Here is a 72,089-nt window from a genome sequence, read left to right as displayed (position 1 = left end):
CAGTGTGACGGAGGAAAACCAAGGATGTCCTGGCCATCACGTGGAGAGTCTGCGTCTGGGAGGCAGAGGAATCAAGTTGTCAGGTGCTGCTGAGAGGCCAGGAGGGAAGAGGACTGAAGAGGAGCCGTTGGATTTAGCAGCGTGGAGGTCTTGGGCACATAGAGGGTAAGAGCAGTCTTGTGACGCAGCAAGGGGGTGGCCTGGTGGGTTTCAGAGACAGTGGGAGACTGCAAATGAGACAAACTTTTCCCAAGAAGTGTTGCTGCAAAGGGGAACAAAGAAATGGGCAGTGCCAGCAGGGAAAGTGGAGTAAGAGAAGTTTTCTGTCTTTGTGTTTTTAAGAAATAAAAGCCGGGCATGGTGGCTCATGCCTATGACCCTAGCATTCTGGGAGGCTGAGGCAGGAGGATCACTTGAGCCCAGGAGTTGGAGGTTGCAGTGAGCTATGATGATACCACTGCACTCTAGCCTGGGTGACAGAGAGAGACCCTGACTCAAAAAGAAAAGTAAGAAAGAAAAAGAAGAAAGAAAGAAAGAAGATAGAAGAAATAATGAGGCCTAGACCTAAAGCCAGGCAGAGGAAGAGTGAGTCTCCGGTGGAATCACTGTCTGTCCCAAGTCTATGAGCTTACATAAAGCCTTGGGGTCTTAGGGTCTAAATTAATGAGAAAAATTAATTATTACTCAAAGGTTTGTTCATCTCCCACATGTTGAATTGGCCCCTTCTAGAAGTTTTGCTAAACTTCAAGTCCCTGGGGCACCCTGGAGCACCAAGCAGCACCGAGCCGGGCTGGGCAGGGCGCAAGGGGCGGGTCCTGGGGGCCGGGGCCGCGGTCTTCAGAGAGAGCGAGTCAGAGGGCGACCCCAGTCCAAGCACACGTGTGCCCGCGTGTCCGTGGTCCCCAGTTCCTCCTCGCACTTTGGATCCTCCCGGTCAGTCCCGGCGCTGCGCTGGGACGCCGGGCACACTGACTGCCGCCCTCTGCGGTGCCACTCCCGACTCAGGAGCTGTCGGGAAGAGCTGCACCACGCACGATTCCTTCACGAGCGCTGAGCGCTGCCGCCGGGCCGGGGTGACCTGGGGAAGGTCCCTGCCCTCGCCGAGCACCAGTGTTCTCGACTAGGAAAGGGAGGACATCAACCTCACCGTGACTGCGTGGCCACCTGCCACGCCAGGGCGTCTGCACCACGCGTGCGACAGCTGCTGCAGCCACGTTGCGCGAGCCTGACGCCTGTGGGTTCCAGCCACTCGGGGTCCTGGGGCCCTGCGACGTGCCGGGCACTGGACCGGGTGCTGGGCCGAGAGCTGAGGGGCACAGAGAGGGAGGCCGGCCTCGCTGCAGGGCCCTGAGGGAGGAGCAGGAGAGCCGGCGCGGGCGGGAGGGGCTCCAGGCAGGAGGCGGGGCTCCCACAAACCCACGCGGGGCCCACAAGCTGCAGCCACGGAGTAGCTGCCGTTCCTCCCTCTTTCCACCACGTTTTTCCCTTTGCCTTCGGATCCTGTGGGACTGGACATCCAGTTTGAGAATCGCCTCTTCAGAGAGGGCTTCCCTGCGCCCCCTCATCCTAATTCCACCTTCTCTTTGTTTGCTCACATCAGCTGCTCTTTTTCTTCATATCACTGTCACCACTTGCCATTCTACACACATTTGTTTGTTTACTTGAGAGGGTAGACTCTGGTATCAACCTGTGTGGGGAGAATCCTACATTCCATCCCAACCAGGTGTGTCACCTTAGGGAAGTCTGCACCTAGGGGTACCTCTGGGCCTTAATGTCCTCATCTGCAAGTTGGGTTAAAAATTGCACCCATGCCATGGAGTTGTTACGAGGACGGAGCGGAACAAGCCATGGAAGCACTTAGGACAGCTCCCAGAATCACACACATTGGCTCAATGAACACCCCCAATTTTATTGCTTTTTGGAAAGTCTACACTAATGGACTCTAAGCTCCATGACAGCAGGGACCTCCTCTGACTTGTAGGTACTGAGTATGTGTTGAATGGATAAATTTATGCACAAAATAGGGCTGACTCAAACCAGTTCCAAAAAATTGAATTTCAGTTGTCTTAAACAAACTTGTCTTTAAATCTTCTCCGCTGTTTCTACTGGGGTCTATGGGCCGCTGCTCTGGCAGGCGTCTCAGTACTATGTGGAAATCAGGCCTCTTGTGTGCAGTCATGAGTCAACAATGTGATGTTTGACCCCGATAACATTTCCATGAAGCATGGAACCTCTTCCATCTTATCTTGAGTGTCATTATCTGTGACACTCTTTAATAGTGAAACAACAACTATATAAAGTTTGGCTAAGCTGGTTTTGAAAAAACACCCACTGGAATGAGTGATTCACACCTGATTTCCAGTCTTAATCAGATTAGCTTTCCTCCAGAAACAGCAATGTGTATTGAGTCATTTGGACTCAATACGTTGCAGTTGCAAAATGTAAGGATTCCCTGGGATCCTTCCCACGCTCAGAAGCCCAGAGCAAAACGGGATGAGAGCAGATGGCCCAGAAAGAAGGAGCATTGCCTCTGCTTGTCACTGCTAAGAAGGGTGAGGGGGCCTCCCTACACGCGCACTTTCCACTCATGTTAAAGTCAACAAGTAACAAACGAATATTGCCTTCCCTAAATAGTTGTAAATTACAGATAACCTAAAAGGCATTCACTGTCATCAATTTGATGTGTCTGCTTCCAAAACCTTGTCTGAATCATTACAAACATGTGTGTGAGTATCCATAAAAATATATTAGCATTGTTTAGTGTGACATATTTAAGTAAATAGTACCACATTTCTTGTATTATTCTTCAAGTTGTTTTTTCACCCTCAGCAATACGACTTTGGAGCTCTTTCTGTGTAAGTACATATGATCTACCTTGTTCTTTTTCACTGGCATATTGCAGTCACGAGTGTGAATCCATCGTGGCGTATTTGTGCATTCCTCTACTGAGGCATTCAGGTAATTCCAGGTTTCTTCTATTACAAACCATGCCACCTTAAAAATCCCTCTTACTTGCTTCTTGGTGCACAGGTGAGGTAGCTCCTTTAGGGAAGATGCCAAGGGGACCTGCTGGTCATAGGGTGTGCACATTTTTGTCTCTCTCGATGCTGTCAAATTGCTCTCCTGAGGGGCGGTTGGAAACTACACTCCCAGCCACAGTTTCCAGGAGCCCCCCTTTCCCCACACCCTCACCAACACTCCATAGTGGCAAACTCCCTTTAGACGGGTGTCGCCTTCATTTCTGCCGTCCCAGCTGCTAGTGAGCCTGAGCACTTTTATTATCATGCTCGTGTGCGTCCCCTATATGTAAACTGCTTAATATCCTTAGCACATTTTCCCACTGGGCTATTTGACTTTTCTTCCAACACTATTTAAAAAGAAATTAAAGCACTTGAGCCCTGCTGAAATTTGAAGTGAATCATAGCTCAGAAATCTCACGCTGCATGAGAGAACGATTTGAAATGTTATTTTGAAAGGGTGGGGTGGCGAGGCTTGGTGGAGAAATGGGGATGACAGGCAGATCCAAAGTGGAAAGAGGCTTCATGGAAACTGGGAGCCTTGAGTAAAATGTGCAAATCCCTCCGCTGATTTCCGCACGCTGGTCCTAAGCCACCAGGACGGGGGGGGGGGGGTAGCGACCCTTGTCCACACAACAGTGGGAAATATTTCATTAATCACTTTTATATTGATTACATGTTGGATATATTAGGTTAAATAAAATATATTACTAATATTAATTTTGCCTGGGTTTTTTGACCCTTTTAATGTGGCTGCCAAAAAATTTGAAATCATGTATGTGGCTCATGTTATACTTCTGTTGGATGGTGGTGATCTGAGAGACGGAGACAGTTAAGTTTCCAGTTCCAGCACTTCAATAAGAAATGCCATGTGTCCTTGGGTGGTATGAAGAGGAGTCACATGCACTCGTTTCTTTCTCTGTGGAAACTCAAATACTTACAAGGGTGATACCAGCCAGGGCCTCCCTCTGCCTCTCACGCCCCATTGTTACGTCCATGGAGGTCGAGATGTCTCTTCCTGGGTGCGTCACACAGCGGTTCATATGAGAACAGGAGCTGGGATGTTCCCACCCAGAGCCCCTCATGCCCAGGACGCTCACTCTTGGACTGCGAGGGCGAAGGAGCTGGGCTGGAGGATCCACCTCCCCCTCACCCGGGGCCCTGAGGGTTCCTCACGACGGGCCTTGCTGCTCGCTGTCATCGCCCAGATCATTGGTTTTATTTGTCAAACACAATTGCTCTGGACTCCACCAGCTTACCAATTAGGCTTCCTACAAGGGCCAGGAAAAACCACTCAGAATAGCCTAAAGAAAACAAAATGGGAGAAGGATATTTATGGGATATTTATTGGCTCCAGTATGGGTTTTCTAGGGCTGCCGTAAGAAATTGATCCTCTCCCAATTTCAGAGTCCAGAAGTCCAAAATCAACGTGTCCGCTGGCCACGCTCCCTCCGAGGGCCCTATAGAAGGCCATTCTGCCGGGGCCCGTTTGCAGGACGGAGGATGAACACAGAACACAGACACTCAGAATACAAAGAAAGACACAGACACACGTACGAACGGTTGACTCAAGTAATAATACACCGGGTCAGTTTTATTTTTATACTCTAAAAGATTAAAGTTAGTTCCTTGTACTAACCATGCTGGCGTGGAAGAGATAGCCATAAATTCCGGAATGAGTAGCCTTAGGGAAGCAGACGTCCCCTGGCTCAGAATCCCCAGGTGGTTGCTGTAGGCACTAGGCATAGATAAAGGACCGAGATTAGCAAGGATGGGCAAGGTGAGCCACAGGGGGCATTTCTCATCCCCGGCTTCTCTTAGGGTGACCCCCTAAGATCTTTGCCTGAACCCCAGTGATTTTGATTGGGTTAGGTCACCCCTCCTTTGAGGGGTCTTACCCGTCATTGACTAACCAGCCATCTTATGGGGTGTACGCAGCAATCACAGGAACAGTATGTTTATCGTGTGGCCTCCAGACCCCCAGTGCTGTGGGCGGGGTAGCTCAGCTTGCTCACTTGCAGCTCAGGTCCTTTGTTATGCCTCTAGGCAACAGTCTTCCTTATCACAAGGACCTTGTCCGGAACAGATTACTTTCAAACACTCTGGGCAGAACACGTACATTACACACTAACTTTAATTCTTAAACTAGGAAAATATATGTCAGTCCTCTATATCTCCCCCTATTTTATTTAATTTTGAAGGCGAACACACTGGAACACAGCCATGATGGTTTTTTTTTTTTAATTTCGGCATATTATGGGGGTACAGATTTTAAGGTTTCAATAAATGCCCATTTCCCCCCCTCCCCCCAAAAGTCTGAGTCTCCATCATGACCATCCCCCAGATGGTGCACATCTCACTCATTATGTATTTATATACCCGCCCCTCTCCCCCCTCCCACCTGCCCAATACCCGATTACTGTAGTACCTATGTGTCCACTTAGGTGCTACTCAGTTAATACCAGTTTGCTGGAGAAGATATCTGGTGCTTGTTTTTCCATTCTTGGGATACTTCACTTAGTAGTATGGATTCCAGCTCTAACCAGGAAAATATAAGATGTGCTATATCACCATTGTTTCTTAGAGCTGAATAGTACTCCATGGTATACATATAACCCATTTTATTAATCCATTCTTGGATTGATGGGCACTTGGGCTGTTTCCACAGCCTTGCAATTATGAATTGTGCTGCTATAAACATTCGAGTGCAGGTGTCTTTTTTGTAGAGTGTCATTGGATCATTTGGGTAGATGCCCAGCAATGGGATTGCTGGATCAAATGGTAGATTCACTTGTATCGCTTTAAGGTATCTCCATATTGCTTTCCACAGAGGTTGAACTAGTTTGCAGTCCCACCAGCAGTGTAGGAGTGTTCCTCTCTCTCTGCAACCACGCCAGCATTTATTGTTTGGAGACTCTTTGATAAAGGCCATTCTCACTGGGGTTAAGTGATATCTCATTGTGGTTTTGATTTGCATTTCCCTGATGATTAGAGATGTTGAGGATTTTTTCATATGTTTGTTGGCCATTCTTCTGTCTTCTTCAGAAAAGTTTCTGTTCACGTCCTTTGCCCACTTTTTAATAGGGTTATTTGATTTTTTCTTCCTGATTTTCATGAGTTCTAAGTATATTCTAGTTATCAGTCCCTTATCGGATGCATAGGATGCAAAAATTTTCTCCCATTCTGTAGGTTGTCTGTTTACTTTCATGATTATTACTTTGGCTGTCCAGAAGCTTTGTAGTTTGATCATGTCCCATTTATTTATTTTTGTTGCTGCTGTGATTGCCTTTGGGGACTTCTTCATAAACTCTTTGCCCAGGCCGATGTCTAGGAGAGTGTTTCCAACTTTTTCCTCTAGAGTTCTAATAGTTTCATACCTTAGGTTTAAGTCTGTTATCCAGCGTGAGTTGATTTTTGTGAGAGGTGAAAGGTGTGGGTCCTGTTTTAGCCTTCTACAGGTGGCTATCCAGTTTTCCCAGCACCATTTATTGAAAAGGGATTCTTTTCCCCAGTGTATATTTTCGTCTGCTTTGTCAAAGATTAGATGGCTATATGAGGATGGTTTTATATCAGGATGCTCACATCTGTTCCACTGGTCAATATTCCTATTTTTGTGCCAATACCATATTGATTTAATTACCATAGCTTTGTAGTATAGTTTGATATCTGGCATGTTAATGCCTCCCATTTTGTTTTTGTTGCCTAGAATTGCTCTTGATATTTGGGGTCTTCTTTGGTTCCATACTAAGCGTAAAATTATTTTTTCTATATCTGTGAAGAATGCTGATGGGATTTTAATAGGTATTGCATTGAATCTGTAGATCAGTTTGGGTAGTATAGACATTTTGATGATATTGAGTCTGCCGATCCACGAGCATGGTATGGATTTCCATCTGTTTACATCCTCTGCTATTTCCTTCCTCAGTGTTTCATAGTTCTCCCTGTAGAGGGCTTTTACGTCCTTGGTTAAGTATATTCCTAGGTACTTTAATTTCTTTGTTGCTATTGTGAAGGGAATTGAGTCTTTGATTTGGTTCTCAATGAGATTGTTGTTGGCGTATATGAATGCCTCTGATTTCTGTGTATTGATTTTGTATCCTGAGACTTTACTAAATTCATTGATCAGTTCCAGGAGTTTCTTGGTTGAATCTTTGGGGTTTTCTAGATACAATATCATATCACCAGCAAACAGTGAAAGTTTGATCTCTTCTGCCCCTATTTGGATACCTTTGATTCCATTTTCCTGTCTGATTGCTGTAGCCAAGACTTCCAGCACTATGTTGAACAGAAGTGGAGATAGTGGGCAGCCTTGTCTGGTTCCAGTTCTAAGTGGGAATGATTTCGATTTTTCCCCATTCAGTATGATGTTGGCTATGGGTCTGTCATATATGGCTTGTATCATTTTTAGGTATGTTCCTTCTATGCCTATTTTCTTAAGTGTTCGTATCATGAAAGGGTGTTGAATTTTGTCAAAAGCTTTTTCTGGATCTATTGAAAGAATCATGTGGTCTTTGTTTTTGCTTCTGTTTATGTGGTGAATTGCATTTATAGATTTACGTATGTTGAACCATCCCTGCATCCCTGGGATGAAGCCCACTTGGTCGTGATGGATTATTTTTTTGATAAGCGTCTGGATTCAGTTAGCTAAGATTTTGTTGAAAATTTTTGCATCTATATTCATTAGGGATATTGGTCTGTAGTTTTCTTTTTTTGTTGCATCCTTTCCTGGTTTTGGTATCAGAGTAATATTCGCTTCATAAAAGGTGTCGGGGAGGTTTCCGTTCTTCTCGATGTTGTGGATAGTTTCTGCAAGATAGGTACTAGTTCTTCTTTGTAAGTGTGGTAAAATTCAGGTGTGAAGCCATCTGGACCGGAACTTTTCTTTTTAGGGAGATTTTTAATTGCTGTTTCTATTTTAGCTGTTGAGATTGGTCTGTTCAGGGAATCTATTTCTTCCTGGTTGAGCCTAGGGAGGCTGTGTGTTTCTAGAAATTTGTCCATTTCCTCCACATTTTCTAGTTTGTGTGCATAAAGATTTTTGTAGTATTCATAAATTGTATCTTGTATCTCTTTGGGATCAGTTGTGATATCTCCTTTTTGGTTCCTGATGGAGCTTATTAGAGATTTCTCTTTTCTGCTTTTCGTTAGCTTAGCCAATGGTGTGTCAATTTTGTTTATTTTTTCAAAGAACCAACTTTTTGTTTTATTAATCTCCTGAATAGCTTCCCTGTTTTCAATTTCATTTAGTTATGATTTGATCTTGTTGATTTCACTTCTTCTGCTGGGTTTGGGGCTGGTCTGTTCTTCTTTTTCCAGCTCTTTGACTAGTTTCATTAGATTGTCTATTTGTGATCTTTTTGTCTTTTGGTTATAGGCATTTATGCAGATAAACTTTCCTCTCAGAACTGCTTTAACTGTGTCCCAGAGGAGTTGATAACTTGTCTCTCCATTGTCATTTTCTTCATAGAATTTTTTTATTTCCGTCTTGATTTCTTTATTTATGAAGTAATCATTTAGTAGGAGGTTGTTTAATTTCCACGTTTTTGTGTAGATATGTGAGTTTCTGTTATGGTTGATTTCTACTTTTATTCCACTGTGATCTGAGAAGGTACATGGTATGATTTCTATTTTTTTAAATTTCTTGAGATTTTCTTTGTGTCCTAGGATATGGTCAATCTTAGAGAATGTCCCGTGAGTTGATGAGAAGAACGTATATTCAGTGGATTTGGGGTAGAATGTTCTGTTAATGTCAGTCAGACCCAATTGTTCTAGAGTTTTGCTTAAGTCCATTATTTCTTTATTAATTTTCTGTTTGGAGGATCTGTCTCGTGCTGTCAGTGGGGTGTTTAAATCTCCAGTGATTATGGAGTTGCTATTAATCCATTTGCTTGGCTCCAGTAAGGTTTGCTTTATGAATCTGGGTGCACCTAAGTTGGGTGCATATATATTTAAAATTGTTATCTCTTCTTGTTGGACTGTGCCCTTCACCATTATATAATGACCTTCTTTGTCTTTTACTACTTTTGTTGGTTTAAAAACTAAATCGTCTGAAATTAGAACTGCCACACTAGCCTTCTTTTGGCTTCTATTTGCTTGGAATATTGATCTCCACCCTTTTATTTTTAGTCTATATGCATCCTTGTAGGTTAGATGTGTTTCCTGAAGACAGCATATACTTGGCCTGTATTTTCTTACCCATTCAGCCAGCCTATGTCTCTTGAGTGGAGAGTTTAAGCCATTCACATTTATTGAGAGAACTGATAGGTAAGGTAGATTACTGATCATTCTGTTGGGTTGGATGTTGTTGCTATGATTTCTGTCTTGGGCCATTGTAATATCTGGCCTTTAATATCTTTGGGTTTTGGTTGTTTTTATATTCGTGGGTTATTATTATGATGTTCCGTGCATAACGCTGTTTTAAGTACTTCCTGTAGGGCTGGTCTTGTCTTGGTGAATTCTCTGAGTCTTTGCTTGTCTGAGAATGTTTTTATTTCTCCTTCATATACAAAGCTTAGTTTTGCAGGGAATAATATTCTAGGCTGGGCATTGTTTTGTTTCAAAAGAGTGAGAATGGGGCCCCAGTCTCTCCTTGCTTGTAAAGTCTCATTAGAGAAGTCTGATGTTATTCGAATTGGCTGATGTTATTCGAATTCCCTTGTATGTTACTTGCTTCTTTTGTCTTACAGCTCTTAGAAGGGCCTCTTTAGTTGATACTTTGGTCAGTCTGATGACTGCATGTCGTGACGTCTTCCTGTTTGCGTTGAATCTCCCAGGGGTCCTCTGAACTTCTTGAACTTGTATATCAAGATTTTGAGCAAGGCCTGGGAAATTTTCCTCTATTATATCTTCAAACAGCTTGTGCAAGCCTTGAGTGTTGTCTTCTTCCCCTTCTGGTAACCCTGTGACCCTCACATTAGGTTTCTTCACATAATCCCACAGCTCTTGTAGGCTTTGCTCTTTTCTCTTGTTTCTCTGCTCTATTTCTGTGACTGATTTATTTAATTGGAGGGTGTTATCTTCAAGCTCTGAGATTCTTTCTTCTGTTTGATCTACCCTGTTCTTGAGACTTTCCACTGTATTTTGTAGTTCCTTGAATTGATTCTTCATTTCCAGGAGTTCGGTTACACTTTTCTTCATTGTGTCTATTTCTTTTCCCATATCCTGGAGGCTTTTTGTGGCTTCTTTTTGTTGGTTATTGAGTTGTTGTTGCAGGTCGGTGAGTGTTCTTATGATCCACATACGAAATTCCTCTTCTGTCATATTGGTTGCCTGATTTTGGTTGGTGTCCGTTTCTAGGGGGCTGGTGCTCCTCTTTGGGGGTGTGTTTTCCGTTTGGTTCTTCATATTTCCTGAGTTCTTTCGCTGATTTCTTCCCATGTCGATCAGTTGTTGTTTCTTTCCTTAAGTTATTGTTTGGGTATTCACACACCTTGTTTAGTTTCTGAGGCGTTAGGTGGTGTCTGTGGGTGAAATTGGACCACTCCCTGTATATTGAGTCAGTGGGTGCCGTGGAAAGGCTGTGCAAGATGCTGTCCCTGTCAGTAGGTGGCATTTGCTTGGAGGAACAGGCTATGCTGTTGATTTTGTGTCCTGTTATCAGCTCTTGTTCTGGGCGGAGCTGGGTTGGGTAAGCCTGCCCTCAGGCCGTTAGCAGGGGTCAAAGTTCTGTTCTCTGCTTCCAGGGAAAGCTATCAGGGCGGGGCTGTAATGGTCCCGCTCAGCCAGAAAGTCTGGGTGTGGGGGTAGGGCTGTCTGAGACCCACAGTCTGGAGCGGACCTCACTTCTTTCCACCCTCCCCAACTCCGCAGCTACTCTTGGGCCTCTGCCAGCAGGCCAGACCACAAGCCACCAGGCCTCCCCAGACTGTGATGCCAGCGGGGAGGTTCCCTGCACAGGACCTCCACCTGGGTTGGGCGCACGGCCTCCTCCTGGGAGGAGGGTTGCCCTCTAGGACGCTGATCCACCCCTGGAGGCACACACACCTCAGTAGGCTGTTCATGTATAACCCTTCTGTGCCCCGGGCAATGCTAGTCCTCGTTGCAGGGGATCTGCTCTGTAGGTCTGACCTCTGGGTCCCAGAGTTCAAACTGTATCCCCACCAGGGAGAGGATGTCTGGTCCCAATTCACCCACAGGGAGCACAAACTGGGTCTATGTCTCTCAGCCTCTGAGTCGGCACTGTTCTCCTGGGAACACCGTGCCAGCATCACCTGGGAGGGCGGGCGGGTAGGGAGCTCACAGTCTGAGTTCCCCTGAGTCAGCTGTAGGGTCCCAAAAGGGAAGGTCCCGTTCCCTGGAGGTGCCTCTGGCTGGTGGCTGTATTGTCTCTCTGGGCAGCCGCGGGTAGGGTCGGCGGAGGGGAGGAGGAGGCAATATGGTGCCTGCCGCAAGGCTCGGGTCCGTGCACACGGAGGTACCCGGAGGAAGTTGGGAACCTGGTGCCACGTCTGCTACAGGCTCACCACTGGCTGGCGGCGGCGGTCTCTGGGCTGGTGTCCACAGGTCTCTCCACCCGCTGGGGAGCCCACCAGCAGTCCCAAATGCAGGGGAGGTGAAACAGCAAATCCACCTACCCTTGCCGCTGGTCTCTGGGCTGCTCCGGTGATCTCAGCCTCCAGTTCTCCTCCACAGCCTCCTCCCGTGGAGTCTCCCGGGGTCTCAGGTACCCCTCCTTCTGGCCCTTGTCCGCTGTATGCTCGTCTTCTTGCTTCTTTCCTGTAATTTTTGCTAGAATCTGTCTTTTCTGCAGAGACACTCTGTCTGGCGGTGTTATTCATCCGCCATCTTGCTCCACCCCTTGTATCATCAGCCATGATGTTTTGTTTTTGCTGTTGCTGAGTTGCTTGCCTTTTTTCCAGCACCTGTAGATTAAGAGCACAAAACATAATACAAGGAGAAGAACACCCAAATTACTTCCAATACTACTAAGCGTAGTTTTTAATGAAGCCAAAGGGTAGGCCCGCGACAATCTACTGGTCAGGCCAGAAAAGAACTCATCATTATTAAAATCTGGTAGATTGTTTTGAAAAGCAGAGGTGATTTCTTGTTCTAGTTTTTGGAGGTCACCAGTTAGGTTTTGGCCTCCGTTTAACAGTTTTCATAATGACATCCAATGTCAACTACTATTGAAAGGAATAGGAGTAACACAAAAATGGGAAGAATTCCAATCACAAGGGGGAAAGATTGAGTTTTCAAAACGTGAATTTGGTCTCCCAGCCACTGAACTGTAAACAGCAGCTGAGGAGGCAATAGTTATTAAACCGACTACTGGCGTGATTATCAGACCAATGACTCTTTTTGTTCTATGATCCAGAGAAGTTATTTTATTTAAAGCAGTGGTGACCAGGGCTGACGCGTCCCAAGGTTGAGATAGGTTGACAGGCAACTATATCTCTGTACGAGACTTGAAAATATATAGACTATGTAAGGATTTGTGAAAAGTAGCCCATGAAGTGAAGTTTACACAAGTAAATAGGGCACAATTACCAGGGCAAGTCAACTTTGCTGTAGACTGATTCCAATAAACAGTTCCCATGAGTAAAAGGTAAGGATAAGGAACGCATGCCAGTAAAGTTTTAGAATGGCGACACTGGAGGTGTACTTTTATGCCTCTGTTCTTATCTGAGGACATATTTTCCACCCAAATTTTAAGGTTTCCTCCTGTTGCTAAGAGTTTCCAGATGTGCCCTTGTTTTTCTGACCCTACGAGTAAGTGAGGCTGTGGAGGGAAAAGGCCTTTATCATGCCAGATAACCGTCTCATTAGCAATGGCCTCGATAGTGTCTTCATAAACATGCCAGCTTAAGGAGTGACCAGAAAACTTTTTCTTAAAGTTGCCATAGGGGCTCTGAGGTTGCTGTGAGCGAGGCTGACACCACGGCACTCTAGCCTGGGCAACAAAGTGAGACTCTGCCTCAAAAAAAAAAAATCTATTGTGGTATACATTTGATTAATTTATAAAATATTAAAGGAACACATTTTACTTGAACAATCTTTTATCAAGTTTTATTATGGTATAATTTGTAAAAGTAAATTACAAAGGAAATTATGGATACATTGATATGAGTATTTGTTATATTTGAGGTTCAAAGCAACAATGAAGCTGATCTGAATATTTAATGTAACTGTGGCCTCTTCTGTGTCAAAGTTAAATAAAATATAAACATTTTCTTGTGGAGGTTGAGAGAGGGAAGAGGATTTTAGATGTGGTTTTGTTGAGGATAGATGTGATGATGTTAGTCTCACCATCCCCTTTGAGGGGAGAAAGAGGGCGCCCGTCTCTCACCTCAAGACTTACAAGAGATCTCAGTCGAGTCCTTTGTGAGCCTTGAAATTTAGGGGCTACAGTGAACTGCAGCCTCTGGCTCTGCTTCTGGCTCAAGAAATGCTAGAGCAGACAGACGGACGGATGGACGGATGGATGGATGGATGGACAGGTGGATGGATGGATGGATGGATGGATGGATGGATGGATGGATGGACAGGTGGATGGATGGATGACTGGATAGGCCTGTGGATGAATGAAAGGGCAGGTCAAGGAAAATGAGCACTGCACTGGATCAGCCTGGCCTCTCCTGCATGGGGGCAAATGGTGCATGACTGTTTCTCATGAACCAAAGGTGGCCCTTGGGCCAGAGAGCTGGTCTGCAGTCATCTTGAATTTTGCCCAAGAAGACTTTTGGAAGATGTGACAGCTAGAAAAGCCAAATGCATCTCCTGAGTCATACATGCCTCCTCCCCTAAAAACATAGGTTCAGCCCGGTCATCACTTGTGCCTGGAGGATGGAGGACAAGTCTTATGCTTGGGTGAAGGTTGAAGAATTGCTTATATATTGGAGTAAATATTCTAATTTCTGAACTACTACTCTGTTCTCTGATTTAAAGTAATGGTAGGATTCTCTAGTCTCCAACAATAAGCAGTAATGCCAGGGGACTGCTCAAGTTTTTATCCAGGGCCAATTAATATTAAAGAGACAATGGCAGACAAAATAAAAGTGCTCTGTAATCGGGTCACTTGAGTGATCCTCACTGCGTTGCTTACATGGTAAGTTATGCACATTCTCATACAGGTGTTCTCATGTGTATGTGCAAAATTGTTTCTAGAGTTTTTGCCTGGGAGTGGAATTGCTAAATAAAAGGAAATGCACTTTTAATCTTGCTACGCAATGACAAACTAGTTTTTTAAGGAAAAGTAATTTTTCATGTGAGATTCTATACGCAGCGGCCAGATTATATATTATATTATTATTGTTGATATAAGGATAAGATAAAGACAAAGCAACATCTTTAGCAGATGAACACCATCAACAAAGGTATTACAGACAGAATAATGTCTTCCCCAAATTCATACACCGAGGCCTAACCCCCAGCGTAACTATATTGGGAAATAGGGCCTTTCAGGAGGAAATTTAGGCGGAATGAGGTCGTGAAGGTGAGTCCCTAATCTAACAGGACTGGTGTCCTTGTAAAAAGAGGAGGAGACACCAGGGCTCTTTCTTTCTTCCCGCCCACACACAGCAAAGGCCACGTGGGAGGACACGGAACGCGCGGCGTGCCAGCGGGGGACAGCAGCCGGGGGACAGCAGCCGGGCGGCAGCGGCCTTGCCGGCGCCTGGACCCAACTTCCAGCCTCCAGAACTGCGGGAAAACAGGTTTCTGCAGCTGCCGTCCCGCAGTCTGCAGTACTGGTTGTGGAAACCTGAGCGAACGAACACCTAGGAGAACACATTTTAAAAGGCTAAGATAAAAGGTCCAGGCGAAGGAGAGCGACAAAGGAGAGACGTGAAGGGCGTTCTCTGGGTGACGGCAGGGCAGGTCTCGCTCCTGGAGAGCGGAGGGCAGAGTCACGGGTGTCCCAGGGCCGGCGTGGGAGCCGGGTCCCACAGACACGAGTGACACGTGGAAATAAGAGCCATCAAACACATAGGGGAAAAAGCAAGTAGCAGCTCTGGGAAAAATAAAATTACACAAAAATGACAATATAATTAGAGTGCAAATTTGTCTCAGCAGTACACGACATATACTATAGTCACGATATTGTAAACGCTGAAAATGAATTTAACCAAAAATTGTGATAGAATTATTTTAGTATACTGAGAGAAGAGTGAATATAAAAGACCTAAAATCTTGACATATCATTACAGGAAGTCAGTCAATAATGGTTAAGATTAGAGAATCAAGAGGTGGCTGACCAAGCATGTTTTATAAAACATGCTTTCATAATTAGGAGAAACAGCTTTTAAAGATGGACGTAATTGCCTCTGAGGACCAGATTCACGTGGAAGCCAGCTTCTGGTTATTATTATTTTTTAGCAATATTTCTCTTTCTTAATACACTGTACATGTCTTTCTTTGCAAAAAAAATTAAAATTTAACTTTAAAAAAAGAAGAACCAGAGGTTATCTCCCATTCACATTTTCACAGCATGGCCTGTGTGACAACTTGGCGTTCACCACATCTAGGGATGTTAGGGCCGGGCTTGGAAGCATGATGGCAAGAGAGAGCGTGCTGCTAATAACGCTGGGGGATTCAGAACAAATAATGTTTTAGAGGAAACGACCAGAAAATCGGGTCTTGGGCAGAGCCAGACACGAAGAGCAAGGAGGGTCCTGAGAGAAGCCCCTATGGTGAGCAGGCCTCGCAGACTGCGTCAGCCCAGACGGGCGTTGACTGCGTACTGGGGCTGCCCTGGAGGGGATGGGGCCACCTGCATCCTGGAGGTGATGGGGCCCATCCAAGGATCTTGAGTAGGGGAGAGGGGTGGAGATATGTAGAAAAACTAAACTGGGGTGGTCAGGGCTCTGGAGTAAGAAGCGTGGTGTTACACGTCAGCTTCACTACCTACTTGCTGTGTGATTTTGGACACATGATGCACCCTCTCTGAGCCTCTGTTTCCTCATCTCCAAAATGAGGAAAGAAAAAGTATCTCTGGCTCAGATTTGCTGTGCCTATTAAATGCAATTGCCTATGTAATGCAAGTGTTAGAGGGCCTGGCACCTAATAAGCGCTTGACGAATGTTAATTACGTGGAAACAATGGAGACGATGATAAAGATGTTGAGGAAGTCCCTTTGGTAGCCACCCTACCTCTGTTTCTGACCTCTGGAAACAAAGAGACTAGTTTGAAAACTCCAACAGTGTCGCAAGACCTGGGGCTGAAACCAGGTGAGAGCAGGGAACCAGATCCACCGGGTGGGGACAGTCTGAGGGAGGAGGGAGGACAGCCGGGCCCCCACGCTGTCCCCGCCCCGGACTGAGACCAGCAGGGCAGGGAACCAGAACCACTGGTGGGGACAGCCTGAGGGTGGACAGCACAGAAGTGAAAGAGGATGACAGGAGCAGGGGCTTCTCTCCCTGGTTTCTTTGCCCCGAGAATGTTTCTTAAACCAAAGGAACGGAACCCCAGAGGCTCCTTGCTCCCATGTTTATCAAGTACCTTTAAAAAAAAAACCACAAAAATTTTGTTAGTTTGCAAGGGTGGTGTGAGTGAAGTGGGAGAAGAGTGGATTAAGGGGCTGGTCCTCTTGAATCCTCCCAAGTAGCAAGTGCCCACTCCAACGCCACCCAGGGCCCACCTGGGCCTCTTTGTCGCTTGGGACATGGTGTCGCTTCTGCTGTAGGAACTTCACTGCCTGAGCTTCCCTTGCCGGTGCCATCGCAGGAGGCGGCAGACTCAGCTCTCAGACGAGCGACCAGCCTGAGCAGCAGCAGTCGGTCAGAGAGCTCGAGCCTTGCTTCTTCTCTTCAAGTTGACACCCCCATCCATATTCCTACAAACAAGAGCGAACCTCTTGGACACTGGAACTCACAATGAGAAGCACATTTGCTGACAGGAAAACCTCATTCCTCCAAGCCAGGGAGGGCAGCATCTGATGAGGGCATTTGCCTGCCTGCAATTTGGCAAGAGCACAACTAATTAACTTCAGAGGCAATTAAATGAGTGTTTTTATGTGAAGAACACAACATGCTCGTAACCTTTCCCGAGTCCTCTGGGACGTCTCAAGAGAGGGATTTGAGGTTTCCTGGTCATGTTACTTCTGCTTTGTTAGAAGGAACTTTGTTGGACGCTATTCCTCTTGGCACATGACATCGGGACGTATCAGACAGAGGGGCCTGGCCCACCGGTTCCAATCTGTCTCCACTTCTCAGAGGACAGCAGTGCCAAGTGTCCCTCTGACTACTGGGCTGTGTTTTTCTCTCTGGCACATATTTTGGCAGCAGATTACAAGAAGGACTCTGCTTTTCAAAATCCATGAGGACTGGGAGCTGAGCACGCTCTCTAGGAGAAAGTGGTATTTATCACCATTACTCAATAATGGCTATCGCCAGCCATGGTGCCTGGTGTGGTTTAACGTAACTGGCTCCCCTTCCTTTCAAGGAGATGCTTGATTTTTTCCAATGATGCCAAGAAAGGTTAGTTTCATCTAACTCCTGATTCAAAATGAATTCAGCCGCTCCCAAAAAAAGAATGTTAGAGTGACATTCTTTTATTTATTTAAACTTATCTTTTTAAAGACCGTATAATAAAAATAACAATAATGACAATAGTAATAGTTGCCATTTGTACATTTGTACCACCTGTTACTTCCGCCTGGGTGGACGCATGCTGGGGGTCGGAAGGAATGCCTGGCTTAGCGCCACGCTCACTGGGGGACCTGGGCCTGGCCCTTCCCTCTCTGGGCATCAGAGACTGGGTCTTTACACTAGGGTAAGTAAGTTACAGTGAGGACATTGGGGTGGTCCTTAATCCCATGACTGGTGTTCTCATAAGAAGACAACCACAGCCATCCAGACACAACACAAGAGGGGAGGATGTCACGAAGGCAGGGATTGGAGTTATGTAACTGTAGGACAAGAACACCAAAAATTGCCAGCAAACCCTCAGAAGCTGGGCGAGGCAAGGAAAGATTCCCTACGGGTGTCGGACATAGTGTGGCCATGCCGACACCCTGGTCTCCGACTCCTGGCCTCCAGAGCTGTGAGGCCATGAGCTTCTGTTGTTTAAGCCACCCAGTGTGTGGTATTTTATTACAGCAGCCTTGGAACACGAATACGTACACCAACTTTGTTTTCTATTGATTTTTCTAATTATTTGCTCCATTCCTTCTGCACTTTTACAATCAAAATACATCTGTGTTCAGAAATATACAAAAGTAAATATTTTAAAATTCAAATAATATACATATTAGTCAGGGTTCTTCAGAGAAGCAGAACCAATAGGATATGGAGAGACATACATGTGGATTTTTTAATGTAAATTGGCTCACATGATTATGGAGGCCAAGAAGTCCCATAATATGCCATCTGCCGGCTGGAGAACCAGGAAAACTGGTGGTATAACTCAGTCCGTGCTCAAAGGCCTGAGAGCACAGTGGGGGACTAGGAGGGCTGGTGTATGTCCCGGAGTCCAAAGGCCTGAGAAGCAGATATTTTGATGTCTAAGGGCAGGAGAAGCTGGACACCTCAGCTCAAGGACAGAGAGAGAATGCACACTTCCTCTGCCTTTTGGTTCTATTTGGGTCCTCAGTGAATTCAGCGATGCCCACCTACATTGGTGAGGGCAGATCTTCTATACCAGTTCACTGATTCATATGCTATTAATAATTTCTTCCAGAAACATCCTCGCAGACACACCCCAAAATAATGTTTTACCAGCTATCTGCACACCCATTTTAGCCCACTCAAGTTGATGCACAAAATTAACCACCGCAATACAGACGTATATAAAATAAAAATTAATGCCCTCCCCCCATAATCTAACCCTTTGGCAATAACTTGTTTATGTATTAAATTAGTATTTAATGATGACCTGACTTCATCTCAAACTAAGCATTGTAGACATGTTGGTGAATAAAACAGACTATTTTTTTCCCTACACATGGAAACTCTTACTGCTTTGTTTTTTGCTATGAGCATTCATGACTTTTATAACCAGAAAAAAATAAAAATAAACAAATGAAATTTTAGGTGGGAAAAAGGAGGAAGAAATCTTCAGGAGATGTGCATGCTACTCTCCCTTCTCCTTGGCCCAGGGGAGGAGAAGGAAAACCTGGCATTTCTCCGAAATGAGTGGCCCTCTAGTCTGCAGATTTACCTACCCAGAATGGCAGGTGCTCTTAGGGACCCTGTGGCACCAGGAGCGTGACCTGCAATAAGCAGACCTAGCTTCGAGCTCCAGTTCTGCCTTCGCCTACTCATACTAACTGCGGGGCTGGCCTGCTTACCCTTTAATTGCCTCAGTTTCTTCGTCCGTAAAATGGACGTACTAGTACTTACCTGCACAGGACCATCTCTGAGCTCCCTTCAGGCTCTAAAGCCGCCTGACTCCTATTCCCATCTCTCATTTTCCCAGCAAAATGAAGCTTAACATTCTTGGCCTTTGAGAACCAAGGAATCTCACAGAGACCCACTTCCTCTACGTGACGTTCCTCAGTCCCTGTTATTTCCCTCAGTAATAAGTTTGACTTGAGGTTGATCGTGCAAGTGACGGTCGGGACGACTCTCCCTGCCTTGCAGACAGCGAAGCCGGGAGTCCTTCATCCGCTCCCCAGGGAAAGGTGATCTCAGCACGGTGCCAGGTTTGCCTTGAGCAGAGAGATAGGAAGGATGATTTCTGCACCGAGACTTCCAGTGAGGACTCTTGCCGGGTGCTACGGACACGAGATGAATTTGACAGCACAGTGGAGAGAAGGGGGTTAGTATTGAGCCACCGCCACCCACAGCACGGGTGGCTCCCGGAGCAGTGAGTGATGAGCTCTCTCCTGGGACTCAGAAGGGCCTCCACAGAGGCGGACCAGACGAGCAAGCGCTCGAGGAATCGGCGATACCAGCGAATGTTTACGTGGCTCCCACTACCAGCCCCGGCTGGGCTGTCATCGAGCAAATGGTACTTTGTCTCATACTCACGAAAGTGCTCTGAGGCACACCTATTTTCACTTTCTGGAAAAATCTTGTTCCACTTGCCAGGTGTGTACTCTCAGGAGTTTGTAAATGTGGGGCCAGACTGAGTGTCACAGGGGTGTTAGTTTCCTGTTGCTGCGTCACAAGCTGCCACAAACGTAGCAACACAACAAAACATGTGCGATCGTCTCCCGATCTCTGCGGGTCAGGAATCGGAAGGCAGCTAACCGGGGTCCTCCAACTCAGGGGGTCTCCCTGGGCAGCAATCAAGGCGCCCACCACGGCTGCAGTCATGTCAAGGCTCGACGGGCGCAGACCCACTTTCAGGCTTCTGAGTAGGCTCTGTCCCGAGGTGCCTGGCCAGGTGACAGCTGCTCTGTCAGAGCTCACAGCCAAGGAGGCACGAGACGGTGCAGCAAGACGGAGCCGATCTCGGCAGTGACTTCGTAGTTTTTGCTGCATTCCGGTGGTGAGAAACAGGTCACCAGGTCTAGCCACCCTCAAGTGGAGGGGACTACAGAGAGTAGAAACACCAGTTGGTGGGGGCCAGTTGAGAAGCTGCCTGGCACTCCTGGGCCAATTGAGAACAACTGAACTCAGCCAACAGGTAACCACTCTGCCCCTTCTCCCATTCCCAGGAAAAACAGAAAAATAGCTGTGTCTTTGTACACGTGCAGTGTACGTGTGTGCAATGCCTTTAAAGAAGGTAGTTGGAGGGAATACCCAATTATTAGCCGGGATCTCAGCAGGAGGATTGTCAGTAGGAACCGGAAGTGGTCGGGACTATATTTTAGGATATTATGCATATTTTAGGATATTATGCCCTGAATACTGATTTGAACAGATTGCTTTTCTAGGTCAGTTTCCAAGAGGGTAAGAAAGCCAAAGGGTGAGGGTAGGTGGGTGAAAGCTGAGACGTGAGCGGATTGGGGGCTGCAGGGATGGGGGCAGGCAGGGAAGCCCAAGCGCGCCGGAGCTGGAAATGCCTTCCGGACTTAATCGTCCCGGGCATCGTTAGTAACCAAAGCAAGACTTCACAACATGTGTTTTGTGTTGACAGCGGACCCTTAATTAAAACAGCCCCAGTGAATACCAGTCTGATTAAAGAAAAGTGGTGCTTAAAGGACAATGTGACTGTCGACTGAGACAGGCTGGCAGCGGGTGGGTGAGTCCCTCTCGGGTCCTGCCGCCCGTCCCGAGGAGGGGACCCGTGCGCTGGCTGGGAGAGCTCCCCGTGCGGCAGGCCGCGTGCTGGCCGCTCCACAGCCCTTGCCTCGTTCGCTCCTCAAATTCCATTTTCTCTCCACCTCAGAGTGGACGGTGCGGCCGGAGGGGCGAGGCGATTCCCGGAGGCGCCCGGCCGGCGTGGCAGCTCTCCCTTGCGCGCGGTCCTGGCCGCTCTAATGAGTCAGAATGTCTGGCCGGTTATGAGAACCATATGCCCCCGACACAGTCCCTCTCGGAAAACCAGCGGTTTTAGGTGCACTCGGTGTTGCCCAAGGGCACGGCCGGCCTAGCATCCACATCTCATTTATGGGACAGGGCTGAGATGCCCTGTGCAGTTGTCTGTCTGCATTTCCAGGAAGTGACAGAGACGCGGACGTCGGCCTGAGAACAAGGGACACCTACTCCAGGAGACAGCTGAAAGCATTTTGGGGTTTGATGAAATAAACCACTTCCTTTTCAGGGGAAATGAGTTTGTCTCAGGAAACAAACTCACTTTAATGTCAGTTGGGGTAGAATTTTCAGAGGACAGGCAGAGAACCCGATGCTGCGGGGACACTGCTGCGGAGTCACTTTTGTCATCCCACAGAGACGCACACAAGACGTGTCCCAAATGGACACCCAGCTCTCACCAGCCACTATGGAGGCTGGCCTCCCTGAAGGCCTCCAGCCAGGTCAGGACGCTGCGGAGAAAGCACCGGCATCGAATGGTGTCCGTGAATGCCTCCCGGAGGACTCTTTGTTTACAGTGTAACCGCGCGCTGTCTGGGCGCTCGCCGTGTGCCAGGCACCTGCCTGTGCCACAGGCAGTCCTCGCAAGAGTTCTATGAGGTGACACTGTTGCACACATAAACACCCCACTTAAACTCTACTCTTAACTGTTTTTACGAGAAAGACAATTTTTAACTTCTGTGAAATAGCAATTTTTGACCCTAAAGGATTAACTTTGGTAGGTGAAGGAAAACTCATGGTTAGAATTTGATTGAGGGACCCCTCTGGCTGTCCTTTGCTTTCCTGGACAGGTGAGACTGTCCACCATTCTAGAAACTTCCTCTCTTCCATGGCTCATTTGACAGCCTCCCTACTAATACCCTGTGACTCTTCCACACCCAGCCCGGTCATCGCTGATGGATCCACGGTGACCATCTGACCCCGCCAGTCAATCCTCCCTGGGATATGGTTTTGGGACCAGACCACATGCCAGTCAGTTACTCTCTGTTGGCTGAAACTGAGGCATTAAAAATCTCATGTATACTACCTGAGAAGAGTCCATCTGCAGTAAGAGGGAATAAAGCTGCTTATAGATAAAAAGACAAGAAATGAGGCAGAAACTGTTCCAGAACATTCTATGTCCTGGTTCTGGTTGGCCTGCAGCCCAGCTGAGGAGCTACTCTGCCTGGGGCCTGGTTTTTCGGTGCTTCCTTGGATTTATGTGCCAGTGAAGTCCTCTTTCCGCTTAAGAGTTTGAGCTGGGTTTCTTACACTTGCAATCAAGAGTCCTAACTAATGAATAAATGAGAGCTTTCCCTTGGGGGCCAGATGCAGTCCCACTGAAAGATCGGGTGCCCCATAGGGTAAGAAAGTTTCTGAGGCTTCAGTAGCACCTCAGCTTTTGTCCATGCAGGGGTCAACCCAAGGTTTAGAGAGCTAGAACCATCAGACTGAGCCAACTTCTTGATCATCAGCCACTGAGGTGGCCAGACAGACACTTGCTATATGCCAGTCTATTCAAGCTATGCAAGGTCAACCCACAAAGGAGGTCAGCCTCTCAGGCAAAACTCTGAGAAATTTAATGAGAAAATAATACCACTTTACCCTTTGATTTCCTTATGAATGGACTGCTCGATTTGATTAACGAGAGAGGTGCAGCCAGGCAGCGGGGTGACACAGTACCGGGAATGCAGGCTTGGGGCAGATGGCCAGCCGCTGAGTGCTGGAACCACGACCAGGTCACGAAAAGCCTGGGCCAGTCCATCTGTGACGTAGGTGACAGTGACTCCTGCTTGGTAGAATCACAACAAGGAGTACACGGGATGCCCCCTGTAGACAGGGCAGCACTGTGCGGCACGTTGCACGGACCCTCAAAGCTTTCTATGCAGCGACCCTCACAGATGTTTCCAGAAACAAGACCGCTGCCATCAGGTGAGGTCGTGAAGTGCTGCACACTCCCTTGGAAAGCACCTGAGCACATTAAATGTCCTAGAAGTCCTACAGCAGAAATCTTTTTTATCTTTGAATAAACCAGTGTTTTAAAATTTATTTCACCACAGAATCTTTTTTCCCATACAACACTTTAATGCTGGCCTAAAATCTAATATCCCATCTTGAGCTAATTTTGCCCCAGGGCAAAACCAAATAATTTCACCAATAAATCTGCTATACAAGTCCTATACATCGCACCATATTATTAGATGCTAGTGTCCTGGTTTTTTCTCCTGGGCTCATGTGACTTACTTGGCATTATTTACAAAACAACTGGCAAATTGTACATCTGCCTTGATTTACTAGGAGGGAAAAACCAAGTCACCTTAGTTTGGGGAAATTTCTAAATTAGGCCACCATGCTAGGAATCCAAACAACAATCAAACCATAAAAAAATGGTTTTTATCTGCATTGGTTATTAAGGAGCTGAATGCTTAGAAAAAGTAACTTACACAAAAAATTACACATCAGTTAATCTGCATATTGCAGCATGCATATGACAAACTCACAGCTTGGGACAGGAGGATGAATGAGGGGTGACTGTGGAACAAAGGACAAAGTTATGAGTCTCAGCTTTGATTTTTACTGACTGTGACTTGGGCCAATCATGTCACCCTTCTTGCCACAGTGGCCTCTTCTGATCTTGAGAATAATAAGAATGCCTCCCGCCTGCAGCCCCTTCAATAATCAGGGGGCGGGCGTGGCGATTTCCTGTGTCAGCAGGAAAACCCTATAGCCTACTGCCCAAATTGTATTAAATTCATCCTGTGCCATATCAAAACAGCATCATGCAATTGGTTTTGTGGACAAGGGTGTATATAACGGGTAGGCAAGCATTTTCAGTAAAGGGCTAGATAGTAAATATTCCAGGGTCTCCATACGGTTTCTCTGCTTCTGTGGAGGGAGAACAACCAGAGACAGCAACGGAAATGAATGGATGTGGCTGTGTGCCAATAAAACTTTATTTATAAAAATAGGCAGCCAACCATAGTTGGCCCAGGGGCTGTGGTTTGCCATCCCCTGGTATATAAGACCCCTAAGAAATCTGCAAGAAATTAAAACTGAAGTGTGCAAGGATGGTGAGATTTTGTGATACCTAAAAAAAAAAAAGAAAATCAATTTTCCTTTAATATCACAATGTTCCTTTTACAGTGAATGAAATAGGCATCTTTTACTAAACTAACTGTGTTCTGATATGATTCCGGGGATTATCATGGGATTTCTTCAGGCAGCAGAATTGTGGATCCTGGGAACAGCTTTCAATTCCCACTTCCTTTGCTTCAAATTCCAGCTCTGTAGGGGTCCTTGGGACCTTTCCCACATCATAGCCAGGCCTGTTTTTCAGGAAGGAGGGGCCTACATACCATTCCAGAAGCATGGTCTTGGAATGAATGATGCAATGGACTCTCTCGTTGGCTGTATCACACACTCTGCATCACAGGTTCTCAAGTGGGGGCGGTTTTGCCCCTCCCAGAGGCATCTGCCAATGTCTGGAGACATTTGTGGTTGTCACAACATGGGGGCAGGGTGTTACTACTGCCATCAGGAGGGTGGCGGCCAGGGGTGCTGAGGAACATCTGCAATGAACACAACAGTCCCCACCGCAGCAAAGAACCATCAGTTCCAAAATGCCCCTAGTGCGGAGGTGGAAAAGCCATGCTCTGTATTGATGAACTTTATGCTCAAGTCAAATAACCATTTGTTTGCTTATTTACAATTTTGTGTCTCCCTTTATAATAAAAAGGAGTTGTGTTTTCCAGATGCTCTTCTTAAGTCTCGGGGGTAGACATGAGGCCAGCCTGTTTTACAAACAACACCCCCAGAAAATATAGAAGGAAACAGCACGGTTAATAGTGATTCATTTTTATATCGTGAACATAAACGTGAATTATGTGACGCAACGTGCCCTCGGTGCCTCCTGGGTCTGGGTGAGGCTGAGGGGAACCGAGTGCCAGAGGAGCTGCAGATGATTTATTTGTGGGCATGCGTGTTAATACTTTCTCCTTCTCCCTCCCTCAGTTACTTTTACAAAAATACTAAGCTTAATATTAGTAGTAAGAGATGGAGAAAAGGAAGAAGGAGTGTGTTCTGGAGTCTTTTAAAACGCAATACAAACTCCGCTGGTGATTATTATAATAAAATTAACGGAGAACACTCTTGAGCGTGTTCTATGTTCCAAACACTGGGCCAGACGGGGACAACCTGGAATGTTGTCTCTGTCAGCTTGGCAGCGTCCGGGGAGGTCGACCCACCATTATTTAGGGAGTTTCAGACTGGCCCAAAGTCACCCAGCTCCCTATTAATGGCAGTGGGGGGTAACTCAGACAGTCTGGCTCCAATCGTTAACTCTTAACCCCATCTTTGTGTTTATCTGTCTCCACGTGCCTCGACCCCCACTCCACGAGCCTTAAAGTTCTTGTTTATAGCCCCTGAAGGGCCCAGGACCAAGCCCCAGCCCCAGCCAGGCCCGCTAAGCCCGGCCTAATCACTTGGAAGCAAAGCCAGACTGCGCGGCGGAGGGTGCGCTCCCGGCAGGCGGCCGCGCGGGGGCGCGCCGGGCCGGCGTGTGGCGCCGCGGCGGCGGGAGGGCCGTCCCCGGGGCGGCCGAGGGGACGCATCCGCGCAGGTTTGCCGCCTGGCGGAGACGAGCACAGTGCCATCGGAGGTCGCCCTGACTGCTTCACTAGCCAAATCTGTTGTGGAAAGGGTGGACTCCGCGGCTGAAGTGGCGTGGAGAAGGCGCGCTCCCCGGCCGGCCGGGCCGATCACGCGGGTCCCCAGCTGTCCCTGACACGCAGGCCGGCCTTCATTCGGAAGGCGCTGTCCGCAGGCCTGTCCATTTCCTTCCCTGTCTTTCCCTTTCCTAAGCTCCTGCCCCTGTAGCTCGCTATCTGGGAGTCCAAGGCCATCTCTGGAGTGACGGCAAATCTTACATCCCAACGCAGACACTTTGGAGACCGGAAGAGGGACCCTTCCATAGTCAGGTCAGGACAGCAAGCATGCTCTTGATGCCTGCCTATCCCCTTCCGTCTCCCTCCCTCCATCCAGGCCCACCAGCAAAGCTTCCCTGGTCTCGCCCCACGCAGGTGCAAGGCCGAGCTCATCTCTGCGTGGCCAGCCTGCTCCTCCTCCCTTGTCCCCACTGCAGCCAGTGTGCGCAGTGGCCAGTTCCCTAATGCCTCATCAGCTGAGTGGCCGCTGGCTAGAAAGTGTTCTGGGGCAGCTCTAAAGAAGCTCTAATGAAGATAATCGTTTTACGAATATGCAACCAACCTTTTCTGCCTCCCTATTTAAAATGGAAGCCCCCTCACTTCTATGCTGCTCTCTGGCTTTCTCCAAACCACTTGTCGTTACCTTACACACTACGTGTTTTACTTATTTATTTGTTTACTGTCTATTTGTAGCTATGTATCTCCAGCCCCTAGGAAGACTCTCTAAATTGCTCTCGGTCTCTGTCCCTCCTCCATCATCAGGAGCTCAGCTTAAGTGTAGATCTCTCAGTTTACCCGGTAGACACTGCAATACTTGCCAGTTTTAGCAGATGGCAAAAATCAACCTGGGCCGCTCACTCAGACACGAGTTCTCGGGTCAAATGAGAAATGCTGATTCAGAGGGCTGCAGAGTGTGCTATCTCTGCTTTAACAAACATCCCTGCTATTCTCAATCTGAGTCCCCTTCCCTAGGCCCACCCCACCCACTCCCTTACCCTGCACCCTGCCTCTGGCCCCCACCCTCCAGCCCTCTAGTCCTTCCTCCATTCAAGATGCCAAAATAGTCCTTTGTAGAGCAGAAATCTGTCTCTGTTATTTCCCTACCAAAACCATTCAGCAGGCCGCCCTTGGCTGGACAAGGGAAGCTGTGAGCTATGAGAATAACGGTTACAGAAATCTGTTGAGGGATGGTTACAGCAGAAAGCTGCTTTTTTTTTCTTTTCTCCAAATTCCTGGTTTGATAAGGACTTGTGTATTCTGAGGAAAAAAGGTCCCAAACATCAGGCTGTTCACAAAAATAACCCACAATATCAACTTTAGAAAACAAATCTTAAGACTATTACACTAATTTTTCTAGAGGATGCATTTGACATGCCAACTCTCATTCACAAAAGTACATTGTTACACTTGTGCTGAGCGGCCCCACATAGCACTGTTATGTGGGGTATGACACACTTACTTCTAACTCAAAGCTGCTCTCAGGTGCTACTAACTAAATGAGATTGCCTTTGCAGTTAGGGAAGCAAGTACTGAATGGAAAGAACTGTACTCCCTGAATAACAAGAGATTATTTTGGAGACAGCTGATAAAAACCATACATCCTTTGTATTGTAAGTCAAAGAGATATCAAAATTAAAAGCAGAAAGTTACAGGGTAAGACTTAACAAAACTACTAGGAGCATCAAAGGAAGTGAAAATGGGACTAGGAGCAGGGCAATACGAATTAATGAACATGGGAAGGACAAGGATGGGGAGAACAGTGAGCGTGTGCTGAAGATACTAGGGGAGAGGATCTGGTGAGAATTTTGATCGTAGACAAGCGCCTATGTAAAGAAATAATGGGATGAGATTTCTAAACCCCACTTTGTGCAGAAGAGTCATCCTCGCCTTCCTCAGCCTCCTTTCATCATCCTTGATCAACTCCAGCTGGTCACCCCCATCTTCATTATCATCATCATCCAGTAGGTCCCCCTACCCAGCAGAGTCATCTGCACCCCCCCAGACCCCATCTTCACATTAGTCTCATCTTTCCTCTGGGAGCTGCTGCTCTGCTCCTCTTCTGACCTAGCATTCTTCATCTCTACTGCTTGTTTGCTCTGTTCCTTTTCAATTGTTTCCAGGTTTTCCAGTAGAGAATCCACTTTTTGTTTTATCTGAGTTGATTCCTTCTTAATGGCCTGAAGGTCATCTCCTTTCAACTTTCCAGACTTGGAAGAAGAACCTCGCTGTCCACTCTTAGAATTGAAGCCACTTTTCCCCCTTCCTGATACGCGCTGGCGTTTTGAGGGCACCATGGCCTGAGCAAGAGGAGGAGGAGGAGGAACACATGCTGGGTAACTGCACATCCTGTCATAATAATCCCACTGGAAGTCACAGTCCAAGTCAAAAGAGGAGCTGAGTAGACGGGACAGAGAAGGGCGTTCTGGTACTGACCCGTACCTCTCCGCTGCAGATGGTTTCACACCTGCTTTTCCTCGATTCACTTTTGGCTCTGCGGCCAGATTAATATCTCAAACTTGGCCAGCAACCATTCTGCCATCCTCTCCTGCTATGGCAGCCTGGGCATTTCTCCCATTAACATGCTGAACGAAGGCGAAGCCCTTATGAACAGAGCAACCCACAGTTTTGCCATATTTCCAGAAGATTGCCTCCACATCAGACTTCTTGACCACAAGAGTGTTGAGATTCCCAATGAATACACAGGAGTTCATGGGGCAAGGATCTGTCTTGTTGGTGACATTGCTAGCCATTGCGTTTGATGATGAGGTTCCTCACGAAGCCGAACAACTCGAGCAAAGTTCCACTAACTTACATATTTCTGTGTTTTGTAACCAGGAGGGGGAGGGAGGAGAGATCCGATTCTGAGTCTCCCACTCCCGGGTTCTACGTGCAGAAGCCCAGTGCTGCTCCAGGCCGACCGGCGGCGCGGCCGCTCGGTCTTTGTCTCTCCACAAAATGCGGCAGAAAGAGTCTGTGCCTTGAACAGTGAACCTCGGAGAAATTTCAGGCAAAGATAATTGTTTAAGAATCCTGATGCAAGGACGTTGTTATGGATTGCGTGTCCCCTCAGAGTTCACGTGTTGAAATCCTAGCCCGCAATGTGATGGTGTTAGGAAATGGGACCCTAATGAGAGTGAAGCCCTCTTGAATGGAGTTAGTGCTGCTGTGGTTTGAATGTGTCCCCCAAAGTTCATGTGTTGGAAACTTAATCCCCAACACAACAGGGAAGTGGGGGCCTGAAGTGGTGATTAGGTCATAAGGACTCTGCCCTCATGATTGGACTGATGCCGTGATCACAGAAGTAGGTTTCTGATAAAAGGATGAACGTAAACCCTTCCACTCTCTCCTGCGAGAGTGCTCTCTTGCCTTTCCCCCTTCCACCGTGGGACGAGGCAGCAAGAAGGCCGTCGCCACATGTGGCCCCTTGATCTTAGACTTCCCAGCCTCCAGCCTGTAAGAAATAAATCTCTGTTCTTTATAAATTATCCAGTCTGAGGTATTCTGTTCTAGCAGCACAAAATGGACAAAGAAGTGCCCTTTTAAGAAAAGACTTGAAAGCTTGTGTGCTCCCTCTCTCGCCCCTTGTCCACCATGTGAGAACACAGGGAGAAGATGACCATTTGCAAACCAGGAGGAGGATCTGCTGGTGCCTTGCTCTTGGACCTCCAACCTCCAAAACTGTGAGAACTAAATTTCTGTTGTTTGAGCTACCCCATCTATAGTATTCTGTTATGGCAGCCCAAACTGACTAAGAAAGAAGTCAAGAGGCCAAAATGGCAGATGGCGGGGCAACAATAAACCAAATAATAACAGCAATAATTGCAGGTAATATTTAAGAAGTGCATCCTATGCACCAGCCCTCTCATGCGTGTTTAATCCTCCCATCTCATTTAATCCTGGGATGCGTGCACAACCATCATCCCCATTTTACGCACGCAGAAGGAACTGAGGCATAGCATTGTTAAGTAAATTGCCCCAGATCACACATTAAGATGAGGCCATGCAGACATGTTAACCCCCTGGGAGGACTCCAGCACAGGCTCTCCAGTCGTTACTTCATACTACCTTGGCATTTTCCATCCTGGTGGTCCTTGTTCACCTGGAAAATATGACTCTTCTTAAAGATCACCTCCTCATCTTGGCCTTGTCTACCTCCCTTGACCCAGAAAAACTGTGATTGCTTTCTCTGCGCTTCGAAAGGACATTGTTCATCCAAGAACTAAGGCACTCACCATATTGTCTTGTAGCTATTTTGTGATGTGCTGTCTCTACTACCAGTCCATAAGTAACCTGAGGGCAGGCACTGTCCCTCAACCATTTGTCACCTCAACCTTTAGCTAGTGGCCAGGCTTCTGAAACAGTGTAAAGGGGAGTTCAGTTGAGTGGTTTTAAGAAAAGAAGTCTTTCTTGCATGTTAATTATGAAAGTCATATGTGCTGAAATACTACTCTTCAATAAAAAGGAATAAATTGTTCATACACACAACAACTTGGATAAAGCTCCAGGCTGATTCACACTGACTGAAGAGAGCTGATCCTAAAGGATCATGTGCTATGTGATTCCATTTTCATACCATCCGTGGAATGACAAAGTTACAGGAATGGAGAACAGATTAGCGGTTACTGGGGCTGGGCTGAGGGCTGTGGGGAGAAGTGGGTGTGGCTCTGAAAGGCAACACGAGGATCCTTGTGCCGATGGAACTGTTCTGCATCTGGACTGTGTCGAGCCAACATCCTGGCTGTGATATGGTACTGTCACTCCCCAAGATGCTATGGGGAGTTCTGCAAAATAGTATTCAGAAGTACCATATAAAGGACACAAAGTGTCTCTCTGGTTATTATTTACGACTGCAAGTAAATATGCAACTGACACAAAGTAAAAACCTTATTTTAAAACACCTTGTATGTGATGACATCAGTGAAAATGGAAAACTAGAAAGCTCCAAATAATGGAATAAGGAAGCATCCTTTCACAAAAGTAGCAATAAACTAACTGGCAAAGACTGTCAAGATCAACTTTACTGAAAATCTTAAAACAAATCAAAGGTTTACAGTAAGCAAATGAATGCTTAAGATGAAAACAACTAAATCTCGGTAAGAAGGCTTGTGGTATTTTTAGCTTATCTTGGCCCACTCATGTCACTCCAGCTCAGCAGCAGCCTTGAAGGTAACAACTCAATACAGGTTGGTAGAACTGAAGGAAGCATAAGCCTTATTCTCAATGAGTTATGGTTGTTTGTTTTTACCTGTCTGGTGGTTTCCTGAAGGGCTGCTCAAAGGGATTTCCTTTATTTTGCCAAGCATAGAACTCTCCCAAGGTTGAAGGTGGCTCCCCAATAGGAAGAATGTTTTTGTCAAAAATATTTAAATGCAAGTATATTAGCTACTCCCACCTGGGACAAAAGATAACAGGGGGGCAAAAAATAGACCAATTGAAAACTTGGGAAGAAAGATTAGGGAAAGAAATGCTTTGAGAAATAAGGATTTTGAAACACTGCACATATTTCTTGGAAACAACATGGCTACATGTATGGTCAGAGCTGGGTGCGTGCTCAGAAAAGACCAGAGAAGGTTCTAAGCTCCCACCACTAGCTGACCTTCAGGCTCTTCACAAGCAATACATGAAAGCTAAGGTAGAATTGTAAACTGCCTTGCTGAGTGTTGAAGGCATGTACCAACACACACGTGCGCACACACACACGTACACACAGCCCATAAGCAAAGACTAAAATTGGAGGCTTTTTGGTTCCAGACATTTAAAGAAATCTCTATTGAATCACTAGCTCACTATTATGGAAGAAATTTCAGTGGCCACACGCAACAAAGTATATGGACTATACAAATTAGATCAGAAACTTCACTAAACAAACCAACAATGACTACAACAAGCAGCAACAAGAAACCTTAGAGAGAAGAAAGAACCTGATTTCCAGGGTTGCTACATTAAAGTAGTCAAAAATTCAAGCTTTCAACAACAAAAAAATTATAATACATGCAAAGAAACAAGAAAGAATGACCCAGACAAAAGAAAAATAAATTAATGTAAACTGTCCCTAGGAAGACCAGATAGTGACTTACTAGACAAAGACTTTAAATCAATTATTTTAAATATGCTTACACCAAATACAAAGAACTAAAGGAAACCGTGATAATGATATTCATCAGAGAATATCAATTATGAGATACCACTTACAAAAAAAAAACAAATAGAAATTCTTGAATTGAAAAGAACAATAACTCACATGACAAATTTACTTAGAGGAATTCAGCAGATGTGAGTAGATAGAAGAAAGAATCAAGAAACTTAAAGATAGGTCAAGGGAGATTACCAGATGGATGAGCAAAGAATAATAATAATAATGAAGAAAAAGGAACAGTGTTTCAGAGACGCATGGGACTCCATCAAGCATACCAATATATGTGTGACAGGAATCCCAGAACAAGAGAAAGAGAAAGGGAAGAAAGAATCTTTGAAAAATAATAATAATGTTCAAAACTTTCCCAAATTTTATGAAAGACATCCAAGAAGCTCAAGGAATCCCAAAATGGAAAAACTCAAAGATATCAACACTGAGACACATTCTAACCAAACTATTGAAGCCAAAAACAAATAGAAAATCTTGAGCACTGCAGGAGAGAAGTGACTCATAACAATGCACAGGGATTCTGAATAAGATGAATAGCTGATTTCTTATCAGAAAACATGGACACCAGAAGACAGTTGGATGACATTCATAAAGTACTTCAAGGAAAAGCAAGCGAAAACAAACTCTTATCAACCAAAAATTCTATATCTGACAAACTATTCTTTAAAAATGAAGGAGAAATGAAGATATTCCCAGATAAACAAACCTATGAGAGTTTGTAGCAGTAGTTCTGTTCTACAAGAAATGCTAAGCTAGATAGTAAGTCAAATCCATACAAATAAAAGTGGTGAAAGTAATTACTTAGGTAAATATAAAATTTAATATTCATGTATTTTTGATTTGTACCTCCTCTTTTATCCTATATGATTCAGAAGAAAACTACATAAAACAATAATCACAAATGTATATTGAGGGACCATAATATATAAAGATGTAATTTGTGACAATAACAGCTATATAGGAGCAAAGTTTTACATATTATTGAAAATAATTTGATATTTAAACTAGATTATTGTAAATTAAGGTGTCAATTGTAATCTCCAGAGCAATCACTAAAATAATAACTAAAAAATATGCAATAAAATAAAATGGAGGCCAAAATAGCACACTAGGAAATATCTATCTAAAACAAAGGAAGGCAGGCAGAGTTATTGAGGAACAAAAAGTATATGACACATAGAAAACAAATAGCAAAATGGCAAATGTAAGTATGTCCTAATCAGTAATTACTGTGAATGTAAATGTATTAAACTCTTCAATCAAGACTTAAGAATAAACAGATTGCATACATTTTTTAAAAATGTGATCCAACTATATGCTGTCTAAGGCACTCACTTTAGATCCAATGATACTAAAAGGTTAAGAGTGAAAAAATGGAAAAAGATACTCTATCCAAATATAACCAAAAGGGACCTGAGTGGGTATACTAATATCAGACAAAATAAGCTTTAAGACGAAAATTGTTATAAGGGACAAAAAAGATAGTATATATTATACAATTATAAAAAGCACAATCCAAACATGTAGGCACTAAAAACAGAGCATCCGAAACATACACAGTAAAAACTGACAGAATTGAAGAGAGAAATAGTTGGGGACTTTGACACCTCACTTTTAAAAATGGATAGAACAACAGACAAAAGATAAACAAGGAAATGAAAGACTTTAATAACATTATAAGCCAACCAGACCTAACAGTCATATATAGGATACTTCACCCAACAGCAGCAGAATACATAATGTTCTCCACTAATTGGAATAGTCTCCAGAATAAATCATGTTAGGCCACAAAAGAAGTCTCAATAAATTAAAAAATTTGAAGTCATACGAAGTATATTTTCTGACCACAATAGAATGAAATTAGAAATAAATGACAGAATAAATATGGTAAATTCACAAATATGTGTATATTAAACAACAAGCTCTTACACAACAAATGAATCAAAAAGAAAGCACAAGGAAAATGTAAAATACTTTGAAAAGAAAGAAAGTGAAAACAAACATTCCATATCTTATGGAAGACAGTAAAAGCAGTACTCAGAGGGAAATGTATAACTATAAATGCCTGCATTTCAAAAGAGGAAAGATCTCAAATTAGTAGCCTAAATTTTCATGTTAAGTGGCTGGAAAAAGAAGAGAAAAATAAACCCAACTCAAACAGAAAACAGAAATCATGAGGATTACAGCAGAGATAAAGAAAATAGAGAATAGAAATATAATAGAGATAATCCATGAAACCAAAAGTTGGTACTTTGAAAGGATCAACAAAATTGAAAATCCTTTAGCTCGGCAAAGAAAAAAAGAACACTCTAATTACTAAAATCAGGAATGCAAATAGAAACATTACTGTTTACCTTACATAAATAAAATACTGATAAGACAATACTATTAATACAAAAAATTTAATAGCTTAGGTCAATTGGACAAATTCCTAGAAACATAAAAATTACCACAGTTGACTGAAGAAGAAATAGAAAATATAAAAAAAAAATAACAAGTGGACAGTTTAAATCAGTAATAAAAGAACTTAGAACAGCCACCAAATCTCAGGAAAAGACTGCTTAACTGGCAAATTCTATCAAATGTTAAAAGAACTAATACTAACCCTTCTCAAACTTTTTCAAAAGGAGAGGTGTAGGGAATGCTTCCCAATGCATTTTATGAAGCCAGCATTCCCTGATACTAAAGCCAGACAAGACATCAAAAGTCCAATATCTCTTAAGAATATAGTTGCAAAAATCCTCAGCAAAATACCACCAAGCTGAATCCAGTGGCATATTAAAGATTATATACCATGACAAGGCAGGGATTTATCCCAGGAATGGCTCAGCATAGAACAATCAGATGCTCTATATTTTAATAGATTAAAGGGGGAAAAAAACACATGATCATTTCAATTGATGAAAAACCATTTGGCAACATACAACACCCTTTCATGATGAAAATAGTCAATAAACTAATAACAGAAGAGAATTTCCTCAACCTGATAAAGAACATCTATAAATAACTCACAGGCAGATGACATCACCTGGGGCTTAAGAAGGTGCACACGGATATCCAAGGTCTCACAATGGCCAAGAACAAATTAAGAGGGCAGAAGTCCAGGAATGTATTTCACATAGCCAGCCAAAAAAACTTTAAGGCTAAAAACAAAGCAAAACGAGTTACCGCTAATCTTAAGAAGATAAACATTATGAATTATGAAATGGTTAACAGAGTGAATAAAGCTTTTGTAAATATACAAAAGGAACTTACACACTTCTCAAAACGCCTTTCTCTTGAACCTGTGCAGAAAGAATTGATTCCTCAGCCATGTCATGAAAATGAACCAGTTCATGTTGATGAAGCTACAAGATTAATGGCTCAGTTGTAATGCAGTGGTGGCATATCTAATTCCCCCAAAATACCAATAAATTAAATGTTTTATAAAAAAATAAATATATATATAAATAACTCACAGATAACTTCATACTTAATGGTAAAAGACTGAAAGGTCTCCTAAGATCAGAAATAAGACATGGGTGTCCACACTTGCTACTTCCATTCAACACAGTACTGGCGGTTTTAGCCATGGCAATTAGGCAAGAAAGAGAAATTAAAGACATTCAGATTGGCAAAGAAGAAGTAAAACTATCTCTATTTACTGAAGCTATAATCATATATAGAAAATCATTAAAAATACACATATAAAAGGAAATTTTTGGTTCTCGTAAGCAAAGAATTCAAGCAAACTTGTAGGATACAAGATCAACATAAAAACCAGTGGTATTTCTATACACTAGTGATGAGCAATCTGAAAATGAAATTAAGAAAATTTTATTTATAATAGCATCAAAAAGAATAAAATATTTAGAAATAAATTTAACCAGGGAGGTGTAAGAGTTATATACTTAAAACTATAAGACACTGGTGAAAGAAATTAAAGAATTTCTAAATAAATGCAAAGATATCCCATGCTGTTACATTGAAAGACTTAATATTATTAAGATGGTAATACTCCCCAAAGTAACCTACAGACTGAAAGTAATCCATATCAAAATTCCAATGGACTTTGGGTTACATTGTATATCTTAGCTTTTCCCTTGGAAGGTTTAGATGTATTCCCTCCCCCCCCCCAATATGCTCACCACAACCCTAAGATGTGTATCTCCCCCTCCCCCAAACCCTAGTGGGCACTATCCCCATTTGAGCATCATAGTTTTAATCAGTCAGTACCAATTTGATGGCAAAGGGAAAAAACAAACAAACTTTTATTGGGTGGTGGGCAAATGGGAGGGGGAAGGAGGAGAAGAATTTACACTTACAAATAGGCGATGTGCACCACCTGAGAGTAGGACATGCTTGGTGTTTTGGTAAGGCGGGGGGGGGGGCGTGGGGAGGAATGGCAGGGGCAATATATGTAACCCTAACAATATTTGTACCCCCATAATATGAAAAAATAAAAAATTAAAACAGAATTCCAATGGCCTTTCTGAAAAAAATGAAAAGCCAATGCTCAAATTTCTGTGAAGTTGCAAGGGTCCTTGATTTTCTAAATCAATCTTGAAAAAAAAAGATGAATGTAAGAAAACTCACACTTCCATATAAAGAAAGCAACAGTAATCAAGATAGTGTGGCATAAGAACACATATACAGATCAATGGAATAGAACTGACAGTCCCAAAATAAACCTCATATTTATGGTCAACTGATTTTCAACAAGGGTGCCAAGACCATTCAACGGGAAAGAATAATCTTCTCAACAAATGGTGCTGGGACAACTAGATATCCACATAAAAAGGAAGGAAGTTGGACTCTTACCTGATATCATATGTAAAAAGCAAATCAAAGATCTAAAGGGAAGAACTAAAACTATAAAACTCTTAGGGGAAAACATAGGAGTAAATCCTCATGGCCTTAGATTTGGCAATTAATTCTTAGTTATGATCCAAAACCACAAACAATAAAAGAAAAAATAGATTAAATTGGGCTTCATCAAAATTAAGAACCTTTGTGTATCAAGGACACTCAAAAAGCTAAAACAGTCTACAGAATTGGAGACTATATTTTCAAAGCATATATATGATATAGATCTGGTATGTAGAATTCATGAAGAACTCTTGCAACTCAATGACAAAAAGACAAACAACATGATTTAAAAATGAGCAAAGGATTGAATAGATATTTCTCCAAAGACATGACCAATAAGCACATGAAGAAATGCACATCAAAGGTCATTAGGAAAATGAGAATTAAAACTATAGGAGATCTTACTTCATTCCCTCCAGTGTTTTTAAAAAAAAAATTAACAAGTGTTGGCAAGGATGTGGAGAAATTGAGATCCTTATTCATTACTGGTGGAAATTTAAAATGATGCAGCTGCTACGGTAAAGTTAAGGTGGTTCCTCAAAAAGTTAAACATAGAATTTCCACTTGACCCAGTAATTCCACTCCCAAGTATATACTCATGAGAATAACTCACAGAACTTCATACTTAATGGTAAAAGACTGAAAGGTCTCCTAAGATCAGAAATAAGACATGTTAAGACAGGTTAAGTTTCTATACTAGCAGGTGTTCAAATAAAACAAATACTGAACATTATATACAAAAGTTCACAGCAATTTTATTCATAATAGCCAAAATATGGAAACAACCCAAATGACTATCAACTGATAAATAGATAATCAAACTATAGTATATCCATACGATGGACTATTATTCAGCTATGAAAAGGAATGAAGTACTGACACATGCTACAACAAAGATGAACCTCAAAAACATCATGGTAGGCCGGGCATGGTAGCTCATGCCTGTAATCTTACCACTTTGGGAGGCCGAGGCAGGAGGATCCCTTGGGGTCAGGAATTTTGAGACCAGCCTGAGCAAGAGCAAGACTCCATCTCTACAAAACATAGAAAAATTAGCCAGACATGGTGGCGTGCGCCTGTAGTCCCAGCAACTGGGGAGGCTGAAGCAGGAGGATAGCTTGAACCCAGAAGACTGAGGTTGTTGTAAGCTATGATGACATCTCTGCACTCTAGCCCAGGTGATAGAGCAAGACCCTGTCTCAATAAATAAACAAATAAATAAACTATTATGCTAAATGAAAGAAGCCAAAAACAAAAGGCAACATATTGTACATTTCCATTTCCATGAAATGTCCAAAGTAGGCAAGTCCATAGAAATAGAAAGGAGATTAGTGGTTTTCAGAGTGAGAAGGAAATACTTATTAGGTATCAAGTGTCTCTTTAGAGTGACAAAGATCTTCTGCAATTAGATAGTGTTGATAATTGCACAACTTTGTGGATGTACTAAAAACCACAAAATTGTACATTTTAAAGGGGTTAAAGTGGTGAATTTTTTGTCATGTAAACTTTACCTCAACTTTGTGAAAATGTAAAAATTGTGAAAATCTTTTAAATACAGAAAATATTTATAACACAACTTGGATGTCTCTAAGAAAAAAAAAAGAAAAATAAAAAAAAAAGAAAATATATTGTGAAAATCTTTTAAATACAGAGTGATATAAATGAAATGTGGGGCCGGGTGCAGTGGCTCACACCTCTAATCCTAGCTCTCTGGGAGGCCGAGGCGGGCAGATCGCTCGATGTCAGCAGTTAGAAACCAGCCTGAGCAAGAGCGAGACCCCATCTCTACTATAAATAGAAAGAAATTAATTGGCCAACTAATATATATAGAAAAAATTACCTGGGCATGCTGGCGCATGCCTGTAGTCCCAGCTACTCGGGAGGCTGAGGCAGGAGGATTGCTTGAGCCCAGGAGATGGAGGTTGCTGTGAGCTAGGCTGACGCCACGGCACTCACTCTAGCCTGGGCAACAAAGCGAGATTCTGTCTCAAAAAGAAAAAATAAATAAATAAATGAAATGTGAACATTTCCGTCTTTTTTCATCAGTCAGAACTCATGATTATTAATGAGGGTTTACTGTATGTCCTTCTAAATCTTTCTACTACACACGCACACACACACCCCAGGATAGAGGTTGAGCTTTTGTAAAATGGGACAATAATCATTATATATGTCTGCAATCTTCTGCATTAATTTAACGTGGACACCTTTCCTCATCAGCACAGATTACATTCCATTTTTAACAACTACTTAAGTTTCTATACTATCATTTTTATAACCATTGTCCTATAGATAGACATTTAGAATACATACAACGTTTTGCTATTCTTAACAATAGGCCAACTAATGTTTTTGTGTATATATCTCTGCATACCTGAAGACGGAATCTTGTGGGATGGGTCAATGAAATCTGCATTGCTCTTCATATGTGTCGTGTGTTCTGTGTGGAGGGACCTGGGGGTCTGGAGGAATCAGCTGGCACCTTTCCTTGCCACCGCATTAGCACGACGGTTAGCCCTGGCAGAGAAAGAAACTTGAGGGCTGTGGCCTCAGAGAAACAGGACTATGAGGGAGAGAGAACTCTGGAGCTGCCACTTTCCAGAACTGTGACTCCAGCACTTCAAAGACCTTCCATTTTCTAGTTTACAAAAATGTAAATTAGACAATGTTTACTCACAAACTCGAACCTGAGAAGAGGGACAAATAGTGGCTAGGATTATTATTGCACATGAAAACAATAATAACCTAGGACCTTTGAAAAAGAGCGAACTCAGTTTGCAACACACAACTTGCTTTTCTATTTAACTTTAACAAATAAAGATCACTTTCAGTGGTAGCCAAACCCCTAAGACTTGCAAGTATTTAGACATCTCAGTTCTTCGAACTCCTCTGTTTGCCTACACAAACTTCATTCACCTTTGAAAGGCTGGCTGCATGGACGGTAAGTCAGCCTGGATGATAACAAGAAGTGACTAGAACCGGCCCCCACATAGTCCCAGCCCCAAACATAGACATACAGACTTCCCGGGTCCCAGTAGCTGATGAGACATCAGCTGATAAGCTAAATCAGAACTTGTACCCTCAGAGTGTTCCACGTCCTCCTTTGGCCTTGGGGTGTAAGCTAACAGTGAAGAAATGCCCAGGTTCTAGGATGGCAGGTGCCTAGATGTTCCAGAGAGCTCCTGATTTCTGGGGCCTAGCAAGAACTCTATTCCAGCACTATTCTTGAGTCTCACACTCTGGAAACATGGAAGGGAAAAAGCCATGGAATCTGACAAACAAGGATTGAAAACCTCATTTTGTTAAGAAAAACCCAAAACATAAAAACAATGCAAAAAGTTGGCTGTCTAATGAGATCATCCCATTATTTAATGGAATAATAACAAAGAATTATTTAACTTCCTAGAGGATGTATCTTTGTATGATTTGCTATTTACTATTTATTGCAGCTCAAGCTCTGTGAAACTGGCATGTTAACTGATAGACTTCTGAGCCGTAGACATCCATGCTGTTGCTTGTGCTTGCTTGGCCCCTGACTCTGAGATGGAGATGTGCCTGCAGGAGACTTCTCAGAGTGTGCTCTTGGGATCATTACCCATGGAAAAGAAAAGGAAGAAGCAGAATTGGACAGAAGAAAAGCTGAGCTCAGATGCTAGGCAACATGCAAGTGTTTACCACCATGCAAAGACAAATGACTTTAGAAGATAATAACTGCAAAAGTTAGGATTTTATTGCCCTGCAGGATATAAACTAGTGTTGCCTCTAACCTAGCAAATTTATCTCATCATGCCTTTCCCAACGGACAATATGCATCTCAGTTCCTCAAATGCTCTTTGAATTAGCTCTGCCATCCTGATGGTTCCCTTGTTAACAAGTTAAAGAAATGTTTGGCATGTGCTTGCTCATGCATTTGAATGATAGCCATATTTTCAACTATCTTTAATCTACTCTTTGACAGTTACTCCCAGTGGCTTTCAATGCTCTTAGACTAGAATCCAAACTCTTCCCTGTGGCCTGGAAGGCCTTACGCCTTGTGGTCTCTGCCCACCTCCCTGATATCTACCGCCTGGTTTGCTGCATTCGAGTCACATTGGTTTTTTTTTTTTTTTTTTTTTTTTTGAGACAGAGTCTCACTTTGTTGTCCAGGCTAGAGTGAGTGCCGTGGCGTCAGCCTAGCTCACAGCAACCTCAAACTCCTGGGCTTGAGTGATCCTTCTGCCTCAGCCTCCCGAGTAGCTGGGACTACAGGCATGCGCCACCATGCCCGGCTAATTTTTTATATATATATCAGTTGGCCAATTAATTTCTTTCTATTTATAGTAGAGACGGGGTCTCACTCTTGCTCAGGCTGGTTTTGAACTCCTGACCTTGAGCAATCCGCCCGCCTCGGCCTCCCAAGAGCTAGGATTACAGGCGTGAGCCACAGCGCCCGGCCCACATTGGTTTTGTATTTTTGACTGTGCCCTTCTATCCTGTCTCAGGGCCTCCGAACAAGCTGTTCCCTCCACTGGGAATTCTTTTTTCCAAATTATCCCAGAATCCCACCTTCCCCTCATTCGAGTCTCAGGTTAAAAGTCACCTCCTCTGACCATTAGAGCTAGACTCTCTGAATGCCTTTTCTGCCCCATTTCTAGTCACTTTTTATCATCTTGCCCATCTTATGCATAGAACTGAGTCATTTCTGATATGATCTCATTCATTTATTTGCCTATTTAAATATTGTTTATCACCCAGAGAGCCCCAAAAGTCTACCAGAAAAACCTGTTGATCAAGCAAAGCTAATTTAAAAAAGTTCTGCAATACAGGAGAGGACAACCTTAACAGAGTCTCAGTAGTGTTTGGAAATGAGAATTTAGAATAAGGTATTTGTAGGGTTTTAGGTCCTTTGATGGATGACCTTAAGGCAAGTCTTGCAAGATGAAGAACTGGTTGAGATTGGGCTGAGTTGATGACATAGTTTTAGGCCTGGTGTCCACAGAAAGGCAGGGATCTTGAAGTAACTCTTGATAAGAAAGCTGTTAGTTCTGTTAAGTAAGGTAATTAGTTCACAGTCTTACCTTCCAGAAACAAGTATTTCCTGGAATATGCAGCTAAGTTAGTTTTTGCTGGGACCCAGCATTGTTTAACACAGGAAAAGAGAGCTATGTTGGTTTTAAGTCTCTTCCCACCAATAAACTGGAAGCTCCCTGAGAAAAGGAATCTTATTCATCTTGTTATTCCTGCTTGTTGTTGTATGCCAGGAGCCTAGCACAGGGCCTGCCATGTAAGGATCTAATAAATATTTGTTGATTATATTAACACATTATTACTTTGTCAATAAAAGTTGTCGTGACCCTGGGAAGGAAATTTTGCCTCTGCAAAACAAAGATAAAGAATTTTATTGGTGTATAGTAATGCTACTGATTTGTGTACATTGATTTTGTAACCTGAAACTTTACTGAATTTATTTACCAATTCTAGGAGTCTCTTGGTGGAGTCTTTGGAGTTTTCTAGATGTAAGATCATACCATCAGCAAAAAGTGATAGTTTGATCTCCTCTTTCCCAATTTAGATACCCTTTATTTCTTCCTCTTGCCTGACTGCTCTGGCTAGGACTTCCAGCACTATGTTAAACACAAGTGGTGACAGTGGACACCCTTGTCTTGTTGCAGTTCTTAGCAGGAATGCTTACAACTTTTCCCCATTCAGCCTTATGTTGGTTGTGGGTTTGTCATATATGGTTTTTATAATTTTGAGATATATTCTTTCTATGCCTAGTTTGTTAAGGGTTTTTAATCATGAAGGGTGCTGAATTTTATCTAATGCTTTTTCTGTGTCAATTGAGGTGATCATATGGTCTTTGTTTTTACTTCTGTTTATGTGGTGAATCACATTTATTCATTTTCATAAATTTAACCATCCTTGCATCCCTGGGAAGAAGCCCACTTGGTCATTGTGAATTATTTTTTTGATGTGCTGTTGAATTCATTTTGCTAGAGTTTTACTGAGTATTTTTAATCTAAATTCGTAAGGGACATTGGTCTATAGTTTTCTTTTTTTGTTGTGTCCTTTCCTGGCTTTGGTATCAAGGTGATACTGGCTTCATAGAATGAGTTGGGGAGAATTCCCTCTTTTTTGATATTATGGAATAATTTCTACAGCATGGGTATCAGCTCTTCTTTGTAGATCTGGTAAAATTTGGCTGTGAAGCCATCTGGCCCAGGGATTTTTTGGGTTGGAAGCTTTTTTATTACTGCTTCAATCTCATAGCTCATTATTGGTCCATTCATGAGTTCTATTTCTTCCTGATTGAGTCTTGGGAGGTTACCGTGTGTTTCTAGGAATTTGTCCATTTCCTCTACATTTTAGAGTTTATGTGCATGTATATTTTCATAGCATTCACAGGTGATATTTTTTATTTCTGTGGTATCAGTTATAATGTCTCCTTTTTCATTTCTGATTGAGCTGATTTGAGTCCTTTTTCTTTTATTCCTGGTTAATCTAGCAAGAGGTCTATCAATTTCATTTATCTTTTCAAAGAACCAACTTTTTCTTTCATTGATCCTTTGTATTATTTTTCAAATCCAAGACTCAATACCATTCACAATAGCCACAAAGAAAATAAAATACCTAGGAATATACTTAACCAAGGAGGTGAAAGATCTCTACAAAAAGAACTACCAAACACTGAAGAAAGAAATCCCAAATTTCACAAACAAATGGAAAAACATGGATCATGATCATGGATCAGTAGAATCAATAGTATTAAAATGTCCATATTACCCTGTCGCGCCCGCCTTGCCAGCAAGGAAGACGCAGCAACCGGAGTTCTTCTGACAGCACTTTATTGGGGAATCTGAAGATAACTAAAGCAGAAGACCCTGAGGAGCTCTCGGAGCGGGCTTATATAGGCACTAAGTACATTAGGCAGAATCTGATTGGCTCACGCAAGAGCCCTCATTAGCATACTTGCTGAGAGACAGGAAAAAGCCCCTACACATGCGCGGTTCACCCTGTTTATCAGTCTTGTGGTATGGGTGTGACCAGGAAGTCGGCGCCATCTTGCAATGGCCTTAACACCGCGCCCCACATTACCCAAAGTGATTTACGGATTCAATGGAATCCCCATCAAAATACCAGTGTCAGATCTCACAGACGTAGAAAAAAATAATTCGACACTTGATTTGGAATGAGAAAAGAGCCTAAGGAGCCAAAGCAATCTTAAGCAAAAAGGACAAATCTACAGGCATCACATTACCAGACTTCAAACTATGCTACAAGGTTGTAGTAACCAAAACATCATGGTATTGGCACTAAAATAGAAACATATACCAATGGAACAAAACAAGGAACCCAGATATATCCACATACAGCCAACTGATCTTTAACAAAGCAGACAATAATATACATTGGGAAAAGAAGCCCCCTTCAATAAATGGTGCTGGGAGCTTTAGATGGCCACAAGAAGAAGGATGAAACAGGATCCATATCTCTCACCAGTCACAAAAACTAATTCAAGATGGATAAAAGACTTAAATGAAAAAAAAAAAGACTTAAATATAAGGCATAAAGTCATAAGAATGCTGGAAGAAAATGATGAAAAAATTATTCTAGATATTGGCTTACGCAAAGAATTTATGAAAAAGATCCCAAGGGCAATTACAGCAACAACTAAAATATTAGTAAATAAATGGGAATTGATTAATTTAAAAAGCTCTGCACAGCTAAGGAAATAATTAACAGAACAAATAGACAACTTAAAGAATGGGAGAAAATATTCACAAGTTATACATGCAATAAAGAGCTAATAACCAGAATCTACAAAGAACTCAAGTAAATCAGCAAGAAAAAAGCAAATAATCACATTAAAAAGTAGGCAAAAGACATGAGCAGAAGCTTTTCAAAAGAAGGTAAACTATGGTCAATAAACACATGAAAAAATGCTCAACATCACTAAATATCAGGGAAATGCAAATTAAAACCACAATGAGATATCATCTTACCCTAGTTGGAATGGCTTTTATTAAAAAGTCCAAAGACAATAGATGCTGCATTGGATGCAGAGAGAAAGAAATGCTTATACACTGTTGGTGGGACTGCAAATTAGTATAACCCTTATGGAAAACCATATGGAGATTCCTCAAAGAACAAAAAGTAGACCTACCATTTGATCCAACGATCCCACTACTAGGTATCTATCCAAAGGAAAATAAGTCATTTTATCAAAAAGACACCTGCACTCAAATGTTTATTGCAGCACAATTCACAATTGCAAAGATCTGAAATCAACCTAAGTGCCCATCAATGCATGAGTGGATTAACAAAACTTGGTATGTGTATAGTATGGAATGCTACTCAGCCATGAAGAAGGATGAATTAAGACCTTTTGCAACAATTTGGATGGAACTGGAGACCATTATCCTAAGTGAATTATCTCAAGAATGAAAAAACAAACATCACATGTATTCACTCTTAAATTGGAACTAACCAATGAGCACACACACACACACACACACACACACACACACACACAGAGGGAAGTAAAACTCTGTGGAAATCAAGCGGGGGAGGGCTGGGCAAAAACCTACCTAATGAGTACAATGCACACTATCCGGGTGCTGGGCGCACTCATAAGCCTGACTCAAGGATAACAAAAGCTATTAATTTAACCAAAAACATTTGTACCCCTGTAATATTTTGGATTTAAAAAAAAAGAAATTTATTGAGTTCCTGACATTTTCCAGACACCTTCCTGAGTGCCATGGATTTAGTGGCAAACCAAACAAGGCTCCCACCCTCGTGGCCCGATAATCCCGTGCAGAAAGGCAGACAATAAGGAAGCTAACAAATGAAAAACAAAGGCTGGGCAAGCCCATATTTATGTGCAACTCCTCTTAGTAAGCCAGATGCATTTTTTGAGAAGGAATCTAGAGAAAAGCTGCAATCCAGTGAAAATCATGACAAAGATGGTTTTCTTAAAGTATATTCCATGATTGTTTTTAGCACAAAAGTAATATGTGCTTGTTGTAACATGTGAAATAATTTTCTTGGGTATACAAAGAAAAAGTTAGTAAATTCACCACCAATAGCCACCAGGCATCTGCCTGGTAGGGACCTTTCACATTCTTTCCAAGGATCATACAAATACGTAAAGATATATAGGGCTCTCATCTTGTCCTGGTTCCAAAAAACTAGACTGGCTTCATGCGTGATCCTGCAACACGGCTTTTGCATCTAGTAACGTATCCTGAGTTTTCTCCAGGCAACAGGTAGAGATCTGACTGGGTCTTTGCAATGTCTGTGCAATAATCCAAAGGGTGGAGGCTGCCTCCCCAGTCAACCAGTCTCTCCTGATGTTACAGATGCAGGATTAATGTCCCAGCTCGGCAAAATCTGACTCAATCCATCATAGCATTTTGTCTGTTTTGAGACAGAGCAAGACAAACATTCTTTCTCACTCAAATAGCTGGTGGAGAAACAAGCTCTCAGACATGAAAAGTAAGCCCAGAGGCTACAGTTTGATCAGGATTCTTTATCATTTAAATTCTATTTTCTTTCTGATTTTAGATTTAAACTAGCACAAGCATTAGAATGTTGTGATTTCATTTACATTAATGGTGATGATACGTGTATGACACTTCCTTTGGGAATCTTACTGTTCTAAATATTTTTAAAAGATTCACCTTTTGAATTGAACAGTGGATCATGAAAATACTTGCCAGTGGGTGTATATAAAGGGAATTTTTGTTCTGAACTCTTGAAACTTAGACGGTAATGTGGAATTAATCATGGAAAAAATATTTTTTTGTTTGTTCTTTTTAAAAAAATATTGACTGAATGTTCTTCTTTCTCGATGATTTATAAGATTCCTTTTTTTGGCTGGAACCTTTTTTTTTTCTAATCAGCCAATTTTCTTTAATTGAAGTGAAATTCACACACCATAAAATTAGCCATTTTAAAGAGAACATTTAAAGAGTGGCATTTAGTATGTTAGCAATGTGTACAACCACCATCTTATCTAGTTTCAAAACATTTTCATCACCCCGAAATAAAATTCTATATCCATTAAGCAGTTACTCCCAACCTTCCCCTTCCCCCCAGCCTCTGGCAACCACAAATGAGAATTTACCTATTCTGATATTGCATATTAGTGGAACCATAAAATGTGTCCTTTTGTGTCTGGCTTCCTTCACTTAGCAAAGTGTTTCTGAGATTCATTTTCAAAACGTTGTAGCATGTATTAGTACTTCACCCTTTTTTAAAGGTTGAATAATACTATTATATGGGTATATCACAATTGTTTATAGATTCATCCACTTAGAAATATTTGTGTTGTTTCCATCTTTTGGCTTTTGTGAAAAGTAGTGATATGAATATTAATGTTTGAACAACTATTTCAACTATTTTCAGTTCTTTGGGGTATTGGCCTAGGAGCAGAATTGCTGGATCATAACCCTTTTTATAAGATCCTCTCAAGGGGACGCTCTACCTGGTCTCTGAGAGCTTTAAAAAATTCCTTGACTCCTTTGGTTTCTTGGTGCACTTTGGTGACAGGCTGGCCAGGAGGAGGTGGCCTCAGGGCCCTGAGGTCTCTCCAGATTCCTGCTGATGCTCAGTGGCGGCACACAGCACAGCGTCAGGGTGGGCTACCTCAATTCTAAAGGTAGAAGGTCCAAGCTCAACTCCTGGCCCTGCCTCTTCCTAACAGAGACCCCAGATAACGCATTTAGCTCTTCTGAACCTCAGTTTCCCCATCTGTAAAGTGCAAGGACTGGGGGCTGCTCCTGTGTCACGGCCTGACAGTGACATATCTGGAGCCCCTGCCAGCCCCCGAATCCCAGCTGTCATGGCCATGAGCACAACATACGCTCTGATCCCCAGGGAGGGCCTCTTTAGGGGAGACGTGTGCAACAGGAAATTCCGCAGACAGAGGAGGGCAGAACCGCAGGAGGAGCCAAGGCCGAGGGACTGGCGGCGGGTGTGGGGCGCTGACCTCGCCGCGGGCGCAGAGGCGCGGGAGCCCCTGGCATCGGCCGGAGCGGGTTACGTGAAACACGGAGGAGCGACACGTGGGCCTGGCCAGGACAGGTGTTCCTGAGACCGGCGGGGCGGCGCGATGGAAGCTGGCGGACGGTGAGAAGGCTGCTGGCAGGGCTGTGGGCCGCCGGCCGTGCGCCCCAGGGCGGGGCCCGGGAGAGCCCGAGGCAGCCGCAGCGCCCGTGGGAGCCGGGCCGCAGGGGGAAGGGCGCCGTGCCCGCCTGGCGCCCGCGGTCGCCGCAGCCCTGAAACCCGCCTGGCGCTGAAGAGAAGCCGCTTCTACTCACGGCTCTGCGGGGGGACCAGGCCGCTCTGCGCCCAGGCCGGGGAGGAACCGTAAGCCTTTGCGAGCTGCCTGCACCTCGGGGCCTGCCGTCAAACGGGCGCACGGGGAGCCCGGACCGGCGGCTTTCCCGGCAGCCCAGCGCTGGCGGGGATGACAAAGCGAGGGACGCAAATGCCGAGCCCACCCTGGTCTTCGGACCCTGTTAGCCCCCTCCACGCCAGAGGTCGCAAAATGCTGACCTAAAGGCCAAAGTCCATCCAGGTCACCTACAGGTCGGTTTGGGTGACTCGGTATGCACCTGCACCTTCTTGAAAAGTTTGTCACGTGCAATGCCAAGGAACAAGACCAGTCAGAGAGAGGCTGTTGGCAATATCTACCCAACCCAGATGCCCGTCCCGGGAGGGAGGCCCCCGGAGAAAGGGGCCTGACATCTCGGTGGCTGTCCTCAAACCAGTTCCTGGGACAGAGTGTGCCCTCCCTGCCCCGCGGAGGCCCTGTGTGCCGTCCTTCACACCCTTCTCTAGTTCCACCTACGAAAGTCCGGATTCCTCCCTCACCTCAGGGGCTCTCTGCCCCCAGCTGCTCGAACCCTGTCTCTGCGCTTGCCAGTCCTCCTCGGCACAGAAAGCGCCGCTTCCCGGGACCTGAGAATGCTCCAATGAGCAAAGGCCTGCTGAGCGAGGCAGCCTCCCCCAGAATCTGGAAAGCAGTCAGCCTTCCTCCCACTCTTCGCACCCTCTTTCTCTCCCCCCCACTCACTCCTGGTCCTTTCCCTTCCTCCCCCATCACCAAGGAAGCTCCAGACATTCTTCCTCTAATGGCAGAGCATTTTGGCACCTGGCACTTAGTCCCAAGCTTGCATACCCAAACCCAATCAAGTACCCCAGTCAGACCAACAGGCCCGACATTAAGGGGATGACCCAGCTCCAAAGGGGGTTGGGATTTTAAATGGTAAGAAACGTTTTCTTTTTAAGGGATTCACACTTAGTTCAAAGAGAAGGGCCAAATCTCATTCAAGAGAAACAAAATAGCCAGACTTGGTTTTCCTGAGGCTCATCCAGAACTGTTATATTAATTATCTATTGCATAACAATTATTCTAAAACTTAGTGACTTAACACAAAAATAATCATTTGTTATCTCTCATAGTTTCTGGAGGTCAGGGATTTGTGAGCAGCTCAGCAGGGCAGTTGTGGCCTGAAGTCTCGTGGGGGCGCAGTGAGAGGTCAGCCAGGGCAGCAGTTATCCGGAGGCCTGAGTGGGGCGGGAGGATCCACTGGAACGGCCCAGCGAGCAGTCTTTGCACAGCTGTTGGTGGGACGCCTCAGGTCCTCTCCACGCAGGGGTCTCACGGGCTGAGTGAGCTCACAGCATAGAGGCTGACTTCCTCCAGAGCAAGTGATCTAAGTGATCGCCACGGGACGTCTCAGGCCTTTCACAACCTAGCCTCACAAATCACACAGCGCCATTACACGACAGTCTGTCGCGTGCACACGCAGACCGGGCCGGCTCTGATCTGTGCTGGAAGGAGCCTGCAGAAGGGCGTGAATGGCAGAAGGCAAGGACCCCTGGGCTGAGTGCTGTCTTAGAAGCTGGCTACCAGGACCAGCTCACAATCTATCTATGTTCTTTTAATGCCTTTTTCTCCTGTTGACCCCCGGTGTCACCTGCATCCCTTCCAGTTTGGTAGCTTTGTCCATTAGCTCTTGCAGTTCTTTCACTTCCCTTATTCAAGGTTCATTTCCTGCTTCCTCTGACAGTTAAAAGTAAATTATACATTTGGTAATCATAAAGTGGGGATTTCACACCCACCTTTGTACACCTGTTGTGTGATAACTGTGCATAAGTTGCCTCCTGCAGCCCTGGCTCACGTCAGGTACACACTAAATGCCATCAGCTCTTTTTGTTATCATTTCTATCACCATAATTATTCACTTCATCACTATGGATACAATGATGCCCTTATGAACTGCCTTGTGAAAAGTCCAGCCTGGGACCTTCCTTCTGTCGTAAGGAAGGAGGGGGATGGCAAGCCATGAAGATATGCACCCCCTCCATTTAGTGCCCTTCAACATACGGTGTTGCATTCAAAAGACACCATTATTCATCCTCACAAACCTTGGACAATAACCTCCGTTTTTGCTGAAGCCTTTTGAAGAGGAAGCAAGGTAGGATGTGGGCTTCCTCCCAGAGCCTAAAGCCACATCTTCTAAATCCCTCCTCCCCCCCGAACGGGCACCTGGCAGGTGCTGCTCTGGGCCTTTTCTTTGCCACTATCCTGCAAAACCTGTCTGTCTCCCATATCTCCTCCTGCCTAATCTTCCAACCTGCAGGCCCCCTTTTGCCTCCTTGAAGAAGATTTCAAAGAAGAAATTAAAAGGAGCGTTTAAAAACATTAACAGCAATTCAACATTGCTGCAATATCTAAGCACTTCCTAGAAATCACTTAACAATCATTTTATCCTAGAAATTCATTTCTGTCATGTTTTACAGATGTATTAGTCAACAACAGATTAGAAATCAAACAACAAAAACAAAACCAAACTGATCCTTCACCAAAAATACTTTTGAGAAACTCTAGAGTTCCCAAGAAACACCTGGGCTGGACGTGCCCATTCCACTTCTCTGCCATCCCTGGGACCTGACTGCAGCGTTGACCGGTGCGAGCCTGGGGAGGGGCAGGAGGCCCGATCCCAGCCCCGCCCCACCAGCTCAGTGGCCTTTCCCAAAGGCGCTCTTGCCCAGTCTCCCTTTCCTCGTCCATAAACTGGGGATTCCAATGCCCGCCTCTTGGCGTCATCTGAACGCGCACAAGACGAGGCTTTTCAAGCACAAAACACAGTGCCTGGCGCCGAGAAAGTGCTCAAGACACAGCTGTTATATCCCTGGCAATATTTTTCGTAGCTATCAGAGAACAATCACCTCGGTAGGTGGCTCCGGTTCCTGAGCTGCATCCACTGGAGCTGTCTCACTCACAAACAGGGCCCAGAGAGAGCGAGAGTTTTGCCTGCGTCATCTGACAGCAGAATGGAGCTGGAACACAGCACCGGATGGGCAGGCCTTTTTTTTTTTTTTTTTTTGCCATTTTGTAAAAGACAGTAAATGGGAAACTGCTGAAAACCACAAAAGTACAATATTCAGAGTGAATAAAAAGTGGGTGATTTGGGAAACTAGAGGGTAGGAGTTCAACTCTGATGCCACCTCTGGGCGTTTGCTTCAATTTTCAGTCTTTTGATTTCTTAATCTGTAAAAGGGTAAAAATAATAACACCTGTTTTACAGAGTGGTGGTAGGGAATTCTGTTAAATAATATGTGCAAGCAACTAGATAAGTAATGGTGTGTTGGTTAGTTCCTTATGCTGGTTTGATTAGGCTGCACTTTTAGGAACAAATAAAAAGATAAGTCCTTTTCCTCTGGATGCCTGTAGCGCTCTCCTGCTATGGGCTAAGGGCTCCTCCTAGCTGAGTTCATTGTCAGAGTCCCCTGGTATGAGCTTGCAACGGGAGGCACAGGTCCTTGTAACATGGAAATATTCACTAATGAACTGGCCATTTAACAAGCCTAGTCCCACTTGCATATGGCTTTCGGAGTAACACATGCTCCCTGGGTTCCCAGAGGGGCAATGCTCTTGTCATCTCTGCTGACTGTCTTGTGCTGTCACCCAGCAATGCAATATACCAAAAATACAGGATGGTATGAAGTCAAGAGTGATGTTGGCTAATGCCTCCAGTCACTCAGCAAGGCTTTGACAGGTGGGGATATGGTGGACTTAGAGCAGTTTACAATTGATGAAAAGATCTTTCTAAATGACAACACCTCCAAGGAGAGTCAATTTAAGTAGCAACATTAAAAATGAGGCTTAGGAAAACAGACAAAACCCTCAAATGTTTTCACAAATTGATCCTCTCCATCTGCGGGAGTCAGTTGACCTGAAGGGTGCATACATGGCAGGCTAAAACACAGCATCGTTCTTTACTGCTAAGATTTTGCACCTAGCTGCATTTATCATGCATATTTTGTTGAGCATAAGAAAAAATAAATATCCATTGAGACTTTTCCATTTCATTTTCCAAGATATGGTCCTCTCTTTCTCTATGAAACTCTAGCTCACTACTTTAAACATCTACTTAAGTGGCCTTTTCCTGGGGTAACATGGTCTGCAACAATGAGAATCTCTTTCTCCCTATCCCGGTTTCCAACTTGCTGTTCTGGTTCCTGGGATTAGGCTCAAATCCCAGCAGGGCCACACGCAGGATTCCTATTCCTGTCTCGGGCAGGTCCCGTGGCATCTCTGGCCTTAGATCCCCTCTTAAGTGGGCATGAAGCTGGACAGCACTAGCGCTTAGGGGGGCTGTGACGGTTAGACGGGTGCTTCAGAAAACGGGCTCAGTACAGTCCCCGGCAAGAAGCCAGACCCAGGGTGTGTCTGTTCCTGTGGGGGTGAAGGCGCAGTGTGCTGGGCACAGACGGGGCAGCCGAGCTGAAGAAAGACTAAGTATCCTCAGCATCTGTACAAAGTGCTTCAGGGACAGGACGGCAGAAGTAAACAGTAAGATATGGTATGGTTTGGAGGTGGAGGGACAGACAGAGGCCATGACTTGGCCCAGACACCCAGGACTCAGCAACTGGACTGTCTGGCATTTCACTCTCTTTGTATCGGTGACACTTCCCTGTATCCCTCCTGAACTCTCAGAGCACAGTTCCCACATGCCCACGGCCTCACTTCTCCAGGTCTTTGTTAAATGTCTCCTTTTCAGCGTGGCCGTCCAGACCTCCCTGTCCAAAGAAGGCCTCCTATACACACTGATACAAAGAGAGTGAAATGCCAGACAGTCCAGTTGCTAAGTCCCGGGTGTCTGGGCCAAGTCATGGCCTCTGTCTGTCCCTCCACCTCCAAACCATACCATATCTTACTGTTTACTTCTGCCGTCCTGTCCCTGAAGCACTTTGTACAGATGCTGAGGATACTTAGTCTTTCCTCAGCTCGGCTGCCCCGTCTGTGCCCAGCACACTGCGTCTTCACCCCCACAGGAACAGACACACCCTGAGTCTGGCTTCTTGCCGGGGACTGTACTGAGCCCGTTTTCTGAAGCACCCGTCTAACCGTCACAGCCCCCCTAAGCGCTAGTGCTGTCCAGCTTCACGTCCACTTAAGAGGGGATCTAAGGCCAGAGATGCCACGGGACCTGCCCGAGACAGGAATCCTGCGTGTGGCCCCGCTGGGATTTGAGCCTAAATCAAGAGCTCAGCCACTAGGAGGGGTGCTTAGTAAGTCTGTTGGAAAAAAGTGAAAGGAGAGAGAAGAGTATCAGATAGAGAGGGAAATTAGGGACAGGAATACCTCTTTGGACAAGGATAATAGTATCAGGAAAAGACTAAATGAACAGAGACTCACATCTCTTTCAGGAAAAAAAGTGTGTGTGAACAGCTTTTACTTTCTCAAGCCACACTTAGCAAGTTGACCCTCTGCATTTCACCAGTCGGGTCACTAGCCTCTCTGAGATCTGAGTGTAAGTCCGAAGAAGGTCACACATCCTGCCCGCTCGTCGCAGCTGTGTCCCCGTCCTCTGCGCTTTGCAGGTTGCCGGCTCCTCGTCACTACATTTTAATTAAACAGCTGACCAACCATGTCCAGGACCCTGGTTCCCCCCAGAAGTAAGAGGCTTGGGGGGCATACATACATCTGTACATATTTGTACACACATGTGCCCATAGGGTTTTTCCCCAAAATATTAAGGGGAGAGAAATGTTTTTGTCTTGACTTGAGTCAGGGCTATAAGTGTGTAGTGTTCACTGTCCGCGCTAGGTGGCGTTTTGCCCCACCTCTCCTCCCCCGCCTGCTGTTTGATTTCCAGTGGCTCACTTCCCTCTGTACACTGTGTGCCCATCGGTTAGTTCCACGTTATTACACACTACATGTGGTGTTTGCTTTTACACTCTTGAGGTACTTCTCTTAGGATAATGGTCTCCAATTCCTTCCAAATTGCTGCAGAAGGCATTAATTCACTCTTTTATGGCTGAGTAGTACTCCATGGTATACATTTACAACATTTTGATAATCCACTCATGCATTGATGGGCATTTGGATTGATTCCACATCTTTGCAGTTGTGAATTGTGCTGCAATAAACATTCAGGTGCAGGTGTCTTTGATAAAATGCCTTCTTTTCCTCTGGGTAGATAGATATCCAATCGTGGGATTGCTGAATGGAATGGTAAGTCTACTTGTAGTTCTTTGAGGAATCTCCGTACTATTTTCCATAGGGGTTGTACTAATTTGCAGCCCCACCAACAGTGCATGAGCATTCCCTTCTCTCTGCATCCACGCCAGCATCTGTTTGCACCTAATTTTTTAAAAAAGATTGCTTTTAGGAATAAGCAGGCATCTGTGGTCTTCCTAGTAAAGAAGCCACAAGAATCCAAACTTTCCATCATTGTGAGTGGTTTAGCCAGGGGCACACTGAAGGGCTTGGGGACAACTATTTACCTGACTAGCCCCTCCTTCATTCTCCCACTTCTCAAGGTGAGGAGATGATGAGGACCTTAATGAATATGCGTCCTTCTCCCCGCTCTGAAGACAGGAACAAGAACGATCACTACCATTTGGGCAGCAGTTTATGGGTCACAACTTTCACATTCCTTATTTGATCTAACCCTCCACTAGCCCTGGGAGGCAGGAATCAATGTCCACTTTTCAGATGAGGAATCCGAGGTTTTGAAACAGAAAGGGTGGCCCTGGAGTGCACCTGGGAGAGCCCACACTGGACCGCATGCCTGTCTGAGTCCCCAACCCACAGTGTCACCCACTGCGCAGCACTGGGGAGGGAAGCTCCCCAGGGGTGGATGTCACAGGTGATCCGAAGTCAGGGCCTTGGCCCAGGGCAGGCTCGAGGCCACGGGAAAACCCGTGTCGCTAAAACCATCACATCAGAGGCATCTCAGTTCCTTGGCCTCCTGTCATGGCCAGCAGCTTCCTGGCAAGCGGCAGCTCACAGCCGGGCTGTGGCGAGGCAGTCTGCCGGGCGGAGGCGCTGCCCGCCAGGTTCTGTGTGGGCTCCTGTCCTCTCCAGCGCCACCCATAGCAGGAACAATTTGGGAATAAGCCTGCCCTGCCCAGCCTTGCCCCTTTCTGCCCCTTCCCCTAGGGTCCTTCCCTTTTGTGCCTGACACCACAGAGCATAAACATGTTTTTAAATATATAAAATAAAATACATCAGATTACAAAGGAAACCAACTAAAATACAGTTGTAAAAATGTTTTAAAATTTGTAATAAACTCAGCTGACGCCCATCCTCTTGTGAAACTTATGGTATTAGAACAGGTGACCAATGGTTCATTTTTAGTTTCAGGAAAAATGAAAACAGGCAACGTTTTAAGCTACTCAGAAAAATACATTTGTCTTTTGAGGTGTGTCTGTGTAATTAGTTTAAAATTAAAAACAGTAAGACTCAAGCCGGGCGCGGTGGCTCACGCCTGTAATCCTAGCTCTCTGGGAGGCTGAGGCGGGCAGATTGCTCGAGGTCAGGAGTTCGAAACCAGCCTGAGCAAGAGTGAGACCCCGTCTCTACTATAAATAGAAAGAAATTAATTGGCCAACTAATATATAGAAAAAATTAGCCGGGCATGGTGGCGAATGCCTGTAGTCCCAGCTACTTGGGAGGCTGAGGCAGAAGGATTGCTTGAGCCAGGAGTTTGAGGTTGCTGTGAGCTAGGCTGACGCCACGGCACTCACTCTAGCCTGGGCAACAAAGCGAGACTCTGTCTCAAAAAAAAAACAAAAAAAAAACAACAACAACAACAAAAAAAAAAACAGTAAGACTCGAAAGTGGTGTTGGGTATGCTGTAGGGACGGGTCTTACAGGGTAAACAGAGACCTGCCAGTCACCTGGGGACGGTGGAGGCCCCTGCAGGCCCCCACGAACCAGCCCCGACGCGCTCGAAGAGCCCAGCTAGGAGGAGCGGGCTTTGAGCAGGCTCCAGTACGGGGAAATGAGATAAAGTGTGGATTTTGGAAGAGCATTGTAGAAAATGTTGACATGAGATAGGTACAGGGATTTATCCTACTGGAAATTTTAAGTTATGTTACCAAGAGATTTCCCAGGCAAAGTTAGCTGTTTATGAAGCTGTCAGCAGATCCTATTCATAAACCTCATAAATTTTATATATAAAAAAATATTTTTGAGACAGGCTTTCTCACTCTGTTGCCCTGGGTAGAGTGCAGTGGCATCGTCATAGCTCACTGCAACTTCAAACTCCTGGGCTCAAGCAATCCTCCTGCCTCAGCCTCCCGAGTACCTGGGACTACAGGTGCATGCTGCTATGCTTAACTAATTTTTTGTTGTTTTTTAGAGATGGGTCTTTCTATGTTGCTCAGGCTGGTCTTGAACTCCTGGCCTCAACCAATCCTCCCACTTTGGCCTTACCGAGTGCTGGGATTACAAGCATGAGGCACTGTACTGGGCCCCTATTCATAAACTTTAAAACATTAATTCTTTCCAATGAGGCTTTCTGCAAAGCCGTATTTCATTCACAGTGTTTTCTCGTGTTTCCCAGTGAGTGGTGGAAGCGTGGAGATCAGACTGCTGTGAAGATTTCTTTTGTTGGGAGTGAGGGAGATACCAGGATTCCCTGTGAAAATGAGTTTCTGTTAATGGGTCCTGTCTGTGAAATGAGGTATACATAGGCCTCAATTGGTAATTCAGTTTGATTGAAAGATGGCCATGCTTCTTGACTTGAATTACTGTACCATTACCATCTTCATTTACAACTGTGTTGTTATTTATTTAACGTTTTTCTTTGTCACCTTACACTTTTGTAGTTAAATTTCTTTATAATCCTGTGACAGTTGCCACTGGTAAAGTAACTGAAAAAAAGAACAAGTATGAAAACAAAATGTTATTAGACACTATCGCCTGCTGAAGGCTTGGAGCCCAGGGCTTGTTATTTGAAAAGGGGAGATTGAGAGATGTCTGGCAGGATTTGATTTTACATTCCTTACAAGCTAACGCGCAATAGCCTGTTAGGGCTTCACAGAAGCTGGAAGAAGACATGAGACTCCTGGGTCAGAGATAAGACTATAGTAGCATAACAAGCAGCATGAGCCGTGATTGTGTTGGTTGCTGTTGGTTCTTGCCCCTAGAGGGATCACACCAAGGTGCCTAGGAGAATGCTGAACATTCAGGAGTTGGCATTGTGGCTAAAGAACACCTGAGCTGGAGAATCCACCTCTTTCACAGCAGGCAGTAAATAAGCCTGCTCTTTGTCCAGGAAAGAGACATTATCTCATTCTTCAAGGTTGCTTGCTACAAACACAACCCTGAGACATGGCTGGGTGGAGAGTGGTCAGAACCTTACATTCTTGGCATAATCAACAAGAATGTGCAAGGCCCAAGATGTATTGCCTCTTCCAGCAGTGCTAATGACTAGACTTCTCTTGAAATAATCACAAGGATTGTGTAAAATTTGCAAAAAGAATAACTCTCTTGCTTTGTGATTCTACTTTTCTAAATTAAACTTTTTATTTTGAGGTTATTGTAGATGCATATGCAATTATATGAAATAAAAAAGAGCAACCCTGTGTACCCTTTACCCAGTTCCCCCCAATGTTAACATACTACGAAACCACAGTGCAACATCACGACAAGGATATCGATGCCAGGACAGTCCAGACACAGCACATCCCATCACCACAAGGGGCCTCTTGCTGCTCCTTCGCACTCATGCCCACTTCCTCCCCACCCCATACCCTACTTAACCACTGGGAACCACTAATCTGTTCTCCCTTTGTATAACGTTATATAAATGGAATCATGCAGTATTGGCTTTTTTCACTCACCAGAATCATCTAGAGAGTCATCCAGGTTCTTACAAGTATCAATAATTGGTTCCTTTTTATTGCTGAGTAGTATTCCACAGTTTGACAAATTAATTCATTGAAGGACATCTGGGTTGTTTCCAGTTTTGCTATTGTCAATAAAACTACTATAAACATTAATGTATAGGTTTTTATGTGAATATAAGTTTTCGTTTCTCTGGGAGAAATGCCCAGGGTGCCATTGCTGGGTTGCGTGGTAGTTGCATGTTTGGTTTTCCAAGGAACTGCCAAGCTGTTTCCCACAGTGGCTGTGCCGTTTCACATTCCCTCCAGCAACAGATTTGATACCACATTTAGTGAGCTATCCATTCCACCCCTACTTAAAATAATCTCCTATGTCCCCCACTTGGGAAACACTGGAATATAGGATAGGTCCGAGTTCTTAACCCTGGCCGCACTGACATTTGGGCTGGTAATTCTGTGTTGGGGAGGCTGTCTTGTGCATCGCAGGACGGTTAGCAGTACTCCAGATTCCGCCCGCTAGATGCCAGGAGCCTCTGCCTCTTCCCCCAGATGCAATAATCAAAAATGTCTCTAGCCATGCCAAATGCTCCCTGGGGGACAAAACTGTCACCAGTTGAGGACCACTCGGGTAGTTTTAAAAGTCCCAGTTTTGTGAAGTCAACTTTTCATTGCTGATGGAATTATAAATTGGTGCAATGCTTTTGGAATGCAGAGGGTAATACTGTGATTCCCCGGAAATAAGACAGGGTCTTATATTGATTTTTCCTCAAGAAGACACCCTCAGGCTTATTTTCAGGGGATGTGTTATTTTTCCCCTCAAAGCCTCAGCTTGAAGCATGCACAGTGTCGTGCCCGCCTCGCCAGCAAGGAAGACACGGCAACTGGAGTTCTTCTGACAGCGCTTTAATGGGGATTGCTTAACTGGTTACATGCGGAAGACGCCGAGGCGTTCTCGGCGGCTGCTTATATAGACAGTAAGTACACGGGGCATAACCTGATTGGTCAACACAGAACAGGAGAGGAGGCAAGGCTTTGCACATGCGCTGAGCATCTGTTTGTCAGACGCACAGTAGGGTGTGACCAGGAAGCGGGCGCCATCTTGGAATGGCGTTGCCACCGCGCCCCACAGCACAGGATGGCTGGGACCTGACAGGGGGACCTTGTTGGTGGGGCTGTCCACAATTTTCCGGTCACCTCTGGGATAGTAGCTGTCACGATGGGGCAGATGAGAAGGGCTGCTCGTCTTCTTTACCACTCCATGACTAAATGCATGGGTTGTGCAGATATGCTGCGTAGCCACGCCAGTCTCTAGGGCTTATTTTGGGGGTAGGGCTTCTATTGCTCAAATGCTTAGAAATCCTGCTAGGGCTTATTTTATAGGTAGGTCTTATTTTCAGGGAAACACAGTAGTGGAAGGTAAGCTTGAAAAGAGAGGTTGGAGCCAGACTGTGGAAAGCTGTCTTAAATACTGTGTCCAGCGGTTTTGGCTCTGGAAGGCTTCTGAGTTGGCTGCCAATATGATGAGGGCTCTTTAGGAGTAATTCTGGCAGTGGGATTAAGGGTAGAATGAAACAGAAGAGAGTTTGGAGGCCTGGAGAGCGTTAGGACGTGGTGGGACAGGCAGAGTTGAGAGGACCAGAGGTAACACAGTGTAGGGGAAGGGGCAGACTGGGCAGGACGGAGAGTCTTCCTGGGAGGAGAGTCTGGCTAAGGCCTCCATCATCAGCAAAATTGACAAGTATGAATTGCACTTTTCTGGTTTACCTTCTACTGGAGCCTCAAAAGCATTGTTCTGTAAGAGAAAATAGAGAAGCAAAAGTCAGGAATAGTCTGTAACTATCCATCAGTTCATGAATAAATGAACATTATTTATGTATCATTGATTATATTAGAAATGTCGTAAGTGTTCAATTCATTTCGGTGACATTCCGTTCCTCCTGATGTCTGGTTTAGTCCTGTCACACTGATATTGATGGGCAAACCCAGGCACAGAAGGCAAATAAATTGGCAAAATTGCTCTGGGACCTGACAGGGGGAGCTGATCTTGTTAGTGGAATATACTTTAGCTTTCTCTCTCTTTATAATTCTTAAGTCTTATGTAGGTATCCAGAGTTGTTTTTTTTTTTAAATCTCCCAGTTTTATGAAGTCAACTTTTCATTGCTGATGGAATTATGAATTGGTGCAATGCTTTTGGAATGCAGTGTAATGAGCCAAGAAGTCAGAAAGATGTTGGTATCTAATTCTAAACATTTGTCCTAAGGAAATCAATAGAAACAAAATTACATATACAGAGATGATCATTGTAGTGTCTAATAGCAAAGAGTTTAGAAATAAATGTGCACCATCTACAGAAGGAGATATATGTAGACGTTAAAAGTATATTTGGGCCGGGCGCTGTGGCTCACGCCTGTAATCCTAGCTCTTGGGAGGCCGAGGCGGGCGGATTGCTCAAGGTCAGGAGTTCGAAGCCAGCCTGAGCAAGAGCGAGACCCCGTCTCTACTATAAATAGAAAGAAATTAATTGGCCAACTGATATATATATAAAAAATTAGCCGGGCATGGTGGCGCATGCCTGTAGTCCCAGCTACCCGGGAGGCTGAGGCAGAAGGATCACTGGAGCCCAGGAGTTTGAGGTTGCTGTGAGCTAGGCTGATGCCACGGCACTCACTCTAGCCTGGGCAACAAAGAGAGACTCTGTCTCAAAAAAAAAAAAAAAAAAAAAAAAAAAAAAAAAAAAAAAAAAAAAAAAAAGTATATTTGGAAATATGCAGAATTGGTTGATCTAATAAGAATAGCTATATGTAGTATGATAAGTATATCAAAGGAAATCTTGTAAAATCTATAATTGTTATTGGACAGTGAGGTGATGGGAGTTTTAAGTTACTCTAATTTTTTAATATTCATATTCTTTCTGATTTAAATGTATACTAGCTCTGAAGATGAAGTAGATGTACTAGAAAAATAATAAAATAAAATAATATAAATAAAAAATGGTTTAATTTTTGTAAAAGTTTTGCTGTTGGCTTATATATGCATTTTCTTTATTCTGCATTAAATAAAATCTATTTGCTTAATTTAGACATTTCACAATGTATACATATTTCAAAACATCATGTCATACACTGTAAATATATATAATGTTTGTCAATTAAAATGACCAAATAATAAGAAAAAATATCTAAATAAAAATATTCAATATCTAACATAACTTGAAGAAGTAATGAGTGTAAATGATATAAAATATGTGCAATTGTAATTTGAGATGAAAATCCCTATGATTCTACGGGTATCACAGTTATCAAAGCTATTGGTTTGTGGCCTGCATTGATAATAGAAGGAAATGCTAAATTTCAGTTATAGGTTAATGAAAATTAATATTTTACTCTTTCCCCATCTAAGGTGACAAATCCTTGGTGGGGAGGGGTCTGCAGATTCTAGGTTAAAAAGTCCCACACACCTATTTTATGCATGTACAGCATTTAATCTTCTGCTGACCAGCAGGATAGTAGGTGATTTGGTTTCCAAATTCAAAAACAGCCTTTTTTTCCCTCAGCAGTCAAAATTTCGCTATTTTTGATTGTATACCTGTGCCAGTCACTAGAAGCAAAGCCAGCTGTCTGTATAGTCCTCACTCGTCTGCAGGGGACACATTCCAAGAGCCCCAGTGGGTGCCTGTAGCCACAAATAGCACCAAACCCCATGTATACTGGTTTTCCCTGTACATACTTACCTATGATAAAATTTAATTTATAAATTAGGTACAGCAAGAAATTAACAAGAACTAATAATAAAATACAACAATTATAACAATATGCCAGCATCACCTACTCTAGTGCTTTGGGGCCATTATTAAGTAAAACAAGGGTTACTTGAATGCAAGCAGTGTGATGCCATGACAGTCGATCTGGTCACCGAGATCTGGTCACGATAGGTGACTCACGGATGAGTCCTCTACAGTGTGGACATGCTGGACAAACGAGGAGTCACATCTAGGGTTGGATGGAGCAGGATGGCTCAAGATTTCATCATGCTACTCACACTGGCACACAATTTAAAACTTATGAATTATTTCTGGAATTTTCCATGTAATGTTTTTGAACTGCAGTTGACCACGGGTAACTGAAACCATGGAGCGTGAAAGCACAGATAGCGTGGCACCGCTGTGTTCTCCAAGGCAGCAGTTGGCAAACTGAAGTAGGCGCGTGTGGTGTCTCATCAGCCATTCCCCTCCAGGAAGCCACCCTCGAGGACACACGGTGCTGGGGGCAACTCCCCTACCTCCCACCGGGACTTGGCATAAGATCCACACCAGCAATATCAGGGTCAATTTGCAATTTGAGTTGAAACATTGGGAAAAGGGTCCTTTCTTTCCCTGGGTTGCTGAGATGGCAGGATGGAAACCTGGAGCCATTGGAGCCATGTTTTCACTGCAGGAGGAGAGCCTGACAGAGAACAAAGCACAGGGAATCAAGGCTGAGAACTGAAGAAATCATGTCCTGAGACCAGGACCTGGACCAAACCATGCCTGAAGGTAGTGGCCTGCCCTAAACTTTTCGTTTCTGTCTAGTACATTTTCTTTTCTTTTTAAACTATTATTGATATAAGTTGGGCTGGGCCTTTGCCACTTACAAACAAAATTGTCTTGATGAATAAAATTTTTTCCTCAGTTTCTTGCCTGCAACCTCCTTAGCTCAGCTCCTCAGGGTCTACTGTGCCCCCGACACTGGTAGGCCCGAGTCAGCTGTCTTTCCTGAGCCTGTCATTCTGATGGAAGGAGAATGTCTTAAACCCCTCAACACTCACTCTCTGCCACCACCACCCAGGGGAGCCATCTGCAGACCCAGGGGCCCAGAGGAGCCCTGAGGCTGCATCGCTGGCTCTGGAGCTCACATTTGGCTCTCTGCCATGCTCCCTTGGCAGCAGGGTGTCAGGCCTTGAGCTCTACAGCCATGTTTGCCATGCCCAGTGCCAAGGCTTCCACCGTCAGTGCAGTGTCCGGGCACACCACACGCTGCCTCCCCAGCCAATCGCTTCCTCCCTGCTCTGTATTCCACCGACACACCAGCATCTTCCAGCTCAGGCAGAACCTGCCTGCTATCAAATTTTTGACACTTTTTCTATATCTGGCAAGGAAATCGCTTGGAAAGTCAGACCTGGGGTAGACTATTAAACTGAAAATAAATTCCTTATGGGGGTCATTTAAACCTAAGCCATTACAAATCCCAGTCATAAGAAGAAGGAAAGCTAAGACTTTCTAATGTCCTGACAGTTAAAATAGTCATTAAAATCCAGCTTGATTCTCTAAGCAATGATTTTAAAGTCCTGTAGGGAAAACTCACGAGGGCCAGGTGGGCTTAGTGGGTAGCAGGACAATTACAAGAGCAGTGAGAGTAGAGAGAGTGAGTTTTCTCCTCTTTCCAGCTTCAGGGAGGCCTATTTGTGTAGCCTGCAGGGATTTCCAGGTATGACCACACTTGGCTCAAAATAGCTTGAAAATAAAGTTAATCTTTTTCTCCTGGTATATAGAGAAAGGGACAGAACTCAGAAGCCAATGGTCACAGGTTGGTGACAAATGTGGGAAATTAGCTCTGTGCACTGCCTTGGATGAGACCCTTCTGACAAGGGGGGAAACTGCTGACCGGAAGTTCAGATGAGCATAAATGACAATAGCTTTCATCTGCTGATGGTTACTATGTGCCAGGCACCATTCTGTGTGCTCTCAGTTCAACCTCATCATAACCTATGGAGTCGTACCATTATTAGCCTCATTTTACACATGAGGAAACTGAAGCTTATAAAGATTAAGTTCCTGTATTATTTATCTTTTGCTATGTTAAAAATCACTCCAAACCTTTATGGTTTAAACCACTTCTACTTATTATCTCACAGTTTCTGTGGGTCAGGAATTCGGAAGATCTTAGCTAGGTGGTCAGCCATGGGGTCCCTCAAAGGGCTGCAGTCAACTGCTGGCCAGGGCTGCCATTAACCACAAGCCGGTCTGCAGCCGGAGGAGCGCCTTGCAGGACAGCCGCTCACATGGCTGCCAGCAGAAGGCCTCAGCCTGTCCCCACGTGGCCTCTCCCACAACACGGCAGCTGGCTGCCCCCAGAGTGGATGATCCGGGAGAGAGAACAAAGAGGAAGCCACAGGGTCTTTTATGTCCTTTTATGACATCTCTAATGTCACATAACACTTCTGCCACATTCTATTCATTAGGGGGAAGTCGCCAAGAACAGCTCACTCTTAAGGGTAGAGGAAATAGGCTGTATCTTTTGAAGGGAGATGTATCAAAGAGTTCGTGGATGTATTTTGAAACTACCACAGTACCTTGTACAAGACCACAGTGTGGCTGAGTTGGGTGATAAGCCCCTGTTCCTCACCATGAAACTATTTTTCCCTCTCAGAGAACAACAAAATCTTCCTCCATAGTGCTGGGAAACAAGAACTTCAGGCACACCATTTGTACAGATGATACATGCACATGATAAAACACTGAAACTACAAAAAGGGGTGTATAGTGTAAAAAAAGTTCCCCTTCCTACCCTGGCCCCCTAATTCTTCCACCCACAGCCTACCTCTGCTGAGAGTTTCTCATGAATCCTTCTAGAGATGGTCTATGCCAATAGTTTTGAGTGTGATCCTTGATCAGCAACATCAGCATCACCTAGGAACTTGCCAGAAATGCAAATTCTCAGGTCCCACCCCAGACCTGCTGAATCAGAAACTCTGTGTGTGAGGCCCAGCAATCAGTGTTACAGCAAGCCCTCCCGGTGAATTTGATGAAACCAAGATTTAAGAACCACTGGTCTATGTACACACAAGCAAAGCACCGAACAACTTTAAGCCTGTAAGTCCTCAAGTGCTCCCACCATCTCTATTATGAATACACTTCTATAAATCCTGAAGTTGCCTTGTAGATAGCACAAGTATGGCGCATCGTATTATGCATGATGAGTTAAAACCACAATGCCATGATATCTGTTGCCTGATTTTGGTCATTTTTAAAAACTATATTAATAGCAGGACCCTATCCCCAATGGAAGTACAGTGTCCCACAGGCACCTTAATCTTTGCCTCGCATGCGGTGGGAGAAGTCAGTTCAAGAAGGCTCTGCTGCAAGTCTTCGCACGTGGCCGGGCCCCACAACACTTCCTTCACAAGTTTAGGGTCAGGTACCTGCCCATATCCTGAGTTTTCCTCCTCGGGGAAGGATGTGTGGCGTCAGGATCAGGTTTCTGCCTGTGCCTTTTTGACCATTATTGGAACTTTCCACTTACGGAAATCTGATTGAGGCCTATGATTTTGTTCATTAAAGTTATATTAATGATAATAATAATGGCAATAGGAATAAAGCAGTTGTAACCTACCTAAAGAAAACAATACAGTTGTCCCTCAGTATTCACAGGGATTGGTTCCAGGACCCTCAAGCATACTCAAGTCCCACGGTAGAACCTATGATACGAAAAGTTGGTCCTCTGTACAGGCAGGCTTTGAGAAAAAATCCATGTATAAGTGGACCCACACAATCCAAACTCATATTGTTCAATGATCAACTGTATATTAAAATTTTAATATTGACAAATTAGGAAATGCCTCTTTATTTATCAAATTTATTCCAGATACAAAAAAGCTGACTTTGAAATCCAGATTCAAACTAAGACAAAAAAAAAAAAACTCACTAGAGGCTTCTTTTGGCTAGCAACCTCAGAAATATAAAGCATGATTCCATTTACAAAAATGCTGTTATTCACTCATGCAGTGTTCTGGGAATGTAACCATGCAATAAAGTGATGTCTGATAGAGAACCAAGGCATGTTGACAGTGCTCGTGTCCTCAAATTGCTTAATGTAAGCAACACATCTTACCTTTATATATTCCAAGTGTTAGAAAAGCAGCAACTAAAATAAAATGTCATACTTCATTCTTTTCTACGCATTAGATCAACAAGCAAGCACCCAGGACATCTGGCCATGTGTCAAAATACAGATACTGTGTGCACGTGAGCATGTGGTCCTAAGCTGCAGTGATGCCACCTGGTCTACCCACCTCATTCTAGTCATCAGAAGCAAGTTACTGAATCAAGTTTGCATTCAAAGTAAGGCCTCAGAGGGATAGAATCCCTGGCGCCATCTTGGTGGCCGTGTGTGTGTGTGTGTGTGTGTGTGTGTGTGTGTGTGTGATATCTGTGAATCTGCCCGTGCAAAATGCGCACATATTTAAAGAAGTTCTATTTTCTCGCCAAAGGTGTTCACTGTTTTATGTTTAAAATCATTAGTTGGCTAATTTTGTTGTGTCACTTACCCAGCCCAGCATCAAACTAGGGGGAAAAACTGAAATGCTGATGATTTCAAAGGATTTAAATGGGGAAGGGAGTGGGGACCTAAACACTCAACACCAGGGGATTATTTAAATGTATAATATTATATCTCATTCTAATGATGGACTACAGGAGTGTCATTAAAAATCATCATATTGTCAAAGGATGTATAGTGCCACGGGAAGATGCTCATAATATTATCTCAAGTTGAAGACTGTGAGCCAAATTTATTTAAGAATGATGCCTAGATATTCACAACAATGACTAATATATTTCTTGAGCACTTTCTATATACCAGGCACTATGCTAAATTCTGCAAATTAATCCTCTCATAGAATCCTCGCCACTTTTCTATAATGTAGATATTACTATCTTTTAGATAGGGAAATTAAAGCCCACAGGGCTAAGAAGCAGTTCAAGAATGGGAGAAAATAGTTTCACATCACGTATTTGATAAGGGCCTCATGCCAGGAATATATAAAGAACTCTTACAACTCAACAACAAAAAACAAACAAACAATTTAAAACATGAGTAAAGACCCTGAATAGACCTTTGTCCAAAGAAAATATATAGGCCGGGCATGGTGGCTCACACCTGTAATCCTAGCACTCTGGGAGGCCGAGGTGGGCAGATCGCTCGAGGTCAGGAGTTCGAAACGAGCCTGAGCAAGAGCGAGACCACATCTCTACTATAAATAGAAAGAAATTAATTGGCCAACTAATATATATAGAGAAAAAATTAGCCGGGCATGATGGCACATGCCTGTAGTTCTAGCTACTCAGGAGGCTGAGGCAGTAGGATCGCTTGAGCCCAGGAGTTTGAGGTTGCTGTCAGCTAGGCCAACACCACGGCACTCACTCTAGCCTGGGCAACAAAGTGAGACCCTGCCTCAAAAAAAAAAAAAACAAAAAAAGAAAGAAAGAAAATATATAAATGGCAAATAAGCACATAAAAAAGATGTTCAACATCATTAGTCATTAGGGAAATGTAAATCAAAACCACAATGAGATACCACTTTACACTCATTAGAAGACTACAATATTTTTTTAAGGAAAAATAACAAGTGGTGGTAAGGATATGGGGAAAATGGAACCCTGCACATTGCTGGTGGTCACATAATAAAGTGTAGACGCTGTGGAAAATAGTTTGGCAGTTCCTCGAAAAGTTAAACATAGTATCACCACCATAGAATAGAGCAGCGTAGAATTACAGGCACAGAATTGACCCAGAAATTCCACTTCTAGGTATGCATCCCTCAAAAATGGAAAAAAAGTGTCCCAACAAAAACTTGCACAAGAATATTCACGGCAGCATAGTTCACGATAGCCAAAAGGTGGAAACAACCCAAACATTGGTAAACTGATGAACAGATAAACAAAATGGGGTATATCCATACTATGGGATGTTATTCAGCCATAAGAACGAATGAAATACTGACACGTGCAACACACGGATGAACCTGAAAGCATCATGCTAAGTGAAAGAAGCCAGACACAAAAGGTCACATGTGATTCTATTGATAGGAAATATCCAGAATAGGTAAACTCATAGCAACAGAAAGCAGACTGTTGGTGTCCAAGGGTTAAAAGTATCAGGGAATGGGGAGTGACTGCTTTGTTAGTATAGTGTTTCCTTTTTAGGTGACAAAAATGTTTTGGAACTAAGTAGAGACCATGGTTGTACAACATTGTATGCCCCTGAATTACACATTTAAAAACAGTTGATTGCAGCATATTTTTGTGACTTTCATCTCAATTAAAAAAAATAAAAAGTACCTGCCCAAGGTCACACAACTAATAAACAGCACGATTAATACCAGTCTGGACTCTACTGCCCACACCTCGCCAGACCTGGAGGAAACATACCAAACTGTTAATCGAAGTTCCCTGGATGATGAGACTGAAGATGATTCACACTTTCTTTTTAAAAATGTTTTGTATTTTCCAGTTTTTCTTAATAAACAATAATAAATATATATAATTTAGTGACAGGGACCTGTGAGTGTCCTCTGTGTCACTGTATGACCAAAAGCTAGTCCAGGAAAATTAAGAAGGCAGATTAACCGCAGGTTTGCCCCTGAATTCCCTGGCAAGGCACTTACAGCTCCTTTGCCTCTTTGTCTACCCTACCTGTACCACGCCTGTCCAGCTACAGAAGAGCCCAGACATCCACTCAAAGGGACAAGCTGCACAAAAACTGCACAAATCTGGGCATTGAGACAATGCAGTCATTTTCATCAAAGAGGGCATTTTTCTGGGTTATCCTACTGGGGGTTCCAAAAAGGGGCTCCTTGAAAGAAACCTCAAGCCTCATGAGTTTAGTTCTCTGAATCTTTCCTGGAAAAGTGCCTTGGAACTTCAGGATTTATTCTACAGATTACTGGTATTTACAATTTTGACAAGGTTTCATATACAAGTGTATTTATTGCAGCATTATCCTGTAAGAGAGAAGATATGGGAGCTTAAATGTTTAAATGTCTATCAGTGAGGACAAGCAAATCCATCAACGCATTTAGCATCTATCTCCCTGCACACCTTCATCAAAAACTAGAGTTCCCTCCAGGCCTGATATGGAAACATCTCCAACATCTCCAAGGCTGAAAAACATCAACAGTAGATCAGAAAGTTTGTACATCAAATCCCACTTGGGTTGTTTAAAAGGTTATGTCAAATACTCTCATGGAACTACTGTACTGTTTTGATCTTTTTTGTAACCATGTATACACATAACTTTTGTAATAACAATCTAGTTTTAGTAAAATAATATCAATACCTAACTGCAAAGAGGTAGCAGGATAAAACACAGACATACATGCTGTGTCAATTATAGAAAAAGATAAAACTAGCAGCAAATTTGCATTTGAAAAAAAATTAGTCTGAGAAGTTTGTTATTGAGCTAGAATATAAGATTCCTGGCTCCACACCTGACTTACAGAATTAGAATTTTTAGGGTTATTATGCTATAAAGAACTTCTTTAGGTGATTCTAACGAGCCCCTCCTATCTGGCCTCACTCCCCCTACACACACACACACACACACACACACACGCACACGCACACGCACGCACACGCACACACATGCACGCACACACACGCGCACACACACGCACACGCACATGCACGCGCGCACACACACGCACGCGCACACACACGCACAAGCACACAGAGCAAAGAGCACTGGCTTTGTCTCAGCCTTGGACGCCTTAGGCTGTGTAATTAAAGTCTGGGAACCTCAATTTCCTTATCTGTCAAATGGGAAAAGGAGGAACAAGTAAAACATCTACCCTGAAGAACTTTGCCGGGATCAAGCAATGGAAATTGTGCGATGGGCCCAGCCCTGCTGGTAGAAGGTAACAATCAGAAAGAGCTTGAGGATCATACCCATTGGGGTTCAAGCTCATCCCGCTATTTATTGACTGTGGTGTTTAGCAAAATCCTTCACCTTCTTCAGCCCCAATAGTACCTACCCAATAGTACCTACCTCCTATAGATTTTGTGAGATTTAAATGACATAATCCATTCTAAGGCACTAAAATAGTAAGTGTCATCGATAAATGTTTGCTCCCTTCTTCTTCCAAAGAAAAGGACGGTAGCCAGTAGGAGTCATTGAGGAGGGTGCACCTTTGCCCCTAACCTCCTAAAACCAAGCTACAATTGGTATGTTCCATATACTTCAGGTATAAATAAATTAGACACACCATATCCCAGGAGAGCTCCAGGGTCCTGTTATTTTGTCTTCAGCTTTGCTACCTGGGAGGCAGGGAAGGAATGACAGGAAAATTGCAGCACTAGGTGAGCAACCAAATAACTGCTATGACCCTGTCAAGTTTTACAATACTGGAATTCAAGCCTGGACACAGTTTTGGAGAATTACCACGTGCCTCAGAGTGGTCTGAACCTCAGGGCTACAAAGGAAGAGCTGGGAAGACGTTTGTCCCAAGGTTCAAGTTCATGGTTTGCTTTCCCTTGAGATATTCTCCCAAATAAGGTTACCCATCAGGTGCAGAGATACTGGAAAAGGACGTGGTTCATCACCAGACTAACCCTGGATCCCCTTTACTGAGCAGGCAGGTGGGGCCCACAATGAAATGAATATTCAGTCACGCTCCACATAGGCATGTGGGCCACATAGTCCACCGTGGTTCTGTAAGATGATAATGGGGCTGCCCTATTCAGGTGTGCCACTGTTTATCTATTATACAGTGTTTTTACTGTGCCTTTGCTGTTGAGATCTATTTAGATACACAAGTCCTTACCATTGTGTTACGACTGCCTGCAGTATTCAGCGCACTAACATGCTGTACAGGTTTGTGGCGTAGGACCAATAGGCCGCACCGTGTAGCCTAGGTGTGTGGTCGCTGTGCCGTGTAGGTTTGTGAAACTGTGCTCTGATGTTCGCACAACAAAATCACCTACGAACACATTTCTCAGAATGCATCCCCATCCTAAGTGACACATGACTGTATATATTTTTTCCCTAACTCTTGGAATTATCTTGAGAGTCATGGGTTTGTGCATTGGGTTTGTGTGTATGTTACAAAACATCACATTGTCAACACCAAAATTTGAAATACAGTGTGATGTTTTTACTTGGTTCTGGCATTCTTGGTCTTTTTTTAATCGTTGAGGGGGCCTCATAAACTGGGTGTGGCCAGCCGCTCCCGGGCAGGGCCGCGGGTGCGGGGAAGGGGCCGCGCCGGCCGGGGCCGCGCCACCACCCGGAGCGGGGGCCGACGCACGCACGCCCCACGCACGCCCCACGCACGCCCCCCGACCGGGGCGCCGCGCCGCGCAGGAGAGGGCGGCCGGCGATGGGAAGGCGCCGCCGCCGCCGGCCTTGTCCCCGGAGTGAACTCTCCGCTCCGCCGGCGTGGCGGGGCGCGCGCGGCCCCTGCCTGCCCGCCTGCAAAGAGAGGGCGATTGTGCGGATTTCACAGTCTGAGCCAGCTGAAAGGAGAGAATTGAGCCTCCCTCGCGGCTCTTTTCAAGGGGCCGGCTGCGCCGCGCCGCATTCAGGCGCGCGGGGCCTTTGTGCGCCGCCCCCGCCCCGGCCGCGCTCTTCACGGCGCGACCCGCGGCAATTGCCGCGCCCGCGCCGCCCGCCCGCGCCTGGGAACCGGCGCCCGCCGGCCGCGGCTGTGCCCGCGCGGCGCGTCTGCGGCCGCCCCGCCGGGCGCCCTCCGTTCGGCGCGGGCGCGGCTGTGGGCGCGCGGCGGCCCCGCGTGCGCTGGGATCACGGCGCGCAGCCGCGGCCGGCCGGGCGGGGGGGGGGGATGCGGAAGGGGACCGGCCGGGTGGGGGCGCGGGGATTCGGAAGGGGACCGGCCGGGTGGGGGCGCGGGGATTCGGAAGGGGCCGGAGCGAGGGAGAATGGATGCTTCAGCCTTCCTCCCTGGGCATTGTCACCGTGAGATTGAAATGTAATTGTTTTATTTTTTATTATTTTTTGTTAGTCTAGAAAAGATGAAATCTGGCCCCAGTGGCCCAGGCCTGCCAATATTTTGGCTGTGCTTAGTTTTCGAACTTCTTTTTCTGTCACTCGAGGTCGGATGAGTCACGCCGCTAAGCACGCTGTATCATTTATGCAG

At 44.4% G+C, this 72,089-nt stretch overlaps 1 protein-coding gene and 1 pseudogene across 1 annotated transcript; one reads left to right on the top strand and one right to left on the bottom strand.

The window, feature by feature from the left end:
- Positions 1-20,301: 20,301 nt before the first annotated feature.
- Positions 20,302-28,802, bottom strand: LOC142863062 (heterogeneous nuclear ribonucleoproteins C1/C2-like; annotated as a pseudogene).
- A 6,444-nt stretch (positions 28,803-35,246) lies between these two features.
- Positions 35,247-35,570, top strand: LOC142863052 (ribosomal biogenesis factor-like). The gene has a single exon (XM_075995988.1). It carries the CDS (start codon positions 35,268-35,270, stop codon positions 35,568-35,570), a length of 303 nt encoding a protein of 100 aa, XP_075852103.1. The 5' UTR covers positions 35,247-35,267.
- Positions 35,571-72,089: the final 36,519 nt, after the last annotated feature.

The sequence above is a fragment of the Microcebus murinus genome, chromosome 21 (genome assembly GCF_040939455.1).
Source record: "Microcebus murinus isolate Inina chromosome 21, M.murinus_Inina_mat1.0, whole genome shotgun sequence".
Taxonomy (NCBI): domain Eukaryota; kingdom Metazoa; phylum Chordata; class Mammalia; order Primates; family Cheirogaleidae; genus Microcebus; species Microcebus murinus.
Note: the sequence above shows the minus strand (reverse complement) of the source record. Positions and strands in the feature narration are given on the sequence as shown.

Coding starts and splice junctions, on each gene's coding strand:
- LOC142863052 (XM_075995988.1), top strand. CDS start 35,268: ATGGCCAAGAACAAATTAAGAGGGCAGAAGTCCAGGAATGTATTTCAC.